The 72,089-nt window shown below is 44.6% G+C and overlaps 1 protein-coding gene across 1 annotated transcript; it reads right to left on the bottom strand.

Annotated features, from left to right (window-relative positions):
- Positions 1-31,622: 31,622 nt before the first annotated feature.
- LOC126526711 (uncharacterized) lies at positions 31,623-44,065 on the bottom strand. Its single transcript, XM_050174567.3, has 4 exons — positions 44,002-44,065; positions 39,386-39,460; positions 37,746-37,840; positions 31,623-32,710 (listed from the first exon to the last, which is right to left on the bottom strand). The coding sequence occupies exons 1-4, from the start codon at positions 44,063-44,065 to the stop codon at positions 31,748-31,750; spliced, it is 1,197 nt and encodes a 398-aa protein (XP_050030524.3). The 3' UTR covers positions 31,623-31,747.
- Between the last annotated feature and the right edge of the window lie 28,024 nt (positions 44,066-72,089).

The following is a 72,089-nucleotide window of genomic DNA, read 5'->3' as shown; positions in this document are numbered from 1 at the left end:
GTAATTGATTTCACGGTGGAATGATGAGTTCTGTGAAGTTGACATGACGTGGGTGTAGAGGGGCCTAAAATAGTCGCTGTAAATTGCGTCAAATCTACGTGGAGTAAGATTATGGCGATGACTAATGATGAGTACTACGAGCCCTACACTACATTGCGGAAGAATGATATGATATGCAGAACATGTGAGATGCAAAGATTAGCTACAGAACAACTGCCTCTCCAGAGCCCTTGAAACACAAGGGCCTGGACGCATGTGCTATACATTACAACTATCCCAGCAGCATGCTCTAAAGAGAGGAAGCGCTGCGAATGTATGGGACTAATAGCATGTAAGACCACATCTCTGAGGAAACCTAGGACTGTGTCTGTATTAAAAAGCGGTTCTGGACCGAGAAACATTGCAAGATGAAGAGGAATGTGCTGCCGGTATGCTAAGAAAAATTGTCTCTTTCTTTCAAATTGGGCTTCCCGACACTCCAGCAGGACGTGGAGTGCGGTCAGCCTCTCTCCGCTTCTACCACCGGTTGGCGGCTCACTTTCGCGCGATTTTGTAGTAGAGGGCATGAATCCTAACTGTGGCTTTATCAGGTGGTGCTTATTATCCGTTTCCGCGTGCCACATGTGTTGCCAGTCATCTCGCAGCCTCCTTCGCAAGAAAGGCCTCAGACCTTTGACAGGCACCTAAGCGGTAGGGTTAACAGCTTGCGATGCGATTGACGTGGCCACCTCGTCCGCCAGAACGATGCCCTCGATGCTCCTATGACCAGACACCCAGCATATAATGATATACTGGTTGCATATGTACGCTTTACACAAGAGAGATAAGAGTTCATTAAGTACAGGATTTTTGTCTGTATAGAGTGACATCAAGGCCTTCACAACGCTTAGGGAGTCTGTATATATCGCTGATTTTTGAAGTTTTGATTTTTTTATATGCTTGACACAGATAGTAATGCGTAGGCCTCAGCCGTAAAGATGCTTGTTTCCGGATGCAGTACATCGGATTCTGAAAAGGATGGGCCGACGGCAGCATAGCACACCCCAACATTTGTCTTCGAAGCGTGTGTGTAGAACTCTGCGCAGGAGTGCTTGTGCAGGAGTTCTAGGAAATGAGTTCGGATTTTGATCTCTCGTGCATGTTTTGTTACTTCTAAAAAGAATATGACATTAGACTTGACTTAATAAGGAGCTATCTTAGCGATCGGTACCAGTGTGTGTCAATAAATAGGGAAATATATATGCCCCAAAAAATCAAACGTGGTGTACCGCAGGGAAGTATATTAGGTCCTCTTTTATTTACCCTTTATATTAATGACATTGTAAACCTAGATCGATGAATAACATACATTATCTATGCAGGTAACACGAGCTTATTTTTTACAGGAACGAACCTAGATGATTTGATTCAAGCAGCTAATGAAACTTTACACAAGTTGTCCTAATGGTCTTGGTCGTAATTCGTTACAAATCAACAGCTCTAAAACCAAGGCCGTTCTTTTCCGCGCGAAAGTACTCCCATAAACTGCTACTAAATAATTTTGAAATTGTACTTTCAGAGACTGTCAAAACACTAGGTATTGTCTTTCATCAGCATATGCTGTGGGATTCTCACATTGATGAATTATGTATTAGGCTAAGAAAAGCCCTACGTATGCTCAGGAGGTGTCAGTCGTTTCTTCCGCTTCCCCAGAAACTTCATATTGTTAAAGCGCTTTTTAGTTCCCACCTATGCTACTGACAGTTGGTATGGGCACCTGGAACTCTAACATCAAAGAAAAAGCTATATACACTTCAGAAGTGTGCTTTGCGGGCTGTTGCAGATTTAGGCTATAGAGATCATACATCTAATTTATTTATGAAGTTTAAGGTTTTAAAATTCAATGTTGCCACTGAACATCAATTGTTGTTGTCGTTGAGGTCTGAAATTCGCAGAAATAGCCTAAACATAACAGGATTAGCGCATTTGCAGCCGAACTTTTCATTGAGTCCCATCAGAAATTCTGAACACCGGCACATTCCCTGAACACGAATGAATTACGGTCTCCAAATGTTAAAATTCGCCATTCCACACGTACTCAGTAAATTCAAGCTTACAGAAAATCACTTGCATGTCCTTTCAGGAAGGAAGCTTTTCAACCTCTCAAATAATCCGCTTCAAGCCTAGAAACATTCTGTCCAAATAAAACACTCCTTTCTCTTTATAGTATGCATTACTGTTATGCAACCCTGCAATAATTTTTTTGTCATTGGTTTTGGTTTTTTGTGCGCGAATGATTGATGTAATTTTAGGTACCCAAGGGCGCATATAATTATATATATTTGACAATTATCGTACAAGTTTTATTTACGTATTTTGTTTATTTTTTCATCATACGTTAAGACTGTATGTTTGCTGTGCTGTCGTTCTGCTGCCTTGTACGGATGGGAGGTGGGGCTAGTCAAGCTGCATCAGCGCAGCTTTTTTCCCACTTTCCACTCCACAACTCTTCTGTGTAAAACACACTCTACTGTTGGTGATGAAAATAAACTTCAACTTCATATATCACATTCTGCGACCTGCCACTCCCAAGGTGGTAACAACTTGGTTGGATGCATTAGGCGAAGCTCGAGAAGTGGGACATGGATTTAATGACTAAGCTCCCTCACACGAAGCGAGAAAGGCTGTCTTACAGGGGGTTGAATATGGAAAAGTGTAGTACACGTCATATCGGTGCGATTAAAACATGGATGTTGATGATTGGAGTGTATCTTCAGGAAATAAGTAAGGCTGAAGTTCTCTGTAGATAAAGCGACCATTCATTTCATTCCGCGTATAAGCATTCGATCGGTCTTGTTCTGAAAGTGCCAGTGGCTAAGTGGATACCTAGATGGTGAACAGAATCTAGCATCTTTAGCGCGCTCGGGGCGGCAGAGTTATATACTACAGCACCATAATCCAATCGAGACCGAATTAGGCTCTTGTTTAGATTCATTAAACACTTCCTGTCACTATCCCATGTAGTCTGGGATAGAAGTTTCATTAAGTTCATTGTTCTTAGTCATTTTTAATTCAGATATTAATTGTGTGGAATGAAAGTGAGTCTATAGTGAAGTATATTACCAAGGAATTTGTGCTCTTTGTTCATAGGTAACTGTGGTCCACACAGTTCTAAGCAAGGATCCAGGGCCAGGCCTCTATTTCTTGTAAAGAGAACACAAGAGCTTTCTTTTTTAGGGTAGATTTTAAATCCATTTTGGTCTGCCCACCTGGACACCTTGTTCAAGCCATGCTGTACCTTTCTGTCGCACACAGCGAGGTTGCATGATTTGAAAGCTATTTGAATGCCGTCCACATATACCGAATAAAAAAATGGCCGGTGGTAACTAAGCACGAAGCGTGTTCATCTTCACGATAAAGAGCGTACAGCTGAGCACGCCTCCTTGGAGTACACCAGTTTCTTGTGTAAAAGAACGTGACAGTATATTGCCGACTTTTACCCGGAAGGTGCGATTGGACAGGTAGCTTTCTATTAGGTTTAGCATATTACCATGAATGCCCATTTCTGACAAGTCTCTCAAGGTTCCGTAGCGCCAAGTTGTGTCGTACGCCTTCTCCATATCGAGGAATATGGATAGGAAAACTGTTTGTGTACAAATGCGTCAGGGATGTTTGCTTCAATACGTACAAGATGATCAGTTGCGGAGCGCCCTTTCCTGAAGCCACACTGATAGGGATCAAGCATTTTGCTCAGTTCAAGGAAAAGAATGAGTCACCAATTATACATTTTTTCAAATACCTTACAAAGGCAACTTGTGAGGGCTATAGGGCGGTAACTTGCCGCTGAGGAAAGGTCTTTGCCTTGTTTCAAAACAGGGACCACAATGGCTTCTTTCCATACGGTTGGGAGGTATCCTCAAGTCCAAATGGTGTGGAAAAGGGCGAGTAGTGTAACTTGGGTGTCATCGTGTAAGGTTGTGTCATCGTGTCATCGTGTAAGGTGTCATCGTGATCATTTCATACATGATTCTGTCAGGTGCCGGTGCAGAGTTCTTGCATACGCTCAAGGTAGCTTTCAACTCGGCAATACTAAAAGGACGGTTGTATGGTTCATTCTGTCGACATTTTCTGATGAATGGCTTACATTCTTCTATTTGTTTGTATTTCAGAAAGGATTGTGAATAATTTGTTGAACTTGACACGCTCTCAACATGTTCCCCACGTGAGTCTGCCTCGCCTTGCTGGGTATCGCCTTGTGTGTTTACTAAAGGGACTGAATATGTTTGTCGCCCTCTTATCCTGTTAACCCTGTTCGAGACTTTGGCCTCATCTGTGTACGAGTTGATACTCAATAAAAATCTGTGCCAACTCTCTCTTCTGGCCTGTCGGCGGGTTCTCAACACACACGCAACACACACGCTTTGTTCTGTTTTTTGCGAGCGATCCTACATTCGTCGTTCCACCACGGGACACGCCACTTGCATGCCAAGCCATTTACTTCAGATATGCATTTAGATGCTGCATCTATAATGAAGGCTATAAAATACTGCACAGCAGCATAAATTCCTAAAGAAGCCATGTCATTCCATGAAATACTAGTGAGAGTTCAGAATTTCCCCCAGTGGGCTGCATAAATCTTCCACTTAGGAGCCTGTGGTTGATATTCGTCTTCTTTATAAGTTCTTAGCAGAAAGGGGAAGTGGTCGCTTCCGTAAGGATTGCTGGTAACTTCCCATTTAGGTTCAGGCAGTACGAAACTATGCTGAGATCAATTGAAGAAAATGCAATACAGCAATATGTAACACATATTTTTGCAATACAGTACATCTTTTTTTGCAATACAGCAATATGTGGGTTCCTTCTTAATCAGAAGACACACACCAGAAGAGAAAAGGAACAGTTCAACAAGACGATTTCGCGCATCTATACAAGAGTCGCCCCACAGGCAGCTATGCGCATTGACATTGCCAAGAACAACATAAGGTTCTGGCAATTCATCAATCTAGAACTGAAATTCATGTTTATTTAATTTTTAATGGGGAGGGGTATGTAAAGCGAGCAAACAGTGATAAGTTTATTTAGGAGAGCAACTCGAACCGCCACTGCTTCAAGGATCGTTCGTAGCTGTAAACGTTGACACGCTGTGCTTTTTTGAATTACAATGCCAACGCCGCCCGATGATGCGATAGCATCATCGCCATCTTTGCGAAAATAGCATACTGTCGAAGAAAGTTTGTGTGTTTTGCTGCTAAGTGTGTTTCCTGTAAACACAGCAGTTTTGGATTGTGTTTGTGGATAAGTTCTAAGACGACCTCTGACAGTGCATTGAATGATTTGTGTACCCACATTTAAAGTAAATTGGTGCTGTGTGCACGGAAACGGAAGTGATGCCTCAGATTACAAAGCTCTTTCCAGGCCCTATAACGGCCATTTTGCCCATTTTGGAGAATTCGAGGGAGCCTCGCCGCCCCTTAGGCGCTTGGTGCGCCGTGAAGATAGGTGTAGTGTCCATTGCCTCTTGTGAGGCGCCGGACACGCGCGCTTGCGAGCGAGAAGTTTCCTGAGAGGGTCCCGCCTCGGAAGGCAAGGCCCCTGCGCCCACCAGCACGGATGTGGATGGGGCTCCCTGAGGGATTTGGCTGCGCCTGCTGTTGCCAGCGCTGGAAGGGGCCGGGGAGGTTGGGGCAAGCTTGGCTGCGCCAACCTTCAGGATCGAAGGTTCCTTCTGCTGGGTTGACGGAGCCGTGCTAGCTGCAACCGCCACGGGGGCAGATGGCGTAACTGCCGACTAGTAGAGCCCAGTAGAGGACCAGAGAAAACTAAGTGGTGCGACGAAATGAGGAAATTTGCGGGTGCTAGTTGGAATTGGTTGGTGTAGGACAGGGGTAATTGGAGATCGCGGGGAGAGGGCTTCGTCCTGCAGTGGACATGCAATAGGCTGATGATGATGACGCTGACTGTAGAAGATGTGCCCCAAAAGTTTGTGCAATTCATGTCACCACACCCTCTGCTACATGTTTGCAGACTCAGTGCACAACTTATGGGACAGGCGTTGTAGCTGTATCAGCGGCACTGTTTTCGCTGTGCGTCAGCAAGTTTTTGTGCCAGGTGCTTGCGTACACCCTTCATTCTGTTTTTTTTCGTCTTCTGGCGTCACATTGCTGCCAATGAAGATCCGCAGGTGGACTGCACAAGAAAAGCAATAACGGCTAGTAAAGTAATGAAGGCAGCTAAACAAATATTTTAGCTTGACACTGCAAGTTCGCAACTGTAAACACAAGGTTGAACGAAATATTTTATTTTAGCTACGCTTTCAATATAGCAACAAAATTACAGGCTACTTCTTGCCTATTCATTTGCATGCCCGCAATTCTTCGTAGAAGTTCAACATGATATATTTCAGTAGCAGGTGATTGCAAAACAGTGCACAATAGCGTCGCTGTTACTGTGGCCTTTTGCATTCGCCATCTATAGATGAGCAGAACAATTAGCTAATGCAGACAGCTGGCATGCGGCAGAGCCAGTAGGGATAAAGGGTAATGATAGGCCAAAGTATCTGATCAGCATTGCGGCTCTCAATTGTGAACATTAGGCTTGTTTGTTTATCGTTTTCTAGAAAGTAGCGAAATTACACAAAAGTAGCACTTCTATACATGAGCTTTCTCCTTTGCTGATGTAATTTCACTGCACTTATAAAACTGTCAGTAAAAAAGCACACTGGATAGAGCTGTTATGCTTGTGCTCATAGCACTACATCCAGACGCCATAAAATTCTAATTTATTCAGAATGAAACAGACAACTACCACAACTGAATGTGGAATAATAATAGACATTTTTAATGTCTCCGTTAGGTGAAATTTTAATCGAAATAATTTCTGTATCAATATCATTTTCAATAGCAAGAAGCTCACTACTATGAGGAGTTATTAAGGATGACACTTAGATGCAGGTTAAGCGCACTGTTTTGCGTAGCACAGCAGCACCTTCAGTGGCTGCATCAAAAAAATACTGCTGCTACATATATAATTGGAACATTATGTTCAATTGAGCATACTTTTTAAGGATGACAGCTTCTGTGGTGTCACGGCTTGTTTGGCCTCTGTCCTTCCCTTGGAGCGCGACTTATTCGAGAAAGTTCCGGTCAAACTTCTGTTCCGGAGTTCGTCCGGTGTCGAGTAAATCGTAGGTGCCATGCAACAAAACATAGAGTCGGACGTGGCCCGGAACACTCTCCCCCATGCCGCCTTGTCGGTCCACTTCCCGGATCCAGCCTACATCTGCAATATATAAACATTCATACATAGCTCGTAGCTGACAGGTTTTATACTAGACGATATACACTATGTTTTCTCAACACTGCAGATTGCTGGCATTTTGGTACATTCATTTGTGCCATTTGGACCGATAACTGCAATAGCGAAACTAAATTATCCAGTAAAATATTTATGAATCTTTTAGACCCTCCTACATAAAATGTCCTAGGCATCAGTAGCAATCACTAAACTTGGAAAACTGACAATGATCTGCAAGAATATTCGCTGCTACAGCTTGATGAAATCACTGAAATCTACCTAGGCATTGGATAGCCGAAGTTAAAATATTTTCCATGTGATATCTGTACGACCACTCTTTTCCACACGTTGTTCTATGCAGCCACTAGATGCAATATAGAAATCTGCACCAGCCCTGCGATCCAAGGACTGCATGATTACATAATTTTGTTAATCTACACAAACCAAAAAGAATTTCACATGCACTGCGATGTTCATTTAAAAAGAGAATTAGCCCACTAATTATGTTTTTGAGCCCCATTTTCGACGCCCTCTGCGGAGCACAGTGCACCATCTGATTTATAGTAGAAGTAGTTTCATTCTGTATACTTATTTCTTCTGTGTGGCGGCGATTTATTAATCAGCTTGGAAGACACAGGAGTTTGAAAGTGAGAATGGCTATCTCCAGCAGTATCGGGCACACTTTATGGTTGCCTAGTTAAAAGAGCCATCAGGCTAGTCTCGCACACAGCTGTTTGTTTCCTTCTGCTCACTATACCATTGCTGTCATTTTTTGCACTCTCTAATTTCGCAAGCACTAGCAAACGCAGATGATCTGCAAACACTTCTCATGCATTTGTACACAATTAGAGCAACCACTGTTGTGGTTTATGGGACACTGCTCGACACAAGAAATTGTGGGACAAGTGCAAAGCAACAATGAACACAACAACTAAAATAAAGCATTTATGTGAGACAAAAATTTAGAGGCAAGCACATACCAAGGTCAGATATTCTACTTCGCCACTCTAGCCAACCATAAGTGATTACATTAGTGTGCTGTAAGCTGACCCCTTTTCATTTATTTTTCTATGCCTGTGGTGTGGCAAGCTGAAGAGGATGGCGTCGACGGGGTGACTATGTGCTCGGCAGGTTGCGAATCGCGATCATGATGGAGTGCGGCATAGCTGATGGACATAACCTGCCTATATACGTAATTTATAAGAGGAAGACACTGCCTGCTAAGAAAGCCTTCCCCAGAGATGCTGACATGCAGGCAAATGCGAACAGGCAGTTGAAAAGTGCCATGTTTGGCTAATGCATAAGAATCATGTGGCAACAGCGTTCAAGAACTGTGTCCTTGTCCTTGATCCATACTTGAACGTACATCACTATCATTCCAAGTGGCAAGATAGGACAACCTGAACCACTTGACGTATGCATGAACAAGCTTTTTGGGGACTGCCTGCGGAAATACATTGCGATGTGGCTGACTGATGAAGCATGTAAGCTAACAGCAGCAGGTTGTATGAAATGCACATGACTAGAGCAAGTGGCGACCTGGCTCACTGCAGCAGGGGACAACATGCCAGGAAGCTTGATTGCATGTTTTCAAGGAGTGCAGCATCTAAAGTGCCCTAGATGGGGCAAAATATGGTGTGTTCTGTGTGCTGACACTGATAAGGTCAGCGACAAAGCTAGCAACAGAGACGACATCACATGAGCTGGGACATGTTCGTGGTTAATATAGGATTTTCGCATTTTGTGTCGGTCGTGCTTTCTTTTTCCGGCTTATATAAAGGAAATCGCTTTTTTTCTTGGGCTTTAGACCTCAAAGTGTTAACATAGGAGGGGGACTGGTCTAGATGTACAAATATGGTACTCGGCCATATATATAGTTCACGGTTCAAGCAGAGTTACTTGCATCTGGAAGGAAAAAACAAAAGGTGCATAACTCAGGAAATTTGTGCAACATTCTGAAATGTATGAGCACTTCTAGCACTTAAGTGTAACACGCAGCCTTAAAGAACAATTCTATGACTTCTAAAAATGGCCTTTCCATCATATCTCGAAGATCTGATTATAACATCGATGGCATCTTATTCAGTGAACAGGTCGATATCAGCTGCTTAGTATATTGTACAACTTTTCTCTTGAATTGCCAGGTTTGATACTTCAAAAGCAATATAGAGGAGTTCCATGCTAATGAAAGAGAACAATGTAACCATTACACAGTACCAGGGAATAGAAACCAAAAATATCAGTTGCCAAGGATGTTGTGTGGGACATGCCACACACTTGTGCCTTGGAAACATGACCAGTGCATTGGCACTGCAATCTTCAGTGCATAGTTAACTGTTTCTGCCTAAACACAAGGGAATCATGTATCAGTGTTAATCACTGTCAAAACGCAATCTATAAGTACCTTCGCCGATGAATTTTTCGGACTCCAGAAATTTGGTCTTCATAACGTATAGTTCGAACTTCATAATTGCCCAGTCGAGGTTCCTGTAGAGCTAATGCACTCTCACGACCAATTTCCCGCATGAATTTAGGCCCCAAAGTTTGAGTTTCTGGACTAAATCACTTGTTCTGAGCCGCACTACCTAATCTTGGGGGCCGCCATGCAGGATTTTCCAGTGGCGTGGCTTCCAGTGGCCCGCTCTTTAGCCTGCAAAATAGAGAGACGCATGCTTTCGACAAAAAGCGCGTGAAATCCTCTGTTCTCACAGGCCATGCCCCCTATTTCTTGGCCGACAAAGCGCTCCCGGTGACAGTACTATTCTTTCTTTTTTGAGTCAAGGCAATCCGAATCGAATTTCGCAGTCGCCATTGCCTTCTCTGCACAATCTGCGGAAGAAAACCAATCGCGGTCGATAATTTCAATCAAAATCGTGGCCAGTCGCGATCGAATGTGGTCGTGTGACACCGGTATTAGTTTCGGTTGCTTTTTACACGCGGTATCTCTGCAGATCAGGTGTGTCACAGAGACAATGTCGCATCTTTGGGTGTATTTGTGTGGCCTCGCATTTGTCTGGACCTCTCGCGTGCATTCGCGAGAGCCAAGTGGTGCGAAGAAACGTGGCTCGTTTCTTCGATCTGCGTCGCGACCCTGCCAACGGAAATCACCAATACAGTAACGCTCTTGTCAGATCGTATATGCAGATGATGTAACTCTTGCACAACTCCGAGCAAATCTGATGGCGTTCGAGTGTAGTATGAGGCAGGGCATTATTAGATATTTTTAGGCTGCTGCAAGCCTAAGAAATTTGTTTAGGAATTTATTCAAGAATTTAAAACCTAATAAATCTTACTTTTATAGGTGAACAAATTTTCAGTGTTCGATTTTTCCGACTACCTTTCGGTCCCCGCAAGGCCCGGAACATTGGTCAGCGGCTGTACAATGTTTAAACTGCCATACTGGCAGCGAAGCAGAACCACGTGTAAAACAAATCAAGGAATACCTGGCTCTCCTTCGCACAACCGTTTTTATGTAATTATCTATAATATCACCGAAGTGTCGACACAGTGTTTGAGCCCTTCTGGTTATCAACTCTGAATATGACACGTGTGCCCACAGTAAGGCAATGCAGAAATTTTGGGAGCAGATAGGGTCATGCGCACTCTATATGTATTGTTACTGGCCACACATTGTATTTCGATATATTGCACACTTAAGGTTCAGCATGTGAAAGAAGTACTGTTCATTCTCAAAAGAGCTATTCAATAAATCAAGCATAGGTCTTGATCCTGCAAAGCAGAAAGGATGATCCCGCTTTTAAACCTATATGTGCAAGGCAGTGTTTGTATGGATGACTGACTTATTTGCATGCAATTGCGCATTCATTTTTTGAGCAATCAAAGCTGCAATGTGAGTATGTTCAAAAGCAAATGTACTTAAAGCCGAAGTTCACGGCTCAAAAATCTCAAAGGGCGGCTTCTGTCAGAGGGACTCTTAACCACTTTGAGCCCTCACCACCCTGCAATATTCTTGCTAAGCTCACATCGTACTCGCAGATTCAACAGTATCAACTAGCTAAGTGCCCATAACATTAATAGCCTGACTGGAAACGTGATACCCTGCCAGGACTTCAGTGCTCTCACGACGCAGGGAAGCACAGGGGCATTGTACTGTCAGTTCTGTGCGCATCATCGCATGCAGTGCAGTGAGAAACGTTACATGGACAACACACGCTACAATGAGAGACGTGAAAATGCAGATGTTTGGGACCGAGCGAAATATGAACCGAATACCGCCAGAGCAAACTGAATCTAACAGAACAGTTTTCAAATACTTTGCGTATAATGGACAGTTGTTATCACAATTCATGTAAAACAAGGCTTCCATCATTACATGGTACATTATGAAATGTTTATTAAATGTACAAGTGCACCATTAGGAGCAAGCAAGTACTGTCTTCGCATGCACAAGGCTCTTCAGAGTGTGCAAGGCATCGCTGTATAGCCTATAAAGTATGGGTACCTAAGTGATGTAGCCTGCTGCACTTTGAAATATGGGGGTGAAAACTTACCATTTTATGCTCCAATTTTATGTTCAATTGGGCCTAGTTGGCGTTTTGATTTATTCAAAAAGTATTAGAAAAAAATTCGCATCTTAAATAGTGACTATTTCATTCGAAGGGACGCTATTCCTTATTTGAAAGGTGAATATTCGCAGACCCCTAACTACAATTATTGTGAAACCAAATACATTCCTATCGAAGTCATTTGGCACCACACCTGGCATCTGGCTGCATAAGCCATCTTGAGGCTCTGAAAAGGTAATGTTGAAATCTGTTTTACAATATTGTAAAATCTAGCATTTCTCGAACTTTATATGGCATCTTTCACTTAAAACGGCAAACCATGCCACCCCTTTGCTTTCTAATACATACAGTACATAATAATAATATTATATAGTAACAGTTCCATGTGTTGTTCTGTTTCTTTGCTTCACAGATACCTTCAAATTTGAGAAAAAGCAACCCGCATGAAAAAGTAGCGTTTACCAGGTGGTCTTTGGTAGTGTTGTTCTGGTAAACTGCTAGCTTCTGTCAAAAACAAAATTCATTTTCATGCTTTTAAATGGTGAGCACGCCATATCTAGAATAATTAGTCAAGAAAAGAAAAAATGTGATTGATAACCTGCTTCTATTCCGTGAAATTTTGGACATGACCGGGCATAGTGTTAGCATGAGTAGGCATCAGTGACATCATGAGAGGAAATCTGAAAAAGTGCAAATGCATGATGAGCGCCTGCAGGCACAAATGAATTTGTAATGTAGTGGCAGTGAGTAAGCACTGCTGAGTAAGAGTAATTATCAGTGATGTTGAATTCGAATGGCTGATCGCGATAGCTTGGCCAGGTTATGAACGGAGCGCGTCATTCTGACTGCGATAGCTCTCGCGAAATTTGCCAATTTAATGCGTGCGCTCCCATGGGCTCACTTAGTACAGGGAAATCAAGTGAGAAGGCGCTGACCTAGAGCGTGAAGACAACCAGAATACCATATCTGGTAGCTGCCTTCCTGAGGTTATGGCTCGCACAGTGCACATAAGGTACTACTTCTGGTTTTACTCGCTCCCTTCGAGTGCATTTTCCCACTCGCAGCGGTAGTTTTTAGCGTCTGTAGGAGGGACTCGATCACGGCATTTAGGAGAGACTGAAGCTAGCCTGCTTTTAGAAGTCTCTCACGTTGATGGCAAAAACTCGTCTGCATCACATGCACACATGACTTGCGCGAAGCCAATTCCAGGCAAAGTAAGGCGATTCCACGCTTCACACTCTTAGAGTGTGCTGAGTCATATTGTAGAAACTCTTTTTTACCTCGAGGGAGGTACGCACAGCAAACGTGATCACCGAGCTCCTTTTCCCCGTCTCGTCACCGATATGCCGACCCGCGCCGTTACTCGCCTCGCCGTATGCCTCCTATCTCTGACGTATCTGTCAATGTCAGTCATCCTGCTCGCTCGCCATCACCTCAGCGCCGTCGGTCCCCGCGCCCCATCCACGCCGGTATTGGTCGCCGACCAATTATTGACCATCTCGGACGGAAAACTAGGCCATGCAGCTCCTGGAGGTAGTGCTGCATTATCTTTGTCGTGTCGAAATCCTCAATTGAGGCTCCCAACAAACCAGAACTTAATAGGTACTGGAGCCCAGGTCTGCATAATCAGTTGTAACTTCAGTCGTCGACTGAGAAACGTTATCATGCCTCCCATTCGTGCCGTACGCGTGGCCCATGGCAGCACTGTTGACATCACTGGAATGTGTATTTCCCGTATAAGTATCGTCGGCCGCCATGTTCCTGTTCTTTTTACAGTGCTGACCATTTGTCCCCATGACCTAACCTACGGACTCGACATTCTTACACGCATTCAGCTTTGATCAACTGTTCTGCTAGTACCCTATGCCTCGAACTTCTTCTACTCGCCCATATTCGTGCCGAACTGCCGAACAAATTTAGTACGACCGCCTTTGTCTACCTGCTGCCTAAAGCCTTGATTGTCGTCCATTTGCTATCATCTTGTCCTGTAGCCGATGGGGATTACGTCACCATACTTCTTCCTGATGCCCTTTTGATGCGCAATATCACTGTGTCCCATCCCGTCGTCACCGTCGCCCATAACCGGACATCCCCTGTAATAATTTTGGCCTGATAAAGGAACTTCTACACCGAGGCATATCGGTTGCAACGCAACGTGCTATTCGTGATGACCACGTCACGAAGTTTTCCGTAGACGTCTGCTCAGATTCTTCACCACAGGATGCTATTTACCCTGACTCAACATTTCCTCCTATGATTGCTGCGGATCTATTGCCTGAACAAGCAGCAGCTCTGTATCCTCTTTTGGTTTCCTACCACGATATATTCGACCTCAGCAATCGCCAGTCGGGCATGACTTCAATTGTTAAGCATCACATAAATACTGGGTGATGCCAGTCCTATTCACCGCCGGCTATATCTAGTTTCTGCTTCAGAGCGTAAGGTTATTCATGATGAAATGAAGAAGATCCTTGCCAAATGCGTTGTTGAACCTTCGTCGTACCCTTGGACGTGACCCGTGGTGCTTGTTAAAAAGAAAGATGGTGCATGGCGTTTCTGCGTACAATATCGTCATCTAAACCGCATTACCAAGAAAGACGCCTACCCCTTGCCTCGCATTGATGACGCCCTCGATCGCCTCCATGGTGTCAACTATTCGGCTCAATAGACCGGCGGTCATGAAATACATATTGCGTGTTTCTTGCGGCTGATGAGCGTGGGCACCCCGACGAAGATGACGAACGGTCTCTGGCTCTCGAGCTCTCGGCTGAACTTGCCAGCACTGCCGTTGACTTTCGTAACTATACTTTGCAAATGGTCTCCAGTCCTAATCCTCTGTCCGCGGAACAATATCAATCTCTTCCCTACCTTTTTACACCAATACTCTAAACGTCTTTTGCTTATCCCAACTGCTGAGCAGTTGATGTTCCCGTCCACTCTAAGTAGTAGCGCTTCTGGAGGATGGCCTTGCCTACGACTCTCATTGGGTGAACCCTTCGGATAACCATATCAACTGCCTCATCAACACTCCCTTGTGCTGAATCTGGCAACTTGAATCGTACCACTGCTGCATGCATTAATACAAATTCGAGTGTACTGAAAAAGCACAAAGAGGCGGTAGACAGCAGACTAGCTTACAGTCCAGGTTGTCGCTTCAGGCAAGCTTCGTCAATAGCGGCAAGATTTTGGAAGTGGTGCTGTTACTGAACAAGAGCATTCATGAATTGAGGTAGCCCTTTGCAATGTTTAATGACTGCATATTGATGTTTAATGAAAAGTAACAAAGCACAAGAAAACATGTGTTGGTTTTTAGTTATCTATGCTGAAAACCACGAGAAACAAAGCGTGGTAGGATGTAATATATCCTCTACATGATGTCCTCTGCAGAGTTCATTTCCCTAGAAGAAAGGCGCAATGTTCTTGTGAGGCCTTCAACAAGCCTAACTTGTGTATAAAATGCTAGCAAGTAGCAACTTTCGCTTATAAGACATAGCCACTTGACCGAAATCAGTAGTAACACATTGACACGTGCACTTATCTTTATCGGGCGGCACGTTTCACCGCCTAACAAATGTTATCGCAGGGCGCAGGACGCGCCTGCATGTATCGGAAGTTCCTGGAATGTTATCGATGGTTCCATCCGCTGTCTTTGACCGAACCTTGTGGAAACTGACTGCATGCGTGCGCGACGCGAATAATGTAGAACTTTGTGGAAGACACGCGGGTCCCAGCGATTAGTCTGGAGCATTCGACGATTGATGTATAAAGACGACGAGCATGACCCGTTGATCAAATTTTCGACGATCGCCGACTGTGTTCGCCGCTCTCGTTGTGCTTTAAGTGTAGCCTTTTTTGTGGGCACAGGTTCGCGTAATAAAAGCTACTTTTGCCTTTCACAGTATTGCTACTGTGTTCGTTGACGTCACCACCACGTGACATCTGGTGAAGTGCTTTGCGTTCATGTACCAGACGCCCCCACAACGCCGCGACCCAAGCCCGCACGCGGAATATAACTCCGACGTCGCCAAGAACCAGCGAGGTAGCCGCAGGCTGCAAGGACTGCCCCCAGAGCACGGACTTTTGCCTGAGATGACCAGGAAGATCGCCACCAAGTCCACCCCAATGTCAGCCCCAGCGTCCCCCGACGTGCTGCAACAGCCCAGGGAGCCTCCGACGTTCCATGGTTCAACGTTCGACAAACCCGGAAACCTCGCTTGAGACGTATGAAAGAGTCACTACATTTAACAACTGGAACAGCGACGACAAACTGCGACATGCCTTCTTCGCATTGTAAGACGCGGCCAGGTCGTGGTTCGAGAACCGAGAAGCCACGTTAACGACCTGGGAACTGTTCCGAAGCAGCTTCCTGCAGACATTCGCAAGCGTCGTGCGCCGAGAACGAGCCGAAGCGCTATTAGAAGCCCGGGTGCAGCTACCTAATGAAACAACCGTGACCTTCACGGAAGAAATGAGCCGTCTATTCCGCCACGCCGACCCTGAAATGCCAGAGGCGAAGAAAGCCCGCCTACTCATGCGTGGTGTGAAGGAGCAACTGTTCGCCAGAATGGTTCGAAGCCCACCGAAGACCATCGACGAGTCTCTTCGCGAGGCCACCAGCATCGAGAAGACACTCGAGATGCAAAACGGGCAATTCGATCACCACACGAACTCGACCAACTACGCCGAAGCTCAGTCACTGGCCACCGACGACCTACACGAGACTATCCGAGCGGTCGTGCGGGAGGAGCTACAGAAGCTGTTCCCATCATCACAGCCCCAAGTGGCTTCGATTGCCGATGCCGTACGTGAGCAGCTCCAACAACAACTCGGAGTAGCCCCTGCATCGCCGCAGCCTCAGCCGCAAGCGATTGCCGACGCCGCCGTCGCCCGAAGTCAATGTCCCCCTCCACGACGGCGCTGGGGCCCCATAACGCCGCAATTCCGTCGATCACCACCGCCACCGCTAGCACGCCCACCCGTCGCCCAGCACAGCCACCCGAGGAAGACAGACGTTTGGCGTGCTTCTGAGCACCGCCCGCGCTGCTACCACTGCGGAGAAGCGGGTCAAGTCTACCGACGATGCCCATACCGGAAGATGGGACTGCGAGGTTTCGCCGTCAACGCTACGCGCCCGGAGCATGGTGAGCGCCCTCGCGATATCGCCGACTACCTCACCGCTACTCAGTGAAGCTCTTGACGACCGTCGCGTTCGGCATCACCAGGCCTCTACATGTCGCCGCAGCGCCAACCATACACTGGCCCAGCCTGGGGTTGGTAAGCGAGCCCATATCCGGAAAACTAAAAGCAGCAACCGATGGAGGTGCAGTTGCTGTTCGTCGAACTGACGAAGATCCTCAGCCGCCGACCAAGACGCCGTAGAAACTACCTCGACGATATAACGACACGCCGCCGTCCCGACGAAGTCTGGAAGGAAAGAATACGACGACGAAAGACGACCTGACGACGCGACGTTGCAGCTTCAGTTCAACACGACGCAGCCGTGATCCGACGCCAAGACCAAACTGCAACGCCAGACAAAGAACCACAGACCTCGACGTGCTTCTCAACGGCCACGCAGTTACCGCCTGAGTGGACACAGGGGCCGATGACTCCGTAATGAGTGGACACATCACCACCCAGTTGAAGAAAGTTAAACTGCATGGAAAGACCCTCATATTCGAACTGCTGGAGGACACCTCATCGTGCCGACTGGAATCTGCACGGCAAGAATAACCGTTCATGACCGGACTTACCCCGCCACATTCGTTATCCTCCAACAGTGTTCACGAGACGTTATTCTCGGCCTGGACTTCCTGAACCAACACGGCGCAATCATGGACCCGAAGTCAAAATCGATAACGCTGTCGGAAGATCAAGCGATACCGCCGGAGAGCTCTCTGAGTCGCCAGGCCTTGAGTGTTCTCGAGGATCAAGTGACCATCCCGCCTCGCTCGAGCATTGTTATTTTGGTCGGCGCCGAAATACCCGGTGACGTAGAAGGCGTCATCGAAGGCGACCAACGTCTACTGCTCGACCGTGAAATTTGCGTCGCTAGAGGAATCACTCGACTGCCCGGAGGAAACACGAAAGTGTTGCTGACAGACTTCAACCAGGAGTTCAAGCATATCAACAAGGGCACCACGATCGCATAATCGAGGAAATTCTGGAAACCACAATGCGTTTGTCCACTCGGACTCGGTCGCATGTACCCCGACGAACGTAGTTCCCGAACCTGACTTCGAAATAAATCCAAGTCTCTTCATGATTAGCCAACAACAGCTGAGAAGATTACTTGGACGATACAAAGAGTGCTTTTCAACGTCATAAAGGATTCGACAACCGACAGTCACAAAGCATCGCACAAAAACCGAAGAGTGTGCTCAAACACTCCGCCAGAGCGCTTATCGAGTTTCTACATGAGAACGGGAGACTATAAGGCACCAAGTCGACGAAAAGCTGCGCGACAACATCATCCAGCCGTCGAAAAGCCCGTGGGCATCCCCTGTTGTCTTGGTGAAGAAAAAGGACGGAACCTTACGTTTCTGCGTCGATAATCGTCGACTGAACAAGATCACAAGGAAGGATGTATACGCCATACCACGGATAGAGGACGCATTAGGTCGGCTCTACAACGCAAAATACTTCTCGTCGATGGACCTGAAGTCTGGCTGTTGGCAAATAGAAGTCGACGAAATAGATCGCGAAAAGACCGCCTTCATCACGCCAGACGGCCTCTACGAGTTCAAGCTTATGCCAATTGGTCTGTGCTCAGCGCCTGCAACGTTCCAGCACGTCATGGACACGGCGTTAGCAGGATTGAAGTGGCAGACCTCTCTTGCTTTCTTGTATGACATCGTCGTCTTCGCCGGAAAATTTGACGATCACTTTAGGCGGCTAGCGACAGCACCAGAGGCCATCAAGTCATCAGGGCTCACTCTGAAGCCAGAAAAGTGCTGCTTCGCTTACGATGAACATCTGTTCCTAGGCCACGTCATCAGCAAGTCTGGAGTCCGCCCCAACTCGCAGAAGAGAGCTGCCATCGCGAAGTTCCCGCAGCCCATCGACAAGAAGGCAGTGCGTAGATTCCTTGGCATGTGTGCCTACTATAGGCGCTTTGTCAAGGACTTTTCACACATCGCTGAGCTGCTGACACAGCTAACTAAAAGTGACATCGAGTTCAACTGGGAAACGCCGCAGGCCGACGCATTTCAAGAACTCAAACGACGCATGCAGTCGCCGCCCGTAGTTGCACACTTCGACGAGGACGCCGATACCGAAGTCCACACTGACGCCAGTAGCCTAGGCCTCGGTGCCGTCCTAGTCCAGAGGAAAGAAGGACTTGAACGGGTGATATCGTATGCTAGCCGATCGCTGTCAAAAGCGGGAAGCAATTATTCTACGACTGAAAAGGAATGCCTCGCCATCATTTGGGCTACAGGTAAATTCCGCCCTTACCTCTATGGCAGGGCATTCAAAGTCGTCAGCGACCATCACGCCTTGTGTTGGCTAGCGAATTTAAAGGATCCTCCAGGATGGCTGGCGCGGTGGAGCCTAAGGCTGCAAGAATATGACATCACTGTAACCTACAAGTCCGGACGAAAACACTCTGATGCGATTGCCTATCACGCGCCCCCATTGACCCGCCGCCGCAAGATGATGAGAATGACGACGCCTTCCTTGGAAGGATAAGCACAGAAGACATCGCTGAACAGCAACGGGCAGACCCGGAGCTAAAAGGCCTCGTCGAATATTTGGAAGGGCACACCAACGTTGTCGCCAGGGCATTTAAGCACGGGTTATCTTCTTTCACGCTTCAAAACAGTCTACTCGTGAAGAAGAACTTCTCACCAGTCCGCGCCAACTACTTTCTTGTTCTTCCGTCGGCGCAGCGTCCAGAAGTACTGCGCGCCCTACATGACGATCCGACCAGCAGGCACCACGGTTTCACCCGGACGCTATCGAGGATACAAGAAAGGAATTACTGGCCGCGCCTAACCGCTGACGTTGCCCGTTACGTCAAGACATGCCGAGACCGTCAGCGACGCAAGACACCACCCAAAATGCCAGCCGGATTACTACAGCTGATCAAGCCTCCTCGCCGACGATTGCAGCAGATCGGGATAGACTTGTTGGGACCATTTCCGACGTCAACGATCGGAAATAAGTGGATTATCGTGGCGACGGACTACCTCACCCGCTTCGCTGAAACTAAAGCTCTGCCGAAAGGCAGATCAGCCGAAGTGGCAAAATTTTCCGTCGAAAGCATTCTGCTGCGACATGGCACCCCAGAAGTCCTCATAACCGACAGAGGAACGGCCTTCACAGCGGAGCTTACCCAAGCCATTCTTCAGTACAGTCAGACAAGGCACAGGAGGACAACTGCCTACCACCCACAGACGAATCGTCTTACGGAGCGCCTGAATAAAACTCTGGCCGACATGCTAGCAATGTACGTCGACGTGGAACACACGACCTGGGATGCCGTCCTGCCGTACGTAACCTTCGCTTACAACACGGCGGTGCAAGAAACAACACAGATCATGCCGTTTAAGCTGGTTTACGGCAGGAACCCGACGTACGACGCCATGTGCCGCACGTCACTGAGGAGGAGAATCTTGACGTCGCTACCTATCTCCAGCGCGCCGAAGAAGCCGAACCGCTCGCCCGCCTGCGGATCAAGAACCAGCAGCGTACCGACTGCCGACACTACAACATCCGACGACGCTTCGTCGAGTACAAGCCCGGTGACCGTGTTTGGGTTTGGACCCCAATACGTCGACGAGGACTCAATGAGAAACTATTGCGACGTTATTTCGGACCCTAAAAGATAATGCGACATGTTGGCGAACTGGACTATGAGGCCGTGCCAGACGGCGTTTCGCAGTCACAGCGGCGCCGGGCACGATCTGAAGTGGTCCACGTAGTGCGTTTGAAGCCCTTTTACGCACGCTGACGATCTTCCTCATTTTGTTGCTTTATTTGCCACGAGTGCTTTTCTTTATTACTTTCGTTTCTTTGCAGCATCGGGTCGATGCTTTTTAAGAGGGGGGTATTGACCCGTGTACTTGTCTTTATCGGGCGACACGTTTCACCGACTAGCAAATGTTACCGCATGGCGCAGGACGCGCCTGCTTATATCGGAAGTTTCTGGAATGTTATCGACGATTCCATCCGCTATCTGTGGCCGAACATGTGAAAACTGATTGCATGCGTGCGCGACGCGAATAATGTAGAATTTTGTGGAAGACACGCGGGTCCCAGCGATTAGTCTGGAACATTCGACGATTAATCTATAAAAGCCGACGCGCATGGCCCTTTGATCAGATTTTCGACGATCGCTGTGTTCGCTGCTCTCGTTGTGCATTAAGTGTAGCCTGTTTTGTGGGCACAGGTTCGCCGAATAAAAGCTAGTTTTGCCTTTGACAGTATTGCTACTGTGTTCTTTGACGTCACTATCACGTGACAATATCAAACTAAAATACCTTTAACTATAAGTGTCCATAGCTTTCCTTCGGCCCTCTTCTTGCTCTTGTCCAATGACACTACAAGCGTTCTGAGCCTTTTCCACATGTGTAGCGTCAAATCTTTGTCGGTTTCGGCATTGAATTTAACAAGTACTACAAAGGCGACACTGCTTATAGGCAGCAATGCTACACTGTAAAAAAATTTCCGTCATTATACGGAGGATTTCCTTCATTATACGGAGAACTGCAGGTAAAAATACGGAAAGTGTGTCATATTTCAAAAATACGCAAAATCTGCCGTTAATATACGGAAGTGCTCTCCGTTTTAAGCTTTACGGACATTTCACTGCAATCATATAACGGCAATACACTGTTTTGCGCGAAACAGACAAAATTCCGTATTTTCGTAATGCGAACATCAGTATTATTGTCAGAAAATTTAAGCTGTCTGAATGAGCGCTCGTACTCACAAAGTTTCAGCTAACAATATTTTATTGAACACGCAAACTGTACGCATTATGAAGACACATACAAAATGTGAGAGCTAGCCTTCTACGAAAAGCTGTAATAACAGATCGTATAAATTTATATACGCGTCTTCTATTCCGGTCGCAGTTTGCCGTGCATATGGGCATTGTAACGCTAATCATGTGCGCAAATATATGCGTGTTCTTGCAATATTCTCAAATTAAGCGCTTTGTAGTTAATAATGCAGCATATATATTTAAGAGAACGAAGAACCATGGGCATACATTTATACGTAAACAAGCTTGCGGCACTCAGGTGCTGGTGCACTGGGAATGACATTGGTGCTCTACGCCGAAAATTGTGCGTACTATAAATAAGTACCGAAACGCAGGGAGTGGTATAATGACCGTAATCGCGTTTACATTTAGCAACAAATGGTCTCGAAGGGGAATGGTGGCCTATAGATCCAAGTAGAACGGTCGGATGAAATTTTCGAATGCGGCAAGGAATTAACCCAAGTGTGAAAGGGCTTTGCTGAACTGCCGTGTAGTAGGTGTAACTCATTCCCATAATATTTACAAAATATCTCGTCTCTGTCAATACCTGCCCGTTAATTGAGACAAATCGATTACGCATAATCTTCACTGTTCTTGTGTTAATTCTTGCGGTAAAATGTGATCGCAAACATTTGGCGCTTCATCTCGAAACAAGCCAGGTAAGCGCGCTCGTTCTTGTACGGCAGAATAAAGAACGGGAACATGCACCGACATGTGTGCAAACTACTGGAAGGTGACTGAAGATGAAGGACCTATTACCGTGCTAGCACTGTGTGTACTGTCAAAAAGAAGAAAAAAAAGACGGGAAGAATGAATGCCCAGTGCCGAGATGTAACGATTCAAGCTTTATTTCTTTTTGGCCCAGAAGGCAACGCAATTAGTTCCCTGTGCTTTGTACATGGGTAAATGTTATGACACAACTCCTTATTTACCCGTTCATTACATGCACCAACCAACCCAAATTATCACTATTCTAGAGCTTATTGATGCATCGCAGTGCACTGATTTGCACTTAATTGCAGCACAGGGGTTGCTATCCCCAGTAGCGAACGGTTTGGTTGACATCCGTGCCTTTCTGCTTCGTGCATTCTCTCTCCCTTTGTATAAAACGCTCTAACTTGTGGGAAAGAAAGCGTTCTCCTCTTTTAGAGCTGAATTATTTGTCAAGCAAGTATTCTGCAGTTCCGGTAGCTAGAGCACAAATGCGAAAACGAAACCGATTCTGTTCTGTTCTCCGCGCTCACAGAGTGCGGCACCAGGGGGCAGCGCACGCTGCGCTTCCGTTAGGAGTGGTAGACGAACCGGCAGATGCGAAGTCAGCCGGCATTTATCGTGGCGTGTTGTAAACGTTGTTAGTTTGCCGTAAATATATCTTGATTTGTACTCAAGAGTGGAGCAAGACCCCAAGAAAGAGAGATTGACGCATCGGGAGCGAAGAACAGAAATGATGGATGGTTACGCTGGTTGGGTCTCGGCCATAGAGTTAGTAGAACAACTCTAGAGGAAAAGCTGGGCCGGAAAAGTGGGAACCTCTAGGGCGCCGGCCTGTTGCTACTGGTCAATGTGGCCAGCTCAATTACTATTGAAAGGGCTGAAAACAGGTACAGGTCACCTTATGCTTTGTCATCTAAAAACGCGTACCTGATGGCTTTATGAAGATGGTGCGTTCATATTAAGTTTACAGAAAGCGATCGCTAAGTCAGTGACTTATGTAAATCACGATGTACGCAATAATGCAATAAAGGATAACGCGAATTTCGGTTTCGAATCTGTTTTTTGGATGCGTAGTAGTTTCGTACAGTTTAGGTTTGACATGCGATCGAGCGTCAACATCGGACGCTATGGCACACTCGTGCCTTATGTGCCATCGAAGCCCCGAAGTGCTGTGGCATATATCTTCACATGTAAGTAAACGAATGTATCTCCTTGTTGAGAATATCAAACGAGTAGGCAGCTCTTGTGGTGCATCACGATCGTTTGAGAAGCGTCACAGTAGAGCATTTTTCTACATGCGGAGCGGTGTTTTTATTTGCAGGTGTCCCTTCAGTAGGAAATTGCTGGACAGGCGGACCAGCGCACCGGAATTGTATTGGCGAAGCCACAAGCAACTCATAGAATCTGGTTAATTGTTGCACTTTGAACAATCATGCTTCTACAGAGGCCGCAGCAGAAAAACAGCCTGATGCCCAGTGTTTCTGTGCCACAGGCGAGTGCCTAATGCGGACGAAATCGAGTGCATCGAGACTTAGAACGACAGAAAGCTGAGCTAGTTGGTAAGGATTCATTATGCAAAACAGAGGTGAGGCGTGCAGACAGGACACAAGAGTAGAGAAGTGGACGGCGCTCGTGTTTTCCACTTCTCTACTCTTGTGTCCTGTCTGCACGCCTCACCTCCGTTTTGCATGTGTGCATCAACCCACATGTTAATAGCGTAGGCGTTTTATTAACTGTGCAATATATTCAACACTTCCTTGCATTCCATTTCATGTGACATATCTTTTCTGGTCACAAATTTGTGCAGCGAATCTATTTGCATGATCGACTCCGGGCCTGTGGGACCGTTCATTTCCACTTGATGCTGAGTATTTTACATGTATCCATAAACTGCAGATATGCACATCAGATACCTGCGAGCATTTTCAAAATTCAATTATTTTAGACAACAGGCACATATGCAATACTGACATAATCTGAAATACCACTAAGCAGCTGGGACACATCTTTGTTGAGCATACTCGCCGGTAAAACAAGTAGATCATGTGGACAGCTCCAGCTCATTTTCCGTAAATCAGTGAGTACAAGGGGTATGCAAAAATATTTTTTTTTCTCGCGCACCGATTATTTTGCTGTATAAGCAAGAGAACCCCCCACGTTAGTGTAACGTATCTTGTACATCACACTAATATGTGCTTTAATTTACCAAGTGAGATGAGTTACTTTTATGGCTGATTCAGTCAAATGACACTGCAAGCTGCATTCATCAATCTTCAATTGGATTTTGCAAATGTTTAATGAAACATGTTTCCCTTTTATGTAGATATGCAATGGCAAGCCCTTCTGTGTGTTCTAAGTGTAAAATTTAAGCTCTAAAAGAAAGAAGACATTTCTAGTCAGAAACAAGCAAAAATGGTGACTGCATAGTATCAGAAGCCTAAGGTACAGAAATTATGAGAAGTGTCGAATGATTTTAAGGAAAGAGTCGTATTTGAAAATGCAAGGCTCTTTAGTGGAGGTCAAGCAAGTCAATATAGGTAGAATACTCTGCAAAATTATGCGAGTGAGGGAATGTCAAGCAATCGGTCAGGAAATGCGTTGTTTTTCTGCAAAACAAAAGCTGATTGCCATTACATAAGTCACTTTAGCATCATGAGACTGCTGCTTGATAAAGTCAGAAATAAACTAAGAAACAAGACTCGCAAAAATAAAAAACAATTTAATGATGCTCCCTCCAAAATGGGATAAATAAAAAGAAACACATCTAATGTGGACATATCAAACACCTTGTGAAACACTAAAGGAAAAATTCAGTTTCGAGCTATGGCACTTGCCGCATAGATGTGGGGGGCCTTGTACTAATAGTGATAGTTACCACTGCATTTAGAAATTGATAGCATTCATGCAGACAAGGATGATTCTTCATATATTTTGGCTACCACTTAAAATGCCTACACAAAACGTTACAATGCTGCACGCAGCCATACTAAGGATCTCGCAGCAACACCTGCAGGTAAAAAGCAGAAGCAGTCAAAGTGCTGGTGTGTACTGGACACTATGTTTGAAAACTTTTAGGTAAGAAGAGTGCAAGAAGCAGACATAACAACTGCATTTATTTCCATAATTCCCCATTTGAATGGCCTTTTCTTTTTGCTTAGTCAATGCCTACGCCTAGCCACAGCAGCGCCCTCATACAGACTCCGCAAGCCAAGAGGCCGTGGAGGCTAATGCAGGTAAGAGGCAAGAAGCAATAGCACTGGTATCGACATTCATCTAATTTCTTTTTCTTTCGTTTAGGCAGCCAGCACACCTCGAACAGCCACCTTGACTGTGGGTGTGTCACCCTAGTCACCAAGGAAACATTTGAGGGAAAGCGACAGGCAATGTGAACAGCCACTTCTCCATGTAAACGATAGTCTTTCTCTCGGATGACTCCTACGCCTCGCCACGCCAGTACATTTATGCGCAAAGATGCCTCGGAGGCACGTGCAGGTCAGACCCAAGAAGCAGTGGCACTGGTGTCGACATTCACCCAATTTCTTTTTCTTACAGTGAGGCAGGCAGCACACCTCGAACAGGCACCTTGACTGCGGGTGTGTCAGTAGATTCATGTTGTACATATGCTCATAATAAACTTCAGTAAACTTGAACCTGATAATAAACTTGAAGGCAAATGGGACATTGATGCGTTGTTCATTTTTAACATTTATTGTACACATACGTTATACTTTGCAGTGCTACAGAGCGCATTTTGAAGCTTCCCCCTATATTGACACCTTTTATTACGTATGTGTTGTGTGGCCCTCAGTGCAGTTCATCTTGTAGCAGCTGCTTTGTCTGTGTATCGCACATTGGCTTAAACTCGTGATATCCACATACTTCTCTCACATATACAAAATTAAGTTCTATGTAGTCCTCAGTGTTACAATGAAAAAAGGAAGTAAACAATCCGATCGTGGAATTGTGTTTATTACAGTGATTCCTGTGTCAATTACTGACAAGTTGACTACTTGAACTGGTAAATCCGTTTATAGTCTCCTCTATTTTTCAAAAATAAAGGAGGCTATGATCCGTCATGGCAAGCAATTGTATGTATACATAAAAAAAGAGGTATGTGTATGTGTTCGTAGTGGGGGGTATAGGATTAGGGCGGTACGAAAAAATGTACCAACACCGTCCTCTAGACCCATTCCGTTAAGGTACTGTAACAAAGCGTATTATGCATAAAGTTCATACAACCAACTCTTGATATTACTACACACGCCAGGCGACGCGAGCTACATTTGCCATGACGCATTCGCAACTGCACCGGATGCCCTCCATATTATTCTCGTTAATCGTGCCCACGGCACCGAGGCAAAAGATCATGGGCGCAGGTGCCTTTAATGTATCTCAACCTTGCGAGGCACTGCTGCGCGTGCCTGGAGAGCTGTCCGTGCGAACACTCCCTGGCACACACCTGGCTCGGCGGCCCCAACCTACGTATCGTTCTGCTTCGAGCTTTGATCCCCCCACCGTCCCTTGGGTGCCCTGGAGTTCCTGCGCCACCTGCTTTATTATAATCTCAGGTGCTCTCCTGAGACTTCCGTCTGTCGGTTACATGTGCCCTACAGCTGGACCAGTACTTATAATAACAAAAACAAAACCGATGATAGATCGCGAAAGCGGCTTTTGCAACATACCGCGCCCGTGCGAAGAGAATTACGGAACGCCGACGAGGAATCTGACCACAGCATCGAGCTCGTAACCTCGTCGAGTGACACTCCTGCAACAGGCGTGACCGCTGAAAACCGCATACCGCGGGAAACTTCAACAGGATCATCCCTCGGTTGCATAACTGCCACCTGTACGGCCAACATGGAGCACACCCACACCGTCCCGCAACATAGAATAAAGAACCAACTTATAAAGCCCAAACACACGGCTGCACGCACTCATCACGACACTACAAGCGAGACGACATGCGGCTACGCTGCTACGGTTGCCGGATTAAAACTGACTACTCTCACCAAGTCTAGCAAGCGTCTCAGGAGCTGGCAACCTCAGCGCGTAGCAACATGGCGGCGCTCTTGCGGTTCCCGATTTCAATGCATGGGCCCTATGGGTAGCTTGTCCTCTAGAGTCAGTATAGTAACTCTATGGTCTCGGCACGTTCGAATTGGCAAAGTTCCGAATTTGTCGTTGTGTGGTGTACGCTTGTGCGCTCGTCATTTGCCGTCATCGCGCGGGGATATTTGCGCTGGATGTCTTTCGCGTCGTTTACAAAACTCTGCACGCTGCGGCATCGAAGAGGTTGTCCTGTGTTTGGGTGCACGTATGCGCTTGGACACGGATAGCCTGCTTCCTCTCCACGGGTGTTCAACAGTCTACGCGCGCTCGTGACTTGCTCATGAGGTAAGCCAATTTTAATCTTATTTTGTTTGCATAACGTAGGTGTTAAAATTATATGTGGTAAGCCAGTGTCGCGAACAGAAATGTTTCAAAAGACCACTATGCAACGTCTTGGGGTAAAAATGACGCATGAATGGGGAAAGGGATCGCCCTATCTTTTCAGATCACTTCCAGTGGTAGCGCGACCGGCTCGGTCGCAATTTCCGTGTGGTACTTCTCAACTTTTCTCACTCGCGTTAAAGCGTAGAATAAAACTGCGTTCAGTTGCGCACTTGTATTGACGCTAGTATTGTCTTGAGAGCATACTGTATCCGATACAATAACTTCTGCTAGAATACGGAAATAAACGTTCCAGGCAATAGCAGTGGCTCACTACCTGTGATCGTTACTTTCTTGCTTAGGTGCACGTTTTAATTGTGACCAGAAAAAAAAAGTTCTTCGCTCTGGCTGCTCTGCTGTGTTACCTTGGTGCAACTTCTTGCGGTGCAGCAAGACGTGTTGCTTCGAACGATGTCTGGGCAGTCAAGGCATTCTTGTCAGTAAGCAAGCAGTAAGCCGTGTATCAGTGCGAAAAAATTTGGACATACAAGAGAAGCGAATGGTATCATCATAGACTCTATTTTACGAATAATTCAGTTGTAGTACTAAAGCGGAGAGTGGATATGCATGAAAGTCAAATTGTATGATACTCAGCAAGAACATGGTAACTTATCATTACTAATTAATCCTTTTCTTTTACTGAAAGGCAAGTTGCCGTTGTTCTGCTCGAGCTGAGAAGAGGTCTGCTGCCTAATACCCTATTGAAAATTTGCCCGATGCTGGGCATAAGGGAATCCATCATCCATCATAATGGCGGATTATGGTAGTGGGTATGCTGGCTGTTGGGCATGGTGGGTGCCGGGTGGCATGCTGGGTGCCGGGTGGCGTGCTGGGTGATGCTGGTTGCCGGGTGGCATGCTGGGTGCCGGGTGGCGTGCTGGGTGATGCTGGGTGCCGGGTAGCATGCTGGACGCTGCTGGGTGACGGGTGGCGTGCTGGGTCACGGCCGCTCGATGAAAGCGCACTGGTGTGGCCTGCCGTATGCGGCGGAGACGGCGTAGCTCGCCTTGTGATCCGGGCCACCGCAGCGGCGCCACTAGTAAGGGAGAGCAGCCGGAGATATTTGCGGCGGATCACAGCGTGACAGCGAAGCTCGCATGCTCTCGCCGCTATTTAAAGGGCGATAATAATTTTTTTATAGCGTTAATCATATTAGTAAGCGTGACTACCGAATGTACCAGGTTGGCGATGTTTCCACCAAAATATAGCAACTGTTCGTTCGTAACTAAAGTGGTTGCTTGGGCTAGTTGACATTGTGCGCGTCTCTCTGTTTCCTCCTTCCTTGCCGTTTTGCTGTACACTCTCGAATATGTTCGTTTATGCAACAGTTATTTCTGCAACAGCACAGCCGCTTGTTGACAAGTGCGCTTGTATTTACTGAAGCATTGTGTTTTTCATTCTAGAAAAAAGAAGACGAGCTAGAGCAACGGAGAAGTTATAACTGCTTTATTCTCCATGTAGGAAAAATAATACTCTTTGTTGTTGTAATCACAGGCGCAGTACTTTCCTGGTGAGAGGCGTTTGCGCCAGGCGTACAAGTCGCTCAACTGACAGGTTAATATCTCGTGCCCAGTGTGCATGGGACCGGTTGCAAGAGCTTTCTCACGAAAACTTTGCACACTTCCATGTACGGCCCACCGCTCCGCAAGTCAGCTCACGGCATTGCAAAAGGTGCTGAAGAAAAAATTCTATACACCGCCGCTCCTTTATCATCAAAGTGACGCCAATTACACCAGTTGAATGGCCAACATATATATCTTTGCAGCATTGAACGGCAAGGAAGCCTAAAAAGATTTCTGGACCTTACATGGTCATATCCTTTGCTTGAGCAAGCCTTCCAAATTACACACTCCCTTAGAATGACGTTACCACATTTAGGCTTCTTCATGGAGATACTGCGGACTTGGTTCCTAATGAACTCGGAAGTCGTGTCGCCTTGTGCAACACCATCGAGTACCTTCGTAAAATAGGCAATGTCCTTGTCCTTTTCAAAAAATTGTGCGCGTTCCTCAGCTCCATCGACCTTCTCTTGAAGTGCCTGCAGCGCTCCTTTAGGACGCGCGGCCTTCGCTCAAGCACCTTCGCACCGTTCAAGCGAAGGCCGTCTTTTTCAAACTCGAGAGAAGTTTGGCATGATGCATCTGCAAATCATGCATTTCAGCACAGGTTTCAACCACTGGCTCGGTGTTATTAGACATTACGGTTTCATTCCTCTCAGGCAGTGAGCCGGCCGTTTTGACTGACAACAACAGACTCGTCATATGAAGCAACAGTGCCCGCGCATTTTGCCCGGGACTGCGGATCACCCTATCTTCTTTCCAAGCGCGGCCGCTTCTTTCTTGGAGCTGACGTGGTCCTCGTGCTCAAGCTGTGATAACTGGGGAGCACTGTAAACGCCGCAGTTGGCAAAAGCACCATCAACTTGGCGGTCGCCTTGAAGTGGCGCTCTGTAAAATGCAGGGCACACACCAATGACCTGTCATTTGGCTGCTATATTGTTCCTTTTCCGCCAGGTCCCTCCCGGGAAATGTTTCGCAGCCATTCTGCCCTGCGTTCTGCGTCGCTAGGGAAACTCGTGGTAGCGGATTTGGGTGTTCTTCGAAGCATTCGTCGTACACAGCGGCACGCAACAGTTGCGCGCCATTGTGCCGCAAGCATAAAAGATCACGCAGGCGTGAACTATCTTGAGTGACACTAAACAGTAATGATGCACGCGAATAAAAAAAAATTAAAACCACTGAGCAGCGCGCCCTTTTTAATGCTCGCTCATCCTTCCCGCCAGTGCCTCGCGCGGGCTCTCCTCGACAACTAGCGCCCTCCTCGCGAAACGCGGCGACAACTGTAAACTCCGCTTTTACGCTCTCGCCCATAGACGGTGGCGCGACGCGGCAGGCCGCACCTGTGCGTTTTAATCGAGCGGCCGTGGCTGGGTGATGCTGGGTGGCGGGTGGCATGCTGGGTGTGGGGTGGCGTGCTGGGTGATGGGTGGCGTGCTGGGTGATGGGTGGCGTGCTGGGTGATGGGTGGCGTGCTTGGTGATGCTGGGTGACGAGTGGCGTGCTGGGTGACTGATGGGCACAGCGGGTCAAGAGCAAGGTGTGCAATGGATTGAATGAGCAGCAATTGCACCTGAAAAGCTTATGATGGGCTATATTCATGCAGTCTTGAGTCTTGCGAAGTGTGTAGCCTGTATCTACATGTGATTAAGTATGCAGCTACGTGTTCATATGCCGTATGGAATCAATATGTATATTGTTATATGTTATAAATATTTTTATTGTCCATCTGGCAGGGAGGCCTCTGCTCTTTCCTGTGGCCGAACTCTTTTCCCTGTCGGCCAGCTTCTGTAAAAAAGCTGCGCAGGTGTTCAGCAGGTGGTGCTGCTGGCCCCGAAGGATGTGTAGCCACATACTTCTCCAGGCAGTCTAAAAGAAGAATGCACTAAATGTAGAACTAAGTTATTTTAACGCGACAGCGTTAAGGAGCTCGTGTCGCAGAAAAGCCGGTGTCGTCGGCGTCGGCGGCATTGGCCGTGAGCGATAAATCCCAGCAAGCACTTCATGAATAAAAAACAACCTGCAAGATGGGCTGGGTGGGAATCGAACCAGGGTCTCCGGAGTGTGAGACGGAGACGTTAGCACTGGGCCACTAGTTCTTTTTTTTCTTTATTACCGACATGGCAACATACAAAGCAAGACATTTTAACAGTACACAACAGTCACGACAAAATCTCTGCCGTTGGTTGGCGGTCACAGGACTAAAAACGCTTGAAGTTCGCTAGATCAGTCATCACACTGAGCCATGTTGGTTTTTCTTTTTGAAAATTGTACAATTCCTTAATATGACGAATGCTTTCAATGAAGTATTCTCTAACAGGCCGGGCGTTTATTTCGGCATGTCTCACGGCCATTCTAGTTTTCCATAAACTATGCAAGGACACCAGCATGAACATGTCATAGGGTACTTTGTCTTCATTTAGAGTAGGCAGGAAACGAATCCCATATGGTGTAATCGGCAAGTCCTTCTTTAGCGTTCTCTGTAAGACGTCCCAATGGAACACAGCATCCCAGCAGTCAAGAAAAATGTGTTCTACTGTTTCGGGTTTCCGGCATAGTAAACAGTTGACGCTCCAAGGCACGGAAAGTCCTTTTTCATCTAGCCACGGTTTCACAGGTAAAGTATTGGTGTGGAGCTGGAAGAAGAAGGACTTTACTGACGGGCGTACTGGCATTCGTTTAACTCTTTTTAGTACGTCCTTTTCAGGTCCAATGCAGAACATCGAGCGATACAATGGCACCGGTAACATTGTGTCTACCAGGTCCTTATATAAGCGCTTTCGTGGTACCCTACTTAAGTATTCCATGGAAAACCGAACCTTTAAGAGCTGAAAAGCCAAGACTACCTCTTTTAAGAAACCACGCGCTCTGCCTTGACTGCACCGATGTGACGATACAATAAACTCAGGTATAGCCTCGCTCAGCCTTGTTTGAAACATAGTTAATAAAAATGGGTCATTTTGGTCCCGTAAGTAAACAAACCTCGACACAATCTGCCTAATGAACAAATGTGCCATACCTAATCCTCCATTTTTAACCGAACGAAAGAGATTAGTGCGACTGGTGCGCTCCCAGCTTGAACCCCATACGAACACCGCGAGTACTCTGTGTAAACGTTGTATGTTAGCCCTTGACATGCACAACGCTTGGAGCACGTACCGATGCTTCAAAGCGGTACAAAAGCGCCTCTAGTGAACGCGGCGTTGCCTTAGAAACGAGCTGTTTCTAAGGCTCAGGCGTGCGTCGTTTGCTCAGGCGCACATTTCGTTGTCGCGCCGAACGCTGCGTTGCTCGACGCTCACCGCGTCCGATGCGGGGCGCGTAGTCGCTGCGCCGTAGCCCATTGTCTTACACCCCTTGGCGGGTCGACGGGAACGCTGTCGCGTTCCACTCTTGAAGGCGAAGCTTAGGCGTCCTCCAATTTTTTATTACAATTTGTAGCAATAAGTAAATGAAGGAAATCTGCTGCAATCACTTCAAGCAAGATTCAACGAAAAGTTTCATAAATTAAAATGCAGTACGATTAATTTCTCATGAACATGCTACCTGGCATGCATGCCAAAGTATCTTTGGTTGCAGTGAGAACACATACACATGCATCACATTGTTTTGTTGAGTAATATGGGATTCTCGTCGAGATGGCTTGGCTTGAATGCAAAACTCAGTCGCATGCCAGCTGCACTAGAAGCCTCATGGGGCGGATTTTTGGCTTCCAATTTCATATAATTTGTCTGCTCTTCAACCACCAGAATTCCTGTAGAATTTGGAGAGCCATGACTCGGCGACACTTTCTCTAATGCATGCAAGAGAGCTGCAAGAGACGAGCTGCATGGTTTGTCCACTCTGGAATCTGTTACCGTTAGCTGCTGCTCATACCCTGTATTAAGTGCAGTAGTGAAGGCGGACCATAACATTAGCATCAGCCATGAAGGCATAAAAAAGTTACATAATAACCAGTGTCATATGGCTGGTTTGCAAGCGCTGTTTAGCTACAAACGACAGCAACCTATACTTTAGTGTTTCACTATTAAACACCATATATTTTGCTTTTTAGGTAAGCTAACCTGCAATACATCTTCAATGTAAAGAAGCCTAAGGAAGCATCTTAAAACAGAAAAAGCCATCTGTTATGCTGGTTTGTTCATAATAAACATATTTTTGCAGCAAACGAAATTTGCGGCAGACTGTTTGCTGGTGCCAGTAGGAGAGCTATCGGCACTTAAATTCATAAAACAATCGAAGCTGTGCAGAAAGAAAAAGGCCAGTTACAGCCACACTATACAGTCCATTCTAATCCAGGCTGGCAGCAAATGCTGGAACTCTGCATGATGCCCAGCACCTTGCTTTTCTTTGGAACCGACAATAGGCATGAAAATTTATAGGTGGACTTGGCAGGTCAATTAAGCTCAAATATCCATGTCATAGTGTACATGCCACTAAGTACGAGGTTCTTTGTGTAGTAATTCTTCCTTCATTTCTATTTTCAAATAAGATGAGATCACTGCAAGTAAGCCAAAAGTGATGAGAGGCCATATCTTGCAGAAGTTCCAAGGCTGGTAAAGCAGCACATAGGAAAGGCAGTGGTTTAAAGGGGTTCTTTGATTCAAGCGTTGCATACTGCTTCAGGAAGCAGCATACACAACATGGGATTCACAGATACCCGATAAATAATTTAATAATAGCATTACTATACCGAGCGATTTTTCGGTTTCTGGGCTCCGAGTGATGTTACTACGTCGCCAGAGAGGAACCGCAACAGGGCTGGTCACGTGGCTCACAATAAAGTGACATAAAACTATGCTGTGTCGTCTGCTCGTGCAACACGTGCTCTGCAAGCAGAGTTAAACAACTGGCGACTCGAAGTGCATGCCGCGATTGCTATATTTATTGCTAGAGCGACAACAACTGTAAGAAAATATTGCGGCTTGTGAGAGTCGATGATTCATTATGAAGCACCGTCAGAGTTAGCTTTGAAGTGAACCGGAAAAGGCCTAGCAACGATATCGGCGCCGCCGAATGATCCGATGTGGTGAGGCTGCCGTCGGTGCCAGAGGGACCACTCATCGGTCGCCGATTGGCCGCTTCGCCGCATGGCTGCCACATGAATGGGTCCCGGTCCCAGCCTCTCTACGGCAGAGAAATCTCGCCGTTCACCAGCAAAACGGCCCGCGAACAGCAAACAGCGTGCGGCGAGTTGCCATGCTGGTAACGTGGACGGGCCTTTACACGTTGGGAAATGCCAAGCGAACAAGACCACTCGGAGCTGCCGAACTATGCGACTTGCAGATGCTACGTTAACAGCCCTCCGCTACAGCGCTGTGCATGTCTCGGTTAGCCAGGGGCCAGGGTTAGCTCGGTTAGTGTTCTAGAAGCCTGTAGCATAGAGAAAGGAGTTCTATATGCCTCTAGCTCAGTCATAGGGGAGGCTATCGGCATTTCATCGCTACTCATTATATGTCACGTTTTTGTACTAGTGTGCTATGACATCGATATTTTCGTTCCTCCGCTGTCACAGCATAACAGCCACGCTAGCGATGGGTCTCAACCACGAGGAGGAGCTTTTAATGACTTTTTGGAGCTGAATTCAAATTATTTTCAAATATTTACAACGTTCAATACCTCGTTATGGGTGCCCTCGCATACAGAAGCAGCCTACAACAGGCTTTTCCTAGCCTCAAAATTTGGTGTCTCAACCCCTTTAAGCTTCTTTTCAGACCAAACAATTTGCCAAGTTATTTCAGATACTTCTTCAAAAACACTGTAATGAATTCTCCATCATCGAAAACTATGATCACACAAGTCTACATTACACTTTTTCAAAGACCATGAGGTGGCTGAAATCTAATTTTGTGTAATATAATAAACAGTAGGTACACTGACATCATCCTTTTTTTGGCATTTCCCTTTGCTGTGTGTGCACCAAAACTACTCATACATACCAGATTTACTCGCATAATGATCGCACTCACGTAATGATCACGCCCTGAATTTTTTTCAAAATTCAATTTTTTTCCTTTCCCGTGTAATTATTGCACCATGAACTTGTCGCAGCAATGTCGTGTGCCAAGTCTAGATAATGATGATCGCGCTTACTATCCGTCAAATGCTACGTGAACGGCTCTTGAAGACATACCAAGCGGTCTGCACGCACCCAACATACTTAAGCAGATGCCCCATTTCATTGCTTTCATTACTTTCCGCACTTCTATGAAAAAAATACTACAACCAAACTTGCCTCAGCTTTATTTGTAGGCTTCATAATGGTTGTGGTCAACAACATAAGGGCGCCTTTAGATTCTTCGTGTCTGCACTCGTGGGCTGTTTCTACGTCACTGGCAGCTAAGCGCGCCCATCTGTTTCTGTCCCCTCTATGTGGACATGGAACATTATAATTATTGTCGCAAACTTGCCAATATTAACGGCATTATTCATTACTGATACGGAAGATATTGCTTCAATGGGCATAATGTACTCACGAGAAGGAATATAATCATGTTCGGCGTGTTCGGCTTGCTCTGCCGGCCACCATTTTTGTTTTCTTGTCCCGTACTGACAGCGGTAGCCGCCTGCTTGTTGACCCAATGTCATCCTGCAGTAAATGCGGGGCGAAAAAAGAAAATGTTTCTTTTCAGGGGACATTTACCCCGCGTAATGATTGCACACAGGAATCTGTGTCAATTTTTTTCACAAAATAGTGTGATCATTATGTGAGTAAATAAATTACCACTTTCAGATATACAGCAATGTTTTTTAAATCAGCTGACTGTTTACTTATTCTTCACAGCATCCACTTTCGCTGGTGTTGCCGCCTGCTTGCACGATGATTCGGACATCGTCCGGCAAGCTTTACCAGTCAAGCTCCTTTCACCAGCTTCTGCTGGGGTCCACAGATGTCTGGCGCCATCCAGCACGCATTTTGCATCTGATCTGGACTTCATTATGCAGTGCCACCTATTTTCTGGCATATGGAGGTTTTCACCAACCAGTACCTGCAAGACACGAAGTATTTTTTTTTCACCAGTACTCTTAACACTAAAGCACACTTGTATAAAACAGTATGGCATAGCTGAGAACCATCCATTTCTGATAGAACCCAACAATTTCTGTTCTGCACATCGAAAATGATTTATAAAAATGGTGTTACACAACATCTCACCTTGAATTTGACCTTTCTGTAATGCTTACTAATACATGCAAGTTACTAACTTAACAAAATTTGCCCACCTTGCGTGAGCAAGCAGTCATATATTATAGTTCAACCCTGCAAAAAAGAAATCAATGAAGAAATAAAAAAATTGGTTCCAATAGGTGCAGTGCCGAGCAAAGAACAGTGAAAGAATGAGTTCGATCAATGTGGCCTCAAAAATTGCAAGCCTTGAGGTTTTTCATACATACGCCCGCGTACGACGCCGGTTCTGGCCGGGTCTCTACTGCTCTGTGCATCATTATGTCGCAACTTGCTAATTGTGTCAGCGCCGGAAGAAACTTCCCCTGCCACCTGTTGGACGACTCTATCCAATTGAAGTTCCCTCTGAACCTTTTCTTTCACACAGGTCTTGACCTGCTCAGCCCTTTTCTGATGATAACTAGAGGGGGAACAAGTGGATGGCCGTCGCTACTGATTATGCGACATGCTATGCGATAACAAAGCTGTTGCCGACTAGTTGCGCAACTGATATCACTGATTTTCTCCTCCACGATGTTATTCTACACCACGGTGCACCTTGACAGTTACAGGCCGCGGCCGTTCGTTCTTGTCTCGAGTTCTCGACGACCTCTTCCGCTCTGTGCACAAGCTGTCCACCACCTAACACCCACAAACAAACGGTCTTACAGAATGTCTCAACCCAACACTCGTAGAGATGCTGTCGATACCCCTTTCCACCCATCACTGCAACTGGGACACGACGCTGGCCTACGTGACATTTGCATATAACTCGTCCTGACATGACACCACAGAATATTCAACCTTTTATTTTTTGTAATGGTTGTCACATTTAAACTGTATGTCAGTGGTTGTTTAGGAAGACTGACTTTTCTTGAGGCTCATGCGTGTTTACATTAGCACTCAACTATGTATGTGCACTAACGTCACTTTCCCGACACGTGGCATAATTGTTGATACAAAGATGTCTTTTTTACCTGAAATTTCATTAGAAAGCACATCTATGCAGACAAAGTGAAAGAATTCGGCCTCACCTGTCCATCGACAACACAAAACAGCTCATCTGCCTGAGGTGGCCCTGGTTGTGCTGCACTAGGCAAAACAGCACTGCCTGATGCAGTCGCCTCCACTGGAGCCAATGGCAAAATTTATTGAAACATATAGTGGTCATGGCTACTAATTCAGTGCAGAAATCACAGCAATAAAAACAGACACACAGGCAGGCCAACATATATGCATAATTATGCACTGAAAGCCTGCCATGAAGTTACAATTTTAACTAGCTTAAAACTATGGGGTCATCTGTGCCAATAGTATCCATTAATTATGTGGCATGTCATAGAGGGGGGACTCTGGAATAATTTGGACCACCAAGGGTTCTATAACATGCACCTAAATCTAAATACACGGGTGTTTTCACGTTTCACCCCCCATCGAAATGTGGCGCCGTGGCCGAGATTAAACCCCGTGACCTTGTGCTTGGCAGCGCAACACCATATAGCTTTAACATGCTTAAACCAGTGCTTTGTTAAAGGGAAGCTGCAGAGTAATCCAGAAAAAAAATGAGTGAAGAGCTGTACATAATGGTTTCCAACCCTCCGAATTCGGATATCGCATGGAAATTGAGCGAAAGAAATCGCAAACAGATTTTATTTCGACGAAAAGTGCAGGAGCAGACTCGGGGCAGCTCACGGGCCTCGTTTCCGTCTGTTATTGGTCGGGCACCTCGTGACGTCGCCAATAGTGTTCGTCCAGACTGACCGCTACCGCCACACATGAAGCACGGCGCAGGTGGTTTGGCGCTGTGGTTTAGTGAGAGGCTAATGGTAAATTTCGAGAGCTTGCGTTTCCCTGAGGAGTTCGGCGTTGTTCCCTACATGTACGTAGCCGGCCTCTCCAAGAAGCAAAAGTTGCTGGTAGCAAGCAGTGTTTTTGACGCAAACGAAAGCGAAGTGTTAGCATTTCTTCATGCTAGAAATGTTATTTGGTGAGTATGCTTTTTGCAAAGCTGTATTCAGTGATCCAGTGAGTTTGTTTCAGGGCGAACAACTGTACTGTTATGTTCCTGCATGCCTCCTCGTGGAACGTAAGCAGGGATGCGATTGTCGGGATTTGTCGGCGATTGTCGGCACCAAGCAACAGCGTAGTTTTAACCGGCGATTACGTCGCTCCCAAGTGAAAAATCCCATCCAGCATTTACCTGCATGGTTTATAGGATTCCGCATCTGTATATGTGCGTTTTATTGAATTCGACAGACTCTTCGGCTTGTGCGTTTAACACTTGTGCGTTTAAGCAGCAGGTATACCTTCTAATGTTGCAATTGCTGTACTAAGAAAATGAGCACGAACTTGCATAGTGTGCATACTCGCTATAAAGGTGCATACTTAACAGTGTTCTGCAAAGCATTCATTGCACTAGTATATCTAACAGAAAGTTATACCCTGCCTCAATGTAACCACAGTTGACAAATAATATGTTTTCTGAAATAATTGCCACAAAAATGCTCCCTCACCACCAGCTTCACTCCTCTGTCTCTAGAGGTTGGCCATTCAAAACTATCGGCAGACACGTGCACAGAAAAAATATCTTGTAAGTGATCTTTTGCTTTGTATCTTGACCAGTTAAAGTACCTGATGTGTTTTCTCCACTAAATAAAGAATAAAGCTCACTCACATGTAAGTCCCATCCTTGCTGTGGTTGATGAACCACTGGCGCCTTCAAAGTCCATATTGGTGGACTCGAGCACCTCTGCACAATCATAAGAAACTGTGAAAAACATTTTGCTTTGAAAAGAGCTTTATGCACAGTGAAACCTCAACATAACAAGCTATATTCATTCACTGATTTTAGTTCCACTGGAAGCCATGTATTTCTTAGGCAATGTACAAAAGTACTTTTGCGACACAGTTTTAATCAAGTTTTTAGCCATCTGACGTATGTGCCTGGAACTGAAAGGTAAATCCTGAAATGTCGACAGATGCAGAGGTTATTTGCATGCATTCTTTCATATTGCTATGTGCTACTAGAAAATGATGTCGACCCTTGGATTTAGACATATCCACAAGCCGCAGTCACTCGGTGATCAGATGGTGATTCGCCTTGTTTGATGTTGGCTGGATTCTATGGTGGCCAGTGCTTATTACTCTTGCAAACATTTTTAGATATATGTGCAGCCATGGGACAAGGAATGGATGATGAATGCCGACTGACAACCGAGTTTATTGATCGACAAATCATTATAAATGCTTGGTCATGTGGTGCGTACCAATAAATCAGGACATTCAAAATGGTTTTTTTTCTTTGCGATGCAGTATAACAGACGTTTGGCTCACACACGAGGTTGAATCTATGTACATGCGATGCCTCAGCTCTCTGTAGGCATGTTAGCTTGCAATGTTTGAACAGCATTGCGGTTTGGCGAAACGCGGCCGCATTGGCAGTGCCTACAATGTGCCGCCAGATTTGAGCCTGTAGAATTTGTAACAGCTGCATTCAGTCTGTTTATAGTACATTTTGCGGCATGGTAGCGGTACCGTGTATACCACCGCTACTTAACACAAGACGAACTGCCCAGTGCGCTTCATCTTACACAAAGTTGTGGATGCCTGCCACGTTTTGTTGACCAGATTCCACGTCCCACTTAGCTGATCTCTCGCAGAAAAGGCGGCTCAGACCTGATATTTGTTACCAATGTTTTTCAGTCCATGCCCAACATCTGGTGTTTGTATGGAGTAACGGCCATATATTTTTGGTTTGTGCTGTTTTGGGGGATTGTATTTTTCTTCTTGACAAGCCCTCCATAGAGATAATAGTAGATTTAGGAAAACTGTCCTTCTATAGCTGGCTTAGCTTTCGTGAGAAACTTAAATCGGCAACAGGGTGACAAGACTTCCCAAGAGCCAAAACTAAACATGATGCATGTATGCTGCTTTTTAATAATTTTGAGTGTGCTAGCCAGCCTTAAGATTTGAAGTTGAGATTCATTACAAGTCCCAAATGTGAGCAGTACAAACCAATATTCACTTACTCGTCTGCACACTAAAAATTAGTATAAAGGGGCATACAGTCGCCGACCAATTTTTCGGACTCCAAAAATTCGGACATGTGCGATTATCGGTCTGATTGGCGGCACCGCCACTCTCCCCATAGACCATAATGTATAACAACTGCCGAAAGTTCGGACACCTTGCAACCTCTAGTGTGATTTTTCGGACACTCCTTGAGCCAATTCGAACGAGAGCACCATGCACCGACTTTGACCGCTGCCTGGTTCTGCTTGCTGAACGACATTTTTGTATTGAACGGAGCCTCCTTGCGGCCCCACGAAGTGGCGCTACTGCAAATCCCCGCTCATCATCATCGTTTCTGCCCGGATAGAGTGGCTCTACAGCAGTTCGGGTTTCAGCTTAGTAAGCCATGTCAAGACAATCCAGCAGCTGATTTGTTTCTTCGCGTACGACGCTGCGAGTAGGCCAAATATTTCGTTTGTGCAAGTGGTGTCGGCGTGACGGCATGGTGATGTTTGCTTTGTGTGCTGTGTCGAGGTTGCGGTGATCCAACGTGGCATACGTAAACATCGCGTCAATTGTTTAATAGCGCAGACAGCGCTGAGGAATGCCGGCAAGCGGGTTCCGGGAGGACTGGGATTTGACGCCTACCGACGTGCTCCCTACTGACGCCGAATATATTCTGCCGAGACCTGCGCAGTGGTTGCATTGCAATTCCGGACAGCGTCTCATTTGAGTTTTTCAGCTGCTGACACTGCTGTACTGACATGCGCAGAACTCGACGACGCCGAGATCATTCGTCAGGTTTCTGCTGCACCGCCGGAGATGAGTCGGAAGGTGACGTACCATGTGCTATGCTGCCGTCGCATGCAGAGCGTGTACAAGCAGTGACTGCTTTCAGCCACCTGTAGTGACCGTACGACCGTCTCCAAGATTCAGGCTTATCTGATTGCGTGTAAACGGAACAGCGTGCAACGGCGCGTTCATGATTTCTTCAAGCCTACTGCCGAGCCAGAACAAGTGCGTGGAAATCAAGGATTTTTTTTCTTATTTTCGGACACATGTTTGTTCGGACATTTCCACAGTTCCCCTGAGGTCGAAATAAACGGTTGGCGGCTGTAGCTAGCTGCAACATGTTTCGGTTTGGCTCTTGAAAGTCTTATCACCATGTTGCCAACCTAATTTTTCAGCGACAGCTAAGCCGGCTAAAGAAAGGTGGTTTTCCTAAATCCACTACTATTTCTGTGAAGGGCTTGTAAACAAGATAAATACAGGCACTTCCCCATAGCAGCAAAAAACAAAAAAGAAGATCGCTGTTATTTCTTACACACGTAGGATGGACCATGGACTGAAGAAAATTGGTAACAAACATCAGGTGCGAGTTGCCTTTTCTGCAAGAGATCAGGTAAGTGGGACGTGTAATCTGGTCAACAAAACTTGGAAGGTGTCAACAACTGCATCAGATGAAGCACACATGGCAGTTCGTCTCATGTTCAGTAGAGGTGGTATATGCGATACCGCTATCATGCAGCAAACTGTACTATAAATATACTGGATGCTGCTCTATTGTTAGTCTTAAGGCTTGTTCATGCTACCAACTTTATACCGACACTGACAAGAAAACGACGAGACATGACACCAGTGATTGACCAACTAGTCGGCAGACAGTGTTAGTGTCACTGAGTGACATTCTCATAAAAACCCAACAAACATTGACACCAAAGACAACATAGGGGAAATTACGTGTGCTTAATAAATGAAATAAAGAAACAATAAATTAATGGAAATGAAAGTGGATAAAAAAACAACTTGTTGCAAACGGAAAACGATCCCACAACCTTCGTATGCGAAGGTTGTGGGATCTCAATGTCTCGTGACGATAGTGCGGCATCGAGACATTGTAGTAAGCGGGTTATTTCACCATGGAAAACATACAAAAGTTGACAGTGCAGTAGTTTCTCAGGGTTAAACCAAGATATTTTCAAAACAGGTATCATTACAAGTTGGTTTGACTGTACATCATTTTTTTCAAATGAGAGAAAGTTGTATTTCTGCATGAAAGCATGAGGTATGCAGTTCTGTAAAGGAGTTTTCTTTCTTTAGGTAACGGCAAACAGGTGTGCTTTACAATTGAGGGCGCGTTAGGATCAACTATATGCGGTACTTGCTGACGCGGTACCATCCACCTGGACTGTTTTAGCAATTTGGGAAGTTATTTTCACAACTGTAAAGACCTTCAAAATCTCAAATTATCAAAATTCACAATGTAATTACATTTCTCGCTGCAAGTGTGGCTTTATTATATTGAGGGTTAGGTGTATTAGTTCCATTGCTAGCCAATTCTATTGCAGATGCATGCAAGAGACGAGGTCATACATGCATTTCACAACTAAAATTAAGTCACCCCATGACGTCCCCGCATATAATGGCTTTGCAAAACCTGTAAGCAGCTATCAATGTTTGCAGAAAGTAAACAAGTAGGTTAGAAGAAAATGTATATTGTCACGTGGTCGTGACGTCAAAAACACAGTAGCAATATTGTGAAAGGCAAAACTAGCTTTTATTGGGCAAACCTGTGCCTACAAAACAGGCTACACTTAAAGCACAACGAGAGCGGCGAACACAGTCGGTGATCGTCGAAAATCTGATCTGCGGGTCAAGCGCGTCGACTTTTATGCAGCAGTCGTTGAATGTTGCAGACTAATCATTCGGACCCGCGTGCTTTCCACAAAGTTCTACACCATTCGCGTCACGCGATGAAATCAGATAACACAAGGTTCGGCGACAACAGACAGCGGGTAGAAGCATCGATAACATTCCAGAAACTTCGGATACATGCAGGCGGGTCCCGTGCTGTGCGATAAGATTTGTTAGGCGGCGAAACGTGGTCGCCCGATAAAGATAAGTACACGTTTCAATATTGACAGTGACAATAGTCGCAGACAGAAGGGTGCCATCCATTTGCAACACCCTTATTCTGGTCTGTTGTCTTCTACCTACACTTACTGAAGCTGCGGCACGGAAAGTGCAGTTTCATGCTACCTGAGGTGGGTGGAGGAGGACGTTTTCTAGACCGATTTAAAGAATGGTGACTTCCTGCGCTAGCTACACTCATCTGGACATTGTACATAAAAAATTGCCTAGCTACCAGTCAACCACACACTTTGCTCGTCAAGTGGCATATGCACAACTTTTTGAAACATGACTTACAGTGCAAGGACCCACAAAAAAAAAACGCAATTTGGCAGTCCACAAACAGATAGGCACACAGGATAACAGTACCTTCATTCAAAGACGCCGCTGTGCAGATCACTGGGTCTGGCACTTTTGCAGCCTGTCGGCCCATGGTCACAGTACATGTGCCTTGTCTGGACTTGCTGCGAGCAATCTCTGCATTTAAATTTATTAATGCTGTGTTCAAATAACTGCCAGCAAAACACTGTCATACACTTCAATTAGCAAAAATAGTTAATTACTGTCTGCCACTGCTTCATAAATGTGAGGTACAGGTCATGTATTGAGCACACAAATTTAGTGGATTCCAACAGGTATGCAATGAACCCTCATGCAAGGGTACCAATGTAGGCTTGTTGGTACATCTTGAAAAAAATGGAGTTAGACACACAATTACAAAAGAAGGCATGGTGGATACACAGGCACTACTATCATGCATGTATAAACATGCATTTCAAGTGCTACCCGAATATCATGGCACACCTGCTATCCCACCAGTATCTATAAAGCGACGATCCACAACGGTGTTATTTCCTTCACCGAGCTGAACTAAAGTACCTTGACCATGTGTTACCAATAACCTATCTGCTCAGGTTCAGTTTATTAGGCAAGTGACTTCACAATTTCTGCCCACGATAACTTTGATAATAGCTTGAACTCGTAAACCAGGAGAAAATTCAGGAGTCGCCAGGTATGAACAAGGGATGTCTGCAGTGACCATAATGACAAATAACTAGGCATCAAGCAAACACTATGCTGGATGTAAATAATGAATAGCAATGTTTATGTGTGAACTTCATGTGAAAAATGCACCATGAACCAGCTGGGTATTCTATTCTGATTTCAATATTGCACTCTGTCAAACAAACTATTAAAGTCTGGGGTTTAGGTGCCAAAACCCTGACACGGTTATGAGGCATGCGATAGTTGGGGGGACTCTGAATTTATTTTCACCAGCTGGCATTCTTTAATGTGCACCCAATGCATGGTACATGAGCATTTTTGCATTTTGACCCCATTTATACGGGGCCGCCATGGCCAGGTTTTTCTCCCATGCCCTCAGGCTTACCAGCACAATGCCAAAGCCATGATGCCACCGCGGCGGGCTGTCGAGCAAATTATTGTGACCAAGCAGTGGAATATCAAAGCCATAAGAAGCCAACAGGCAATCCACTAAAGGAAAGCATATGGCAAGTTTAGTTGTACATTTAACTGCCCCATAAAAATAATGAAATAAGAGGAAATTTTAGCAGACAAATAAACAATGCGCTCCTGGTGGGGACCGAACTAACATCCATTGCATTACATGTGCATTTAGCGTGCAAAAATATCATGTATGCCTGCATTGGCTTGTTTGCCTGTTAGCTTGTTCTGGTTGTCATTAAGAAAGATCAAACGCCTCGGTTTCGTTTCTTGTTGAAGTGGAACAACATGATGTTTTCTAAATCTGTGAAACCATTGCAATTTCATCCCTTATGAATGCATGGGCAATATGGAAGGCAGTGCTGCGGGCTTGTTGTCATTAAAAAACAATAGCTCATTATCCTCATGTACTTGGGGAATTAATAAATTGCCCACAATGATTTTCTTTACAATCCAGAAGTAGCATATCCTAATTATTTGAAAAGAAGTACCAGCAGCGCGACATCATTGGAAAGTGTGCTAATGCTGTACAGTGCTCATGGGAAAACTCAATATAAGCCATGAAGCATCAAATTGTAGAAGCAAGCCAGGCAACTAATTTGTTAATGTGGCCACTATTTCTCGTTGTAAGGTGATAAGGCTACTGATAAATACATTAGGTACTCACCAAATTTATCCAGGAGAGCTGTAGTTCATTTTTTATTTAATTCATCTCCTTCTTTTAGTTTCTGCTTAAGCTTCCGCAGCTCTTGTGCTTGTTTTTCGATTGTGGCTTTTAGTTCAGCCACCACGTCTTCTGGTGGCTCACTGGCCTGAAAATTGAAGCAGTGCAAAAAAAAAATAAGATGCATCACTATATTCTACTGAGCAGTGTACTCCTGTCCACCTTGGCACACAACGTGGCTCCAAAAAAGTCCTTTATGTTCTGTTCACACCTTGTGCTGATCCAAAATTCGTTCATGGAGAGCCTCTGTGGCTTTAACACGCTGTTTTTTTTATTTCTCTTGGCGTTGGCTCCTTCTACAGAGGTGGGATAAGCAACAGAGCAAAAATTAAATGCTCCCTCAAGGTAAATACCTATAGATGAAATCCTATAAGCATACTCGAATTTGAAGCCCTTTTTGCCTCATTCTGCACACTTTAATGTAGCTAGGTATGCATGCTTGTGACTCGCCTTGCTTTAATAAAAAAAAGATGGTTGACCAGTGGTAGAATCATACCTCTACCATTGAGCGCCCCAGACTGGTGTTCTAACCGTTAGGCCACAATTGCACGTATGCTTCTTTTAAGTTTCAAAGCCATCCTGCTCTTGAAACACTCGGCGCCTGCACCCGATGTCTTTTCCTCATCTTCTTTCCCAGCGACCCCTCACACGTATAGATTGTTATACTGTACTTTCTCTGGGACTGGCCTACTTTTCTCAGTACTTTTTTGCAGCAGCTTACACCATGTAGAAACTATGCAGCATTGAACGAACTTCATGACTGCCTAGGCTAATCATATTTTACCATTTGTTTGCCGGAATACAAATGCCATAACTTTCCAGACCCTGTATTACATAGCCTTAAGTATGCATGATTATAGAACACAGTCCCTGATCATGGCACAATCAGTGCTTCTCTCAATTAGTTCACCCACTACATCTACGTAGAAAACAATGATCGCCATGTCGTAAGGTCACGGCAAATAGCTGGCAATGGCAATCAGCAATGGCCGATCATGCCATTGCTGGCTCATGATCCTTTTAACACGGTTATTGCCATGTTGCTTCTGTCACACATACACAGATACATGCTCACTGCCCCCACACACTACTCAATTTACAAAAAACACGCTCGTCCACCAGGCTTCCCTTTGTGGAACTCCAAACAATGCTGGATAGCCAGGCACCTTGCCAAATGCTTTGCATAACATGCATTTTCACAGCAAATGGTATCTGCACAATTTTTTTAGTACACAATTATTTCACGGGTATATTGCTTAACTCTGAACACCAAATAAACAGCATGCAAGTGGTGGTATCGAGATATAATGGCCTAGTAATGACTAGACTATCATATTATTATAGCGCTTAGAAATACTCACTCTGTGCTTGCGTGACGCAGGCAGCTCTCCCTGAACATTTATCAATCGAGGAAATGCTTCCCTGATTTTTTGAAGTTTTGTGTTCAGGCCGTCCAGGGTGTCTAAAACCGAAACAGCAGCACAGTGTCAACAGTCACATTTAACTACAGTCAACAATACCAAGTGCATGCAGTTGCACACAGACGTACAAAAGAAAAATTAGGAATGATGCTGTTATCAGCTGAACACCATTATGACAATCTTCTTGCACAGCCTAGCACCCCGATTCCACGAGTACCCAAATAGTCACAGAGCCTAGTGGCCACCATACTTTCAAACTCTTTTTGACAGACAGTACTGTACTATCATGGTCATCATCATCATCTTCAGCCTGGTTAGGCCCACTGCAGGGCAAAGGTCTCTCCCATACTTCTCCAACTACACCGGTCATGTACTAATTGTGGCCATGTTGTCCCTGCAAACTTCTTAATCTCATCCGCCCACCTAACTTTCTGCCGCCCTCTGCTACGCTTTCCTTCCCTTGGAATCTATTCCGTAACTCTTAATGACCACCGGTTATCTTTCCTCCTCATTACGTGTCCTGCCCATGCCCATTTCTTTTTCTTGATTTCAACTAAGTTATCATTGCCTCGCGTTTGTTCCCTCACCCAATCTGCTCTTTTCTTATCCCTTAACGTTACACCTATCATTCTTATTTCCATAGCTCGTTGCGCGTCCTCAATTTAAGTAGAACCCTTGTCGTAAGCCTCCAGGTTTCTACCCCGTACGTGAGTACTGGTAAGACACAGCTGTTATAAACTTTTCTCTTGAGGGATAATGGCAAGCTGCTGTTCATAATCTGAGAATGCCTGCCAAACGCACCCCAGTCCAATCTTATTCTTCTGATTATTTCCGTCTCATGATCGGGATCCGCAATCACTACCTGTCCTAAGTAGATGTATTCCCTTACCACTTCCAGTGCCTCACTACCTATTGTAAACTGCTGTTCCCTTCCGAGACTGTTAAACATTACTTTAGTTTTCTACAGATTAATTTTTAGACCCACCCTTCTGCTTTGCCTCTCCAGGTCAGTGAGCATGCATTGCAGTTGGTCCCCTGAGTTACTATGCTAGGCAATATAATCAGCGAATCGCAAGTTACTAAGGTATTCTCAATTAACTCTTATCCCCAGTTCTTCCCAATCTAGGTCTCTGAATACCTCCTGTAAACACGCTGTGATTAGCATCGGAGAGATCGTATCTCCCTGCCTGACGCCTTTGTTTATTGGGATTTTGTTGGTTTCCTTATGGAGGACTACGGTGGCTGTGGAGCCGCCATAGATATGTTTCAGTATTTTTACATACGGCTCGTCTACACCTTGATTCCGCAATGCCTCCATGACTGCTGAGGTTTCGACAGAATCAAGCGCTTTCTCGTAATCAATGAAACCTATATATAAAGGTTGGTTATATTCCGTATATTTTTCTATCAGCTGATTGATAGTGTGAATATGGTCTATTGTTGAGTAGCCTATACGGAATCCTGCCTGGTCCTTTGGTTCACGGAAGTCTAAGGTGTTCCTGATTCTATTTGCAATTACCTTAGTAAATACTTTGTAGGCAACGGACAGTAAACTGATCGTTCTATAATTTTTCAACTCTTTGACGTCCCCTTTCTGTTGATTAGGATTATATTAGCGTTTTTCCAAGATTCTGGTAAGCTAAAAGTCCTGAGGCATTGCGTATACAGGGTGGCCAGTTTCTCTAGAACAATCTGCCCACCATCCTTCAACAAATCTGTTGTTACCTGAACCTCCCCAGCTGCCTTCCCCCTTTGCATAGCTCCCAAGGCTTTCTTTACTTCTTCCGGTGTTACCTGTGGGATTTCGAATTCCTCTAGACTATTCTCTCTTCCATTATCGTCCTGGGTGCCACTGGTACTGTATAAATCTCTATAGAACTCCTTAGCCACTTGATCATGGTCACGAGATGGAAAAAACAATATACCTGAAACAAAAGCATACCTGAATGAATGAGATAGCAACATGTTAGGATATTCCATAATCTCTAATAGCCATGCCGCATGGGCACAGGAAATGGCATTAACTTCCTAACGCCTTAAAATTTAATGTCACTTGCGTGGTGCCACAAAGGCAAATCAACTGGCATACGCCTTAATGCCATTCATCACCGAAGGTGTTTGCGATAACTCATTCAATTGAGAAATGAGTACTCTTGACACCATAGCTTGCTCAGTGCAGTTTAAATTATTTAAAACATCCTATTTAGCTGGAAACAAATGTTTCAGGTGTCTAAGCCATACTGCACACATAAAGTTTCATATAATGCAAAGAAAAAAAACCAGAAGAGATGCTGCTGCAAGCACAGAAGTGTGAAATGTTGGCATACAACAAGAATGATTTCATCACCATCGTGCTTTGTCAGTTGCAACATTGTCAAAGGCAGCAACACCCTAAAGCTAGTGGCACCACAGTATGCTTATTTCTACAATTCACTGGCCTTGAAGGCAGATCACACTTGTAAATGTATTTTTATCTTTGTACTAGTAACCTAGAATCGGTCACTTCAGAAGACACTCTTATCGAGCCCATATGGTTAATTGCCATGAAGTTAGTGTCGCCGCTCTGCGGAAAGAAATTTATGTCTGGAACTTAAGGCCTTAACTACTTAATGCCATTTTCTATGCCCACGTGGCACGAGCTTAAGACTCGTAGTGGTAGTGGCAGTTTGAATTGAAGTAAATGTAATCTAAGTAAAAACATGCTGTTGTACTCAGGTCCTTCATTTGAATCCTGTCATCGGACAAGTTTGTTCATGCTTAATGTTTTAGAGACTTTTTCACTAATTTTCAGTTCTCGTTGTTCAAGCCTCTTTCCTGGGCTGCGCCAATAAGATCATTTTCAGGTTTGAGCTCAGTTATTGTTTTGCACATTTAATATTTCAGCCGGAGAATGGAAAAAAACTTTCATTGTAAAGGGGAAGGGTTGTCGAAGCAACAGGTGGGGCCACTAGTCCCGGGCTCCACTGCCCTCCGCAGCCAGCCATGCTTGGTCGATGAGTGCCACTTGGCTCTCCTTTTCCTCACTGGCGAGCCAGGTGTGGCAAGGCTCCATTCTGAATTTTGACACTAGAACGTGAGGCGTAAAAATTTTTCGTGATCTGAGCTCACATTCCCAGGGAATGTGGCTGAAAGTTGGTTGGTCTCCACATCTCGGGCAAGTTCCCACGCATGCCATGAGGTAGGTGGATGGCAAGTTTCAACCGTAGGTGCAGGCATCTACTCGTTTGCGGGCAGTGCCACTCATATGCTTCCCTTATACTTAGGTGAACATGTGGCGGGAGGTACACTTTCTCTACACTGGTGTTCTAGGGCATCCTGGGGAGTGAGGGTCCCCAGTGGTGGGAGGAAGGTGCCTGTATTGGGGACAGTAGCTCGGTAAGCAATAGCTCTAGCAGCACTGTGCACTGTCTTTTCCTGTAGCTGCAATGTGTCCCAGGCACCATGTGATACTGTGTTCCTGAGTTATTGCTGCACCTAAGGGGCAGACGCCACGTGCAGGAATGCAGACACTACTTAACCAATAGCACGCTATTTGCTAGTCCATGAAGAGATCCCTGCTTCATGGCTTCTTTGGTTTTGATTGCGAGGGCGATGGCTGAGGCGTCTGCCATGTTTGCTAAGCTGGACTTGGCTGAGGCACAGGTGGATATACCTGGCCTACGGTCCGAGCCAACGGTGGTCTCTGAAACGCCATGTGTGCGCAGTGGACCGTGTCCGTGTAAAGTGTGTCTGGGTCCATTTCGTACTGTTTTGCGAGTTGTCTGGCCATTGCATCGTGACGCGTACGGCAGTACAAGGCATTCTTGTTTTGGCACAGGCGCGGTGTGGATTTGGGGACGGGTATTGGCAGTTACTGGTAGTTCCTTATTCCTGTATTGTGGCCACATGGGATACCCTAAGCCATGTAGCACCTTCCTACAGACTCTCTTGTTGAGACACGAGGGCCGCGATGCTCAGCTCTTCAAAGGTAATGTAGATTGCTAAGGCGAGAAGCCGATCCGCGCGTGTGCCTGTTGGTAGTCCGAGAGCAGCCTTTTCCGAGAAGGCTTAAGATAAAAAGCATGCATGTGGGCATTGCCTTTTATGAAATTTTTTGCGGGCTGCCATTCTCAATATTGTTAGGAATAATTTTGTAACGGATGAAAGACCTGATATAAGCAACCTTAGCGATAGAATGTTGTGACAATATAAACCGCTTATACCGCATGTCATATAGCATGGCATATTGCATACATGTACCTAAATATATATGAACCTCCCGATGAAATCGACGGCAATTCGCTTGGAGTGTCCATATAATTGCTACCGCAATAAAAATTTAAAATATCATTTTGCAAACATATCTTGAGACCTGTTTGGAAACAACCTTTAGGCTCAGGAATTAGGCCTTGACGCGAATGTCATGGACATGCAAAATTAGTAACTTCCTGTGACAACTGCTTTACATCTGTCTACGTATGCATCAACACTTCGAAAAGCAGCGGTTAAAACACAAATAGGCTCAAGATGTGTAAGTCCATCCGTTGTGATGATGTGATAATGTCAGCGACGCACGCGGCGCACATTCGCTCAACATCAACGCAAGCATACAATACCGTAGTGCACATGTGCCAACACTTTTATGCCCTCTGATACTATGCTAACAATGCACATACTAATGCATGTCAGGCACTCCCTAATCTCCTAAAAGTGAGGCACATGGCCGCTTTCGAAGGAAATTTCTAGAAGGCCCCATTATGAAGCCCAACGATGGTTTTTGCTAGCTTCGCAGTTTCTGGTAAAGATAACCGTGGACCAAGAAAGCGTTAGAGAGACAGCCAGGCCTCGACGGGGACTACAGAAGACGCAAAACTTGCCCAGTGTAACAATATAAAGATAGGGAAGCAAGGCTTACTTACTTGCCAGGGCATGTACAAAGGCCGGGTAGTACCCTTCAGTAGCGCCGTCTTCGCTACACCAGTGCGCCTGGACTTCTCTTGACTGAAGTACTATAGCGCCAAACAGACGACACAAGAAGAAGAAGAGACACGGACGAGCGCTTACTGACAACTGATGCTTTAATGACGGAAACACACAATATGTATACGCAAATTTGGCGGCGCGACATGCGCATTGTCAAAACATCACATGGTAACTAGGTAAAAGGCGATAGAACGATTGTGAAGGTGACGTTCGTGAAGATGACACGTGGTGTACAGGGCCAAATGACTATAAATGATAATGGTTACGCGATACACAAACACCGCCGTAAGGGAGTACCCCATAAAAACTATAAGATTAGGAATTTTCACCAGGCGCGGGCGGCGCAGCAACATGCTCAGATTTAGCTATGGGCTTCTAAAAATGACATCTCACTTTTATAGAGAATTTTCGATGGTTCGCTTACGCATTCAAGGCCCTTCCTTTTAATGTGGAAGGCTTCCTTCAGCTCGCGGGCCACGCTGTCTCGACTTCTGCCCAGAATGATGGTCTCTCTTAGGCGAGGCTTGCACCCGCAAGTTCTGCTGGAACTTCTCTTGACTTTGAGAAGTCTTCGTCGTCCTCTGGCTCGAAGGACATTATGAGCCGCACAGGCAATATTGCGCGGTAGTTGTCGCGGTATTTTACGTAGGCACGCATTCTTATCGTTCTTACTACACATGGCAACAGCAACAACAGCGCCTCAACACACAGCCTACACGGCTACGGCTACAACCACGGAGTGGCTACAACTTTGTCTCCGCCCGCGTACAACGACACAGACACCCTACAACGGAAGGTTCCTGTAACTACCTGTACTTTGCTGTGGCCTTGCCGTCCTCGCTTAAATAGTTTATGAAAGTAATATTAATAATATCGACTGATGTGTTAACCTCCAAAATTTGCCTTAGACCGCACCGGCAGATTTCGGAGAGCATGTTCGATCGGTTTCTGTTTGGGTGCGCGAAATCGCTCGCGCGCATTTTGGGATTGGACGCAGCACATGTACATGTCGGTGAGATTATTGGCCATATGAGGATTAAAATACAACCATAGGTTCATAAAACATTAAGGGCAATATTAACGTGTGTAACTCCTCGTTTGCTCGAGCCCTTCACTTTCATCATACGCCCATAAATTCGCTGGAAAGGCTCTTTTATTCGATTTTGGGTGACCATTTAGTTCGTTCCAACGCCTCACATGCATGCATATATAGCATGATTGATTGTATTCTCCTTGTCTGTAAAGGTGTGCCGCTTATGAAAGTGCGCGGATTGCCATTTTGCTACACTCATCTTCCTCTCATCCTGTACATATCTCTTAAATCATTTTCTTAATCACCTCGCGCAGGCAAGTAAACCGGAATTCTTTGTTTCGAATTCATCCCTTGGGCGCAGATAATAAGGCTACAATAATGTAACATCAAACAATGGGCATGAAGTCTCATCGACTTTCGCGTACGTCGGGTGCGTGCTTTCATGGACGCGTCCAATCGGCAGCTAATGTTTATCCGCTACAAACTGTAGGACTTCCTTCCGCTCTTGCTTGCGTCTTAACTTCACAGAATCACGTTTTCTTGTTTTAATTTACGTTACAAAAGTCACAATGTTAGCGATATTAATTGCAATTTTGTTCTTGAACTATTGCACATCCATTAGTTCTATTATAGTACATTTCAGTTTTGAGTTTAACGGGCCGGGATCTCTGTTTCGAAAAGTGTGAGTTAACTGCGGCTCCTCTCTTCGTCATCATTCGTTCACGAAACATAGTCAACGCTGATACCTGGCAAAGGGATATGCAACAAAAGGGATATGTAACAACACTATCGAAGCTTGACACCGAAGGTCATGCACGGAATAATTAAGTTCAGATGAAAACGAAACTTCTTTTTGCTGCGACGTGGATGCTTCAGGCACCACAACGCTGTCGGCATGATGTCCCCCCTACTGACGTCCTCTGTCACCTGTCCCACTCGACGACGCATGGGGTACTCCCAAGCGGAGAGGACCTCCATGCAGAGACCGATACCATTTGGCTGCAAGGACGCAGCGAAGTGAACGCATCGTCCGTGCACTAAGATAGGCTAATAAAATTAAAGGTAAATCGCCTCGGTGTCGGCTTCCATGCACTGCTAGCATATTAAGGTAGGTTTTCCGCACCTGCTCCATCGGTTGCTGCATGCACTGCTGTGAGCAGGATGGGCACGCAGCTAATGGGCCAATTAAGCTTTCTAATTAACCTGACCTGTACATTTGACTGGGCGTCTCGATTGTTTCCCACCGTGCGCCAATTAGATGAGCATACGCCACAGGCAACGCTCCTCCCTCTCCTCGACCATATTGCTTCATGAGACGGTGCAGCGCCAGCTGGAGCGCTTATAAGCAGGCAATGCCATTGAAGCAGGATATATGTTACCTTGTGTACTGTGCCACGCCAAATTGGCGCATGCCTGCGTGTATATACGTAGAACATCGTCCGAGGAGCCCTTTGGGCAAAACTGCTGATAACTTTTGTTAATTACCTTCGTACGTGTGCAGGCACAAACACACATGCTTTTTTTTTTGCATTGCATAAGTGAATCAGACGAATTAAGGAGTGCGCGGACACTGATTTAATGCGCACTATATCTCCGGCCGTGCGGCCGGGCCATACTGCGTGTCCCCAAATTTCGCTGAAAATATAGCTCTCTTAAGAGCGTCAAACACACACATATATATATATATATATATATATATATATATATATATATATAGAGAGAGAGAGAGAGAGATCGAGCCCCATGCAGATCGAATTCAATTTGCAGAAGGGAGCCAATCGCAGTGGCACGCTTCTATATCCAAATAGGGCTCGATCGCGATGAGTAGTGCGCCGCGTGACATCAGTTGGTGGTGCGCGGCGTCCTTGAAAACCGCGAGGTTTCTGTAAGCAGCGCATAACCTCCTCTATGACACGGCATGTTAATGTCCGCTGCGGACCGGCATGTTAATGAAAATTTTATATTTTAAGCGATTGGCGTAGGTAATATGTTTACATCCTCCACACGACAAATTTTGCTAAGACAAATGCTGGAAGACCGTGATCCAAGCTCGATATCTCGTCTGCACATGATCAGATTTATTCACATTTAATTGTGTTTAATTCATAGCATGCAAACGTTACAGGACATTTTAGCGCTGGCAAATTGCAATTTCACCAAGCATTAATGGGAAATAAATTTCTGTCATGTACGGCAAAACACGAACCGTGCGTAAAGTGCGGAAGAAAGGTAAAAATACAGCATCTTGCATATTTCGCTGCCTACGTTCGAAAAAGGGTTTTGCGCTCACCGCAGCACTGCTTTTGCGAACATTTGGCAGAAATATCGCATCTTGTAGTCTACGTCGATCAGTATAAGACTTGGCACAGTTACTGAACTCGCCTTTAAGAAAACAGTGCAAATTTGCCTACACCTAGGATTATGCAAGCTACCGCCACGACGGTGCAAGCGTAAACTTTCTTCGCCACCTGCCGACAGCTGCAGAAAACAGCCTTTTAAGGAGGGTTGACGCGTGTTGCCCACTTCTGGAACACGGAACTGCCCTCCGCGAAGCGCTGCTTTCTGCAGCTACCAACAGGCCGTGAAGCAAGTTTATGCTTACGCCGTCGCGGCAGCAGTTCGCTTCTTAAAAACCAGGCAGTTAACTGTGCCAAGTGGTATATTAAACAACGTAGACCCCAAAATGCGGTTTTCTTGCAAACTGTTAGCAATAACCGTGCAACGGAGAGCACAAAACCTTCTTTTCGAACCTACGCAGCCAAATATGCAGGACCTGTACATTGCTTGGTGGCATTCGCCGCCCCTCTATTTCACAGAGGATGCTAGTGGTATCTATCTATAATTGAGGTCTTGGTTGTCTGGTTGGTCTAGTGGTCTTATCAACGCGGCTTCCTCTTGGCTTCTTTCCGCAAGCGGGAAGTCAGCGCTCTTTATTCTGTGGGAAAGCAGTGGCTATTGCGTGATCGTTCGGCGTTTATCATTACCTTAGCGTGCACCGAAAGCAAGCGATGAAAGAGAATTCCGCGATATAGCGGCGTAAAGTATACTTAGACAAGGATGGCTACTTCGACGTGCCGACCTCTACTTGGTATAGGCATTAAGAGGCGCACACCATCGCCATCGTATCGGCAACCTCACGGGCGCCATCTAAGAGCGTCGGCATCAGTGTGCAGTAGGGAAGCGCGACAGAGGCTGCGCCTGAGGGTCAAATGACGGATACAACAACGCAGTTTCTTCGGACCACCACGGCAGCGACAACTTCATATTCGACACTGATGACGAACCCGACGAGAGGAACAGCTCAAGGGCAAGTGGCACTTCCGAAAATTGGGACAGCTCTGACGTTAACGACGATTACGTTAGTAACAATTACTTTGATGATGACACGTGGCCGTCCTGGTTTGCGCAGTATGGCGGCGAAAGATTGCCGCACTCAAATGTAACAAAGGCGGCCGCAATAGCAGCAGTAATGTCGTTTACGGTGTGTCATGGTTTGACGTGGACAGCACTGGGCGACCTAGCGAAGCTGATAAACTTTCTTGTTGGCACAGATGCCTTGCCTCCGAGCAAATTCACTTTTCGGAAGCTCAGGGCGGGAGACATGCGGGATATTGTGCAGCATCACTTTTATTGTGAACCATGCAAACGCGTCATGACAACGCATGGCAATTCTACTGAGTGCAGCAGCTGTCACAGTGTCAGAACAACCCAGTCATTAAAAAATGAAGGTTGCTTCTTCTTCATTCTTAACCTGGCAATGCCACTCAGGCTTATGATTCAACGGACCAAAGAGAAACTACATGAAAGCTTTGAAGCACTTCAGCAGCCGTCATCTACCATTACTGATATTACCAGGGGTCAGTGCTACAGCAGGCTGAGGGAAGAACAGAACATTCGCCCTGATGACTTGACATTGACAATAAATACTGATGGGAGTCCTGTATGGAAATCTTCGAAGATGTCAGTGTGGTCCCTGCAATTTATTGTTAATGAACTGCCACCGCATTTGGGATTTAAACACCCGGTTCTTGTAGGACTCTGGTTTGGTAAAAAGCCTCCAGAGATGCAACTGTTCCTTGAGGGGTTCGTGAATGAAGTAAACAGCACAGGGGCAGTGAAGTGGGCTCACAAAGGAGACGTTCATGTGTCAAAGCCTCATGTATTGTGTGTCTCCGTTGATGAACCTGCCAGGGCATGTGTGCAGAACATGGTGACTTTCAACGGATATTTTGGTTGCAAATTGTGCCTGATTCCCGGAGAGCACCGAGAAGGTAAGTAAAATATTTTATATTTCTATCAGTCTCTGAAAAATGACTAATGTGTATGTTTTTTTAAAATGTGAAAGTTATTCTTGGATCGTTTAATGCACAGAATATGTTATACGGATATGTACACTTTATAAAATACTGGTATTTCATATAATTATGCTGACTGTATGGTGCAATCTAAACATGATGATGCAGGCTCTAGATGTTAGTGATAAAATCGTGCTTTGTTACTTTCATTTATGTTATTGTTTCACTCTTTTATGTGTATTAGGGAGCATGCGGTACACAACGGAGTCTTCTGTGGAACCAAGAACGTCAGACCGTGTCAAGAGTGAGATGCATCTGGCAAGCAGGTTTAGAGACACCATCAATGGCTTAAAGGGTACGTCAGCCTTGATGAACTTGAAAGGTGAGTGAGGAGCATTGAAGCCCTAATTCCTTTCCTAATTGCAGTAATACCTGTGTCACATGGACTTGTCTCAAAGACTTCAGTCAAGGGTCACTGAAACTGCCAACCTCTGTCAAACTCGAAAGAGTTGTGCTGCTGCCACACGGCACTTCTTAACTGCTATCAAGAGTTTCACCTTATGAAGGAGTGGGACTTTGGTTGCCACAATAAATCTGCACAAAAAATAGACAAACACACTATCATTTATAGCACTATAGTCGCATATGTAGATTGTTTTTAACTGTATAGCAGCACCCATTTCGTGGTTATGTCAAAAGACTGTCGGTTCGATGTCTTTAGAAGTGCATGCGTGACACTGTATAGATTCTTGGTTGCACAGCTTTTCTGCTTCTGCACTGTGGGCAGTGCAAATAATTCACTGCTGTACATGTCCATAACATAAACCACATGCAACATGTTTTAGTGATAATTGTTTTCAACAGGACTGACTCTTGGGCTGTAGTAGGTCTTGTATTATTATTATGGTACATTAGCGCTTGTCCTTTTGTGTTTTGTGTCTGTTATTAATTGTCGCTAGTGCACCTTGAGTATATTCGTCTTCCATTATAACAAATATGTGATTCGAGGCAAAGTAATAATTTTTTTCTGCAAATAATTCATGGGGGGGGGGGGGGCAGACATCACATTTTGTGTGTCAAATGCTAGACGCTAATATTTATATATAACTAAATTTCTTAAGTTAACTGCCAGTATAGCAAGTTCAGGAGCCTCGTATTATGGTTTTGTAGTCTCATGGCAGAAGTTGGGGACCTGTGTGCACAGCATAGGTACTTGTTAAAAACTCTTCACGTTCACCTAGTTAAAAAATTAGACTCAAAATTGTGAAAATGTTAAAGTGCGAAACACACAGGACAAAAAGAAAGACACAGGCAACACGAGCACTAGCTTACAACTCATGTCAAAAGGAAGCTGTCCACTGCTGGCGTACTTAAGCACATTCGCAAAAACAATCACGATCACTAAAGTTTCCATGGCAGAGGCTGACAATTCGTGATCCTAAACTGACATGAAAAAAGAACGAGCTAATATAACCTTGGAAAGGACCACAAACTAAACAGAAAGATCTTTTTAACAAGTGCCTACTGAGGACATACCTAAGGAGCTTATCACCCACTGAATAAAAACAATTCTTTCTCAGGTAATGACACAGATAGCATACTAAGAACTGCCCCCATCCCCCACCTAATCATCTCTGATGCCTCAGTTTGATCATACAAACATTCTACGCCGTACCTCAGAAATTATCCTCACCGCACAGTTTCGTTACACAATTTTTCTACACCGCGCCAAAAAAAAGGAGGCAGCATGAGCTTCTCGAGTGGCTCCTTTTTGTGTGGAAGCTCGAAATAAGGTGTAACCAAAATATGCAAGAAAAAGCATGCAGAAAAGTATCTTGTTTGTCACAGCAAAGTATTCTACTTGATCGGAGGGGCAGTTGTACAAACGAATATCTGACGGAACATGCAAATTCTTTTAAGAGCAAGGTAGGTACTAATCTTGCCATACATTGCAGCTAGTGCAAGTGCATTTCTGAAGACGTATTCTTGGATGATCACTTTCCACGATCCTGTCACCTTCACCTGATTTTATACATGGCAAGTTCGGTGACTAGAGGAGTTTTAATCAGGCTGTACTGAAGGTGATATCTCTGAAAGTGATTGTCCGAGAATGTGTCCTCAGATTTCCACTGGTGCCTTGATAGTGCAAAAAAAATTGTGAGGTCAGTGCCCGAGAAATTTTTGAAGCAGTTTTGATACTAAGAAGGCTTCATTATAGTATGCAAAATCTTGGTCTCATGAAAGTAATCTCGAAAGACTGCCTCCTTTTCTGTGGTAAAATGTCGCAGACAAGAAACTGTAATGAGGTCAAGGATAAGGAGTAGTTCAACGAGACGAAGTAAAGACGACAGACAAGGTGCTGATCTAGCAACCACTGGTTTATTGTGGAAAATGCAATATATACAAAACACAGGTTGAGCGCAGAACACCAATGAAAACAGTGCCTGGGCCGGGAAAGAAATAAATTAATCACATCACGTGCACCGTCATAGCAGGCTCTCATGTTTTTAACGAATAGTTAATCTCACAGCCACGCACGGAAACAGGGTGCTCTGATGTTGGAGTTTCCATGTGATTAGTTAAAAAATGCTTCGCTAGTCCCACATGCACTTTGTATTGTGCATTTATCAAAGAGGTTAGCAGCTGCACTCTTTGCAGTTCTGGGATAAATGACTGGGTAGACACACTTTCAGTGAGTAGTATGCATGCTCTCTCAGCCGGTCATTCAATTATCAGCCTGTTTTGCCTATGTAGCCGCTTTTGCACCTTTTGCGCGTAAAATATATTTTTGACATCTTTCAATTGGTAATAAACCCTTCGGTGCTAACAATCGAGCATCCTTCCGACAATAAGATAAGGTTTTCAGACGTCAAGATATCGGTTCAAATTCATCACCACTTAGTTGGACATACAATATTATTATTTATTCTTTATATAAATGATTTCGCTAACATTTCTTCCTCACTTAATATCATCATGTACGCAGACGATACTAATCTTTTTTTTTGCAAATTCTTACTTGCAATGCTTAGAAAAAGAAATAAATGATTATTTAAATTTATTATCTCAATGGCTCTACATCAACAAACTACAATTGAATGTCAACAAAACCAAATATATGATATTTAAACCGATAAACAAGCCATTGCCTGTTAATATAGCTGTTCTATTTCAAGCAAAGAGGCTAGAACAAGTAACAACACAAACGTTTTTGGGGGTATGGTTCCAAGAGAACCTCTCCTGGGACAATCATGTCAATAAGCTTAGCAATGATCTTAGCAAAGTAGTAGGCTGTATGTATAAAATAGGTAATCTAATACCTTCATGGCTAAAGAAAGCAATATACTACGTCATTTTTTACTCGAAGCTAACTTATTGTGTCTTGATTTGGGGAACAACTACAGCAAAAACTATGATAAGTTATTAAGCTTGCAAAAATGAGTAGTACGAATTTTTGAAAACTACCATGGTAGGCCGCGTGACTTACCCAAACACAATCTCTTCGGCAAACATTTACGAGCAAATGAAGTATGTTATTAAAGATTACTCTTACATATAAAAAAACACAGGCTCCATGTTCTCAGCATACCCACTTCTCCTCGATACCCATTACGTTATCAAATCAAGAAAATACCATTCACGCATACTAACTACGGACGTCAGGATATAAACTATCAAATACCAAGGCTACTAAACATTGTTGAGCAAAAAATTGATTTCTGGGCGCCTTATCTTAAGCAATGCATAAAAAACCTTCTCATACACAATCAAATTATTTGTACATAAAATGCTATCGAACTAAAAATTTTGTTATGCACTATATATGTTTTCCTTAATCTGCGCTGTAGTGTGAATGCACAAACAAAAATTGAAGCATAAATGTCTTTTTCACATAGTAATTGTACAATGTACACATTATCTTGTTTATTTGCTTTTTTCGTACATTGGATCATCATGTAAGCCGAATGCGCTTAGGAGCAAGAACCCCTGTTAGACCAAATGGCCTTTAGCTCTTGTTTCCTCTTTCTGTAATGAAGAAAGAAAATAAACTTCAAACTAAAGTAAACAATCCACGCTCAAAAAAAGTATTGCAGTCTCCTGCCTCAGATCAGCTATGACCTGTTCATGCCACCACCAGGTGGCTAGTAGCTTCATGCACCAAGTACACTGTGTTACTCAAGCTGGATATCCTATGGCCCTGCTGACTGCTCTTTCAGAAAGGCTTTTGGTGATCTTGACGAGATGAAGGGCAGAGCGCTACGCACAGGGCAAAGGACCTCATGCGAGCAGAGCCGTCATACCCTATGTCCGTGAGGTCTAGAATAGATTAAAAAAAGGTTGCAGGAAAAATAGGCATGTCTGTTTTGTACAGCGCAAGGAACAAGCTCTTAGCACTATGCTGCAAACTCAAGAAGGAAAGCCCAAGGAAAATAATTGGTGAGAAAAAACACGGAACGCCGTTTGTTGACTACACATACGCAGTTTTATAAGATTTCACTGAAGTGTGGACGCTGCAACTAGGCCACACAGGCCGATGTTTGAATGACCGGCTGAGAGAGCACATATACTCACTGAAAGAGTCTGTACCCAGTCAATTCGCCCCGCACTGGAAAGCATGCAGCTGCCATCATCTCTGTGATAAATGCAGAATGTTAGGTAGGTATAGAGAGCAAAGAACACGTCCGGTTTGCGAGGCGTTTTTTATCCAGTCATGTGGAATCTCCTGGGTCAGTGTACCCTTTGTTTCCCTGCATAACTGGGAGATTACCTATAAGTTAAAAACATGACAGCCTGCTATGACGCCAGATGCGATGTGATGATTTCATTCCTTTGCCGGTGTAGATACCATGTCTTTTTTTTTGGTCTTCTGAACTCGGCCTGTGTTTTGTATATATTTTATTTCCCGCAATAAACCTGTGGTTGTTAGTTCCGCATCTTGTCTGTCATCCTCACTTCACCCCATCCAAGCGCTGTTTGTTTGCATCCTGATCATGTCATGAAATCAAACATTAAGTTCCGAGGTGACAGCGCTTTGTATTTCAAGAAACACGAATGATACACAGCTCGTACAAAAGGTTGCCGCCAGTTTGTTCTGATCATTTTTGAGAAACAAATTTTCTCAAGCCCCTGGAAGAGAAGGCAAAAGCAGGCATGAAGGGGCATTGTTCTGAACAAAAACAATGGAATCCTCTATGTTTAAATGGGAAACACATTGCGAATCAGCATTGCTATCCAACCAGGGGGAGTGCTTTTGCAGGTGCCTGTGCGTTGAAGCTCATAATAAATGTAATAGTGAAACTAAGGGGTGTATGTTTTCTTACATAAGCTACATTTGTTCATTCAGGTTTGGACCTTGTGAACGCCTACAGCGCTGAGTACATGCACTGTGTCCTACAAGGTGTTGCAAACCAGCTGACAGAAACCATCCTGTCAAGTTCAAATTCTGATGAGCGCTTCTATTCGGGTAATGTGACTCTTTGCATTGCCATTCAATTTGTAATATTTTGATTACATAGTGAAATTACAAGATGCTTGAGCTGTAGATTAAGGTGGATTCACAAAGCAAGAAATGTCACCAAATGAAATTGCCTGACTGTGTGTCATGGGATTTCGCATCATCAATTTGATGCTTTGTACCTTGTTCACAAATGTGATAGATCCTTAAGTATGTTTCACTGGATATTTTTCGTGCATAAAAGTGCACTTGTCCTGGTTATGAATATTTCTTTGACATTTGAAAAGGTGCATTACCATCTCCATTGCCTTTGCAAGCATATGTTGATATGGGAGCAGTGTTTGTAAAGCATGACATTAGCAGGACCACATACTCTCAAGCCACGACACAGCTGAGCTTTCATTTTGTGGACTTTTATTCCTAATCAAGTTGCTTTCCTGGGTCCTTTGTACTTATCTGCTTTCACGATTTTCTCTTCCAGAAAGTGGCAATCGTTAGTGTATCATCTCGTGTGTATGACTCCACCTTGAGAAATAGCTACTCAATCTACACTGCCATGTTTGCTTGTACATACAACTCCTGCAGAAAACTTAAATGAATAGAGCAACCGGAATGCCATCACACTTGATTACTTTCAGGGGCATAGCCAGAGGGTGGCACATTAGGCATGTGCCCCTCCCCCTGAAATAATGTTATATATACACCACTACACCACTGCTTAGCTTTGACATCCATACTAGCACTTCTGCAATCAATGACTTGTCTGTTTTGGTTGTTAATCTGCCCTCTTTAAAAAGTTTACATCCTTTGGTGCTTATCTTCTCCCACAACAATAATTGTCATCTGCCTTCCTTTCCTTTCTTGAAAACTTGGTGCTCGCTACTTTCTTGTCGAAAATGCTGTGCCACACTGATGACTCGCAAGCTGTTCGTGACTTGGAAGTACTGGGCTCGCGGCATTAAAGAAAAGGAATGTGGGCAAGACAGATGATGATTATCATTGTGGGGTAAGATATGACCCATAGGGTGTAAACTTTAGGAGAGCATGTTTTGAACCGATTCTCCTATCACCAAGGACAAGAAATTTTTATGCGTAGTATTTTTTCACTGAAAAGAGTGCTATGTTTTAATGTCCTAGAAATAAAATATTGAACTTCCTTATGACAATTTTTAGGCATGTAATGCTGTTTATTTTGATCTATTTTGAGCAGTGGATCCACTTGTCTGCCTAGGTTTGTCGCGTCACGCTGATAAAATTATTAAATTATGTGGCGTTGTCTCTTATAGGTGCACCGTCAGCACTTTACAAAATAGATGCACGGCTGTTGTCAATCAAGCCACCTCACTGCATTACAAGGCTGCCACGGTCTGTTCAAGAAAGAAGCCATTGGAAGGCATCTGAATGGAGAAACTGGCTCCTTTTCTATGCTCTGCCTTGCCTTAATGACATTCTGCATCATGAGTGCTGGAGGCACCTTTCCAAGCTTTCTGAGTGTATATATATCCTCCTTCAAGAGGAACTCACCATTCTTGAAACTGAAAAAGCCCGTAAGATCCTAAAAGATGTGCTGCTGCATGCATGCAAGCCAAGTTTGAACTCAACACCTTATGTGAGCTTATGGTAATGTCTGCAGATACCCTGCACACAGACTATCAGACCACGGTTTGTACTGTAGTGAGTTAACCTGTTGAATTTTTTAGCGCTTGTATGACCAAAACCATGTCCACATAGCAGAGATCTTGAAGACGAGCGTGGCAAATGAGGTGAAACATGCTAGACATTATATTTCTACAGAAACCTGCAAGGTGGAGAGAAGTAATTAATAAAGGGAAAATGAGACAAGCGCCCAAACATTGCAATTGCTTCGGAGGAAACCCACACTGGCTCCTCGAAAGAAAAGCCTCACAGTTGAACAAAAATTCTTCCTGGTCCGGGGCTCGAACCGAGGACCACCGTCTTCCCGGGGCAGCCACTCTACCATCTGAGCTTGGGCCAGGACCAGGATAAATTTTTCTTCAACTTCGAGGCTTTTCTTTCGAGGAACCTGCATGGGTTTTCTTTGTAGCAATTGCTACGTTTGGGTGCATGGCAATTTTTTTCTTTATTAAAGGAACAAGCTAGCCACTGATTTATTTAGAGTTGGCAGAGTGAACATATACCGGTAGCTGATGAGATAAGCCTTCTTACACATAGGAAAATCAGGCATAAAAATGTAATATGCAGCGTGCATAGCGCCATATATTTTTTTTCTGCAACATGCAGAGAAATTAAAAGGTCGTTAATGGAGCTAGTGACCTCCTTTGTGTAAGTACGGCTGTGGAAGTTCCCTTAAGACAGTCCCACTCTTTGTTAGCATCTTGACTTGTGTGCCTTTCTCCATTCAGAGGGTAGTGCTGCAACTGGCATATGTATATAACTACACTTACATACACTGATTGATGTTCTGTGCTTTTGGTGATAATGGCTATTGTTGGCTACAGCTGCTGTAGAATTTATGCTTTATCACTACAGTCATCGACTGATCTTTTGAATGCCAGTTTTCTTAGACTTGCTTGATAATTTGGTAATCTAAGCAGTGCTTCATACAGCCACACCCCAGCCTCTCCTTATGCCTACTACATATAGCCATATATGCATGGCGTGACAAATTTCGAAAGCCATATAACAATTTTGCTAGGCATTTATGACATCTGCACACATCACGTCGTAAAACTTGTAGTTGCAAACTAATTGAAGTCTTCATATTAAGGTTATCATCCTCACCCTTACCATTGGCCAGTGATTTTTGACTTCTGCATGCAATTCATTGCTTCAAGACGCGTTCACTCACTGTCAAACAAATTTTCAACCACAGTTTCTGTGCAATATAATGCATGTTAGGCCTACCAATGTGGCTTGAATGACTGGATCGCATGCTGGTAGGTGACCTAGCGCCATAGGAAGGTTGCTGCTATTTTTACTTTAGCGACCATGAATGGCAGTCAAGCCCGAGATTGTGTTTACTGATGGCTGATTGCCTATTTAGGGCCAACCTCCTAATTGCTATCAAATTTGTCTGTAAATGAGTTTGTTTTCTCTCGTTTGCTTCCTGTTTTACTGGGCATCGAGTTAGGTGTGCGTACACCCTTGTCCTACTGCAGCATCTATGTTTGGTAGTATTTTATCTCTGTCCTTTGGCTCCTATGCTATCAAAAAGGAACATACCTTTGCTCAGTAAGCCCCCAATTTCTAAAGTAGTACTTTTACATTTTAGCCATTTTGTATCTTGCTTTCTATACTTAATAACATTGCACATTCATGTGGTATATCATGACCACATGCTATAATATGACAGCAGAGTATTGGTAGACTAACAAGTTTCTTTTTTGTAATATCTTTTTGCACTAGGGAATTGCTATTGAAACAGCATTGTGAAAATATTTGAATGTTAGAATTCAAATCAGAATAGTTCCAGCCATTTCCGTTTTTTTTTTCTACGCTTCTTTACTACACTGGCCCTTTCTTTAGGAGTTAAAAATATAGGTTGTCCAAAGGGCGTGCTAGAGGGGAACTGGGTGAAGCTGACCATGCTGTTTGTGTGGAGGTTGGAGGTTGCTTCATGTTCTACTTTGCACCAAGAAAAATATGTTTAGTGAACCTAAGCACCAACTTCCCGAAGTGCAAGTTCTGAAGTGTTTTCCAGTGCCTTTATTTTCATAAGCCACACTAGCTACTTTTCAGTGGGGGGTTCACCACTGGGGAGAGGGCATTCGGTGTGCACAGAAAACTTGTGATGATGTCAGCATCATCTGAAGCAGGTGAATTGTTACAGTGGCTTTCTAGAGTGGAGTCTTTGGGCACTGAGTCTCCAGGATGCACCCTCTTGGGCACATAGATATAACCAATTACCCATAGCTCGATGGTCGATGTCGGTTACTGTATCTAGCTGTGTGATCTGGTGTGCCACCTTAGCAGAAGCAAAGGGCAAACTTCGAAATGCTGATGAAACTGTTGAGCCACATGCACCTGTTGAGAGTAAGGAAACTTCTCTATGGAAGTCATAGGCAGTAAATGGCCTGTGTGAATGAAGGTTGCGTGGGTACTGATCAAAACGTCGATCAAAAAGGTTATTGTAGGATTGTTGGGCTAGATCATAATGCAGGCTGTCTCTGTAGCTGCTAAAGTAGACAGTGAACATTGTTTAACTGCGCGAGCAAATGGACCACAGAGACAGCATGGGACAAGGACGGGCGCAGACTTGCAACTAATGTTTATTCCACAAACACCACATATAAGTACACCCCCGACATACACCACTGCGCATACGCGAAAAAAGAAAAGCTAAAAGAGAAGAAAAACTTTGTATATGCAAAACGCGACCTACCTTCGCTCGTCAATACACCTCATCTCACTGTTGTGTAAGTAAACTGAGGTGTCACTGAAACAGTCTTGTCCCTTCTTTCTAATATGGTAGCTCTCTGGCACGGCTATCTCGGCAGCGGCACAAAATCTTTACTTTCTTAATAATCGGCTTGCACGTGCACGCCAAGCAGTGGACTGGCAGGTGCACATTCGTTTTATTTCTAATTGACAATTCATGCTCACGCAAGCGCACTTTCACGCACATTCTTGTTTGGCCTATGTAAACTTTATCACATGATAGAGGTGTCTGATAAATTACTCCAACACTGCGATCTACGTGGAAAATGGAGTGCTTTGTTCCGCACACTTGGAAGCTGTCTTTACTTCTTCCTATGTGCGAGCATAGCCCAGTGAGCCTGCCGGGAGCCGAGAACGCTATCTCAACTCCATACCGTTTCCCAACCTTATTTAAGTTGTGGGAAGTCTTGTGAACATAAGGCACAACTTTACGTTTCTTATTTTTGCGCTCCCTTGTGTCTTCAGTAATGTTGCCTTCCGTCTTTATCTTCTTAAGCACTGCCTCCACTACTGCTGAAATGACTGATTGCGGTAAACCTGCTTCTTCCAACCTTACAATCTGCCTGTCAAAGCTTTCCTGTATTTTGTGTGTGCAGGACTTTCTTAAGGCTGATATGATACACTGGGTGGCTATTGCCCGCTTTACCGTTTTCGAATTAGCCGTATCGTAGGGCAACAATTTCTTCTGGGATCTTGCGTTATATTTCCAGCACACCTGATCGTCACAGAAGCTTATAGCGCTGTCTAAAAACTGAATATTATTATCCTTTGTTAGTTCATGAGTGAAAGTCAAACCTTTGCCAAGGCGCTGAAAGATGTGTAGTACACCTGCCATGGAGTTGTCATACGTAGAACTGGCTTGCTTTTTTTAAATGTACAAGAAAATCGTCAACATAACGAAACACGGTAACAACCTGGTCACGATCGATCCCTTCGTTTACGGCTCTGTCAAATTCTGATAAGTGAACATTGCACAAGATTGCGCCCGTCCTTGTCCCATGCTGTCTCTGTGGTCCGTTTGTTCGCGCAGTTTAACAATGTTCGCTAATATGTACTAACTCGCCCAAAAGCAAGTTCTTCTAAACTATAATGTAGACAGTGTCTACCGGGTGCTGCCAAGGAGTCAAAGTGGGTGCACAAACATTGTCTCAAAGCATTGGAGTTGTTATATTGTAGTGTATAACATGCCTGTGCTAGTGACCAGGGACATGGGAGGTATTCTCCATTTCGGTGGGGGAAAAAATGCAAAAACACCCATGTACTTAGATGTAGGTGCACTTTAAATAGCCCCGGTAGTCCAATTTACAGAGTCCCCTACTATGGCATACCTCATACTCAGAAAGTGGTTTTGGGAAGTAAAACCCCATAATTTTTGTTGCCTCCCATCTCTATGGTCTATTGGAAATAGACCAAGGATATAGTGAAGGAAGCCAACATTTGGCTGGGCTGACCCTGTCTTACCCCCAGAAAGTGTCAACCCTCCTTATTCATTAACCTTATATCTTTGAAGTAAACAGTTTGGGTGCAGCAATATTTTGTTTACACAGTATATTTCGGATATATTGTTTTTTTTTCAGAACCTTCTATAAAAGGTGATGCTACAAATTTCAATTATACCTGCTGCAAAATTTTCCCTAAGGTGCTTTGGCGATTTACATCACTGTGTGTGTCATTGCAGCATGTTTCAAGACTATATTGGGCTTTGTAGACCATAGGTTTGCTTTTGTACATAATTTGTATAGGCCGCGTAAGAAAATTTTTGGTACACCAGTTGTTTTGTCCCTTGTCTGTTTTTGAGTGGCGGGACTGTTATCAGTGTTATGTATCCCATTTTGAATTCTGGAAAGTAATAAAAAGAGTTTACCGGCCACCACGTAGTGAAGTAGTGGAACAGGTGTTTAATTTCGCTTCATTGGTATTTTCATCATGATAGCTTTATGGTGATAAGACTACTCATTCTTTGTGAAACATCTTGCCTAATTGTAATGAAATGTAAGTTACAAGACGAATATCGCAATTGCTTCTACAGACGCTGTAACCTAGCATAGGTACATCTCTACAATTGCTCAACCATCAGGTGGCATTTAACATTGAAAAGTAGCGTTTGAACAAATGCACCAACATGTAATCTTTATAGCTCCTACACCATTCAGTGATGACAAAATCTCCCTTTCATTGTCACTCACTAGGGGTGTCATGAGAAACCAACAAGACACCAAAGTCAACATGGAGGCAATTACTTGTACTTACTAACTGAGTCAAAGAAATGATAAGTTAATGGCAATGAAAATGGATGAAAAAAATAACTTGCCACAGGTGAGGAACACGTCACGTATTCGCATTATGTGTGCGACGCTCCACATCCAGGCCTGACACTCAGGCCGGCAGTATGTACCAAATAAATAAATAAAATCCGCCACCAAGGTTTGTGAGTGGTGGCACTGGCTAACACTCCCAAGGTTAGTTCTAGTAGTAACCCCTAAATACCCAAGAAAGTGGATGGGGAAACGGTGCCGTGGTAGCTCATTTGGTTGGAGTATTGCACGCGTAATGCAAAAACGTGGGATCGTTCCCCACCTGCCGCAAGCTTTTTCATCCACTTTCATAGCCATTAATTTATCGTTTCTTTAATACAATTAGTAAATAGAAGTATTTTGCACTACGTTGTCCTTGGTGTCTTTGTTTGTTGGCTTCTCATGGTATGATTAACAAGAATCGGGCGCCTCCATTAACCCCCTTTCTTCTCATCACTAAGGGTGTGTAGTTCTAGAGCCTTGGCTATCAGGTTTCCAAGTTGCCCTTTGAGTAGGCAGTTCACCTTCCATAAGAGCAGTTTTGCAAAATTGCTGCCCTTTGGAATTAGGTTGACAGCAGATTACTTCATTCGATGCATAGGACAAATAATTGAAGACCTACGTATATTGCTGTATTGGGAATGATAATGTCATGCAGTGTGTAGGGCAGACAACTTGCAGTCTGATACAGTTACGGAGTTTGGCGCTCAAACAGACGGGAATGCAGTCAAAGGTGATGGCATCGCACAGGATGATGTTATGGGACTTTGATAGGAGAAAATTAGTGGCCATTGGGTAGGTTTGTTTCGCAAATGAAAGTAGTTAGATGTGGGAGAGGAGAGACCGCTTTGTGCTGTAGTTGACTCAGTCAAATCAAGAGTGGTGGACCCATGTCAACAAAGATGCATAGACTTATTGGTGCTTTGTTTGAAAATACATTGTGATTTCAGTGAAAATAGAAAGCAAAGCCAAAAGTGTTCCATAATAAAATTCATATTTTACATTGCTTGCACATTACTCGTCTTTATGGTGTAATGGTTGGGTCATTTGGTTACATATATGTCTGTATGAATCAAAAGAATAATATATTTTTGTGTAGTCTGCATAGGGAACCTGCACAAAATTGTTTTGTTCTAATACTTGAGTGTGCATAAACACCAGTGGAAATGCTCTGTCAAGTGACCTACACCATTAACATGTGCGCTGCTGTGTGTTGCTTGTGCAATCCTAAGTAAAGCATCTCATCTCCACAACACACTAGCAGTGGCCTGCTTGCGATGCGGTATGTCTAGCATTTTTAATAACAAGAAGCAAGAAGTAATAGCAAAAAAAGTAAATTCATCCTACAGCACGGAAAAAATTAAAAGTAATTCATATACCTTAAAAGTGTCCCTCACAGGCACCAGTTATTAAACTTGGCACTGCAAAAACTACGCATTGTAATTTAAAGATATCTCCGTTCGTCTTACAGCTGAATGGCATACTTTTCATCAAATATTACAGGATGTACACTTCTAAGCTCACTCTAAAAGGCTTATTTCGCCTTACATGTTCTGTCATAAAGTCTGGTTCCATATTTAGCGTAGTGTACAAAACAATGGGGTGAATTTGCTTTTTAACCTTCGTTAAAATTTTCTTTTCTCTGGTGAGTCACATTTCTCGTGATTACAACAATTCACTACGACTACATTGCCATGTAGTGTTCAGTGGAAACACTATATATAGCTAATCTCAAACAATGCCTTCATTAGAAATAAACACTAAGTTGCTTTTGTCTTCTATAATGTACATTATATAGTTTGTTGATCAACAGTTACATTCATGTTACACAAAAAAAGCTACTGCAACATCCAGGCCATCCTTCATTGCAATCAAAACGAGCAAAACTATTTGATTTAAAATGCTGCATACATTAATTTCTATCGTTACTGTGTAAAATAAACAAAGCAATAAGAAAATGTTCGACAGTTATGTCCAAAGGTAAACATCCTTACTAATACTTTGTTGTTGACATCTGCGGGCTAAGTTTCCTGAAACTCCACAGATTTAGAGGCTTGGACAGCGCATAAAAAGAGAAAGATTGTTTACAACCTAATTTATGCAATATTTCCTGATTGTTATAGCCTGCAGACAATTTTGCAACAGTGCACGGTTACAATAGTGTCTGTACCTGGAAGAACGTTATCCTTTAGTTATATTAGAATCGAGTTGGGCATTTTTGTTAGAAACTTTGTCAGTATTATGTGCTCTCATAATGTGCTACATGCATCACTGTCATTTGTACCTATTACACCTAACAAATTGTCAGCATAAAATTTGTTTGATATGAGGATTCCCTGCCTGCTATTGATCTCTTGACACCCACTGAGAAAACTGTGGTGCTTCTCACA

The sequence above is a fragment of the Dermacentor andersoni genome, chromosome 8 (assembly GCF_023375885.2).
Source record: "Dermacentor andersoni chromosome 8, qqDerAnde1_hic_scaffold, whole genome shotgun sequence".
Taxonomy (NCBI): Eukaryota; Metazoa; Arthropoda; class Arachnida; order Ixodida; family Ixodidae; genus Dermacentor; species Dermacentor andersoni.
The sequence above is the reverse complement of the archived record's forward strand: the minus strand, read 5'-3'. Positions and strand labels throughout refer to the sequence as shown.

Excerpts from the sequence above, each read along its gene's own strand:
- LOC126526711 (XM_050174567.3), bottom strand. The coding sequence starts at position 44,065 with ATGGGCCGACAGGCTGCAAAAGTGCCAGACCCAGTGATCTGCACAGCG. Across the intron at positions 39,461-44,001 it reads AGCGGCGTCTTTGAATGAAG|AGGTGCTCGAGTCCACCAAT; the intron begins GTACTGTTATCC and ends ATGATTGTGCAG. Across the intron at positions 37,841-39,385 it reads AGCAAGGATGGGACTTACAT|TGGAGGCGACTGCATCAGGC; the intron begins GTGAGTGAGCTT and ends CATTGGCTCCAG.